This window comes from Amphiura filiformis, chromosome 16 (genome assembly GCF_039555335.1).
Source record: "Amphiura filiformis chromosome 16, Afil_fr2py, whole genome shotgun sequence".
In the NCBI taxonomy this organism is placed as follows: Eukaryota; Metazoa; Echinodermata; class Ophiuroidea; order Amphilepidida; family Amphiuridae; genus Amphiura; species Amphiura filiformis.
In genome coordinates, this window is record NC_092643.1 from 43,752,392 (window position 1) to 43,804,546 (window position 52,155).

General features: G+C 35.8%; 1 protein-coding gene across 1 annotated transcript; it reads right to left on the bottom strand.

The window, feature by feature from the left end:
* Window positions 1-200: 200 nt before the first annotated feature.
* LOC140136044 (uncharacterized aarF domain-containing protein kinase 5-like) lies at window positions 201-31,220 on the bottom strand. The gene is made up of 13 exons (XM_072157744.1): window positions 30,731-31,220; window positions 30,067-30,331; window positions 28,441-28,581; window positions 26,271-26,384; window positions 19,877-20,008; window positions 17,583-17,666; window positions 16,835-16,916; window positions 12,729-12,807; window positions 10,751-10,842; window positions 8,109-8,295; window positions 3,029-3,103; window positions 2,294-2,389; window positions 201-1,220 (listed from the first exon to the last, which is right to left on the bottom strand). The coding sequence occupies exons 1-13, from the start codon at window positions 31,060-31,062 to the stop codon at window positions 1,109-1,111; spliced, it is 1,791 nt and encodes a 596-aa protein (XP_072013845.1). The 5' UTR covers window positions 31,063-31,220; the 3' UTR covers window positions 201-1,108.
* Between the last annotated feature and the right edge of the window lie 20,935 nt (window positions 31,221-52,155).

A 52,155-nucleotide genomic window follows, 5' to 3' on the forward strand; every position in this document is an offset into this window, starting at 1 on the left:
AGTGGAGGATCTTATCATGAAAAGGTTATGCGCCTTACTGCCTATCATAGCGCCACCTGTAAAAAATTAAACATACTTATGTGGCCATTTTTGGACCATAATGTACATAAGGACCAGTGATTACACTGACAAAATTTAATCAATATAGCTCTTTTCCTTCTGGGTGATGTCAAAACTTTTGGATACCCCCCTCATATTTAGTTGAATTAATACTGCTTGAAATAAGCAATATGCTTCAATACAGCTAGTGGTATTGCTAGAATAAGAGCATATAATGTGTATTGCTTGTGATATTGCTCCAAAACTGCTTAAAAAGGTGTCAACATTGGTAAGGGTTTTCGGTCACCTTGGCAACTGATGGAAAACCTTATAGTGATGGCTTATGTTTCTATGTGATGTGATCAAACAAAATCAGTCTGAAGTTGGACATTCAATTTCCAGTTTCTTGTAACATTGTAAACAGCATTTGCAAAGCTATATTTTGAAGAAAACCTGATTGTATTTGGACAACCAGTTCAAAAGATATGAGCAGTTAAAGAGTTTTCAAAACTATAGAAAACAAAAGGAAATACTTCCTTCGTTTTGCTATATCTCAAAATCAATATTTCCGACTTCTGACTGATTTTGCTTGATCACATCACATATGGTCACCTTGGTGACATATAGAAAACCTTAGTTATAAGATACCTCAGTTGTGAAGTGATATGCAAACTTGCTTAAGCCACATGTAACTTGCATAATGAACTTCTTTTGTATGTCTGCAATATTCAATATGTGACACAATCTGGTCCATGGGGGCCAAAGGAGGCATTTTTGAAAATTGAGTTACTGTAATTATTGCATTACACATACAATAGGCTATCATTTACTGAAAACACCAAAGGGCTAGCATACTTTGTTCTAAAGTTATGAAGTTTTTTGATGTCGATTATCTTATGTAATCGACATTGTTTTTTATTCCATATTTTTACCTCAAAATCTCAATTTCAAATTTGCCGCCTTTGGCCCCCATGGACCAGATCGTGTCACATATAATAATGTCATATAGCATGTCATATATTAAAAATAATAATTATTAGCAATGAAAGTCAACTTTATGATATTAAAGTTAAGACTGTAGATATTCCCTCATTTCTGTGTTCATATTGTGTGGCAGCCAACCCACATAACTCAAGAAGTGTAGAAATGACATCAAACACCAGGTCACCAGTCTATCTGACCTATGAGAAGAAAAAAAAAAAGATTAGCTGGTGATTTATTGTGATTTTCATGCTTCATGGATTGATTAACTTCACTGCAAATGAATTGTTGCAAGTGAAACATAATGGGTACAACATTATGTCAAGAGGAACTTCCTTTGGAGGAGAGCGAGAGCAATTGCTCTCTGCTACTCTCCTGAAATCTGATAAAGGAGAATGATTTTTAGCTCTCCTTAGTTGGCCATTCTCCCCTTACATTCTGTTGTAAATGCTCTAAACAGCTCTCCTTGAAGGCTGCAGAAGAGCTATTTAATGCTCTCCCGCAAATTCCAAAAGACATTCTTTGAAAATGTCACGATAAGATAGAGAAAAACCTAGTAGAAGAATATGGTATCTTTAAAAAAACAGGTCCTAAGACATGGACTAAATTGCCTTTACAATTAAAAATCAGTTAATTAGTACCATTGGTGGCGGTACAATACTGCCCAACATAATTGCCACATCCCAAAAGCCATTGTTTTATTTTGGCCTACAAGCAAGTCATTCTCTTTGAATTGTCGGTACCATTTGAGCCTAACATAGGTTAAGCCCATTGTATCAAAGATGACTGACATTACCTACTCCGGGCATGATTACTCGTTAATTGCCGTCACAATCGGATCTAGTGGCTTGATCAACACCAATAATAAAAATAGGCTGATTCATTTGTCAAAACAACTTTATATCCAAAAAAATTCAAGGAATTACAATTATGACTTTTTGCATTTGTATTTGATGTCTTTTTGTAAAGAGGTTTTCCAACATGTATCAGGCTTTCAACTTTTAGTTGCACCTAATCCATCTTGCATTTTTGTGCATATTTTTTCTTGTCGCTTTTTGTCTGTTAGATGGAAATATACAAAAATAGGGATATTCCAGCTGAAATCCATACACCACCTATATGGAAGACATGATCTTAATCTTCTACACATGAGAATTTAAAATGGGTTTACCTGAATGGATGACTCTAATCTACACCCCCGTGTAGGAGATTAAAGTCATGTCTTCCATAGGGCGTGTATGGATTATAATTGGAATAGCCCAATATCACTTACCCTAATCTGATTTCAAATTTAACCCACTGGTAGGTTGTCTGTAATTTGGTGATTATTCCTACATGTTGATCCTGTGTCAGGGTACGGCACACAGCGCTGTATGGGAAAGGAGGGAAGATAATCAAGTAAACAATGATATTCAAATCTATCAGCATGATCAGTGCAAGAACTTTGAATTGAAGTGACTCTTTGAATAAGTTCATCAGGACTGATATAATTAAATTTAAATTAAATATCAGGTTGTATTAAGGGGTCAGATAATGATGTTTTCACATATTTTTGTGGGACATGAGAGCACATCAGACATATTGAATTGTATTCTGAATACGAAGAATGTCCTTCTGATATCAAATAATTTTGAATTTTGAGTCCTCGAAGTAAAATTGATACATCTAATGATATAAACACGCATGAATGGACACCCGCCCCGCTGGCAGACTGGTTCATTCCAGTGTGACATAATTAGGGCCGAGCCCGGCGAATTGCACGCCTCCACATTCCCCCGAAAGTTACCTTACTCTTATGTTGCTGGGATGAAAAGCCGATGATCATTTGAAAATTTTGACTTTTCGTATTGAAGATATACATTTTTTATGTACAAAAATGTGTATCTTCAATTGGTAATTTTTCAGGTCCTCTCAAAATATATGCATAAAATAATGCATGGAAATGTGTTTGGGTGTGGTGTGTGGGGAAAATGGTTATGTGTTGGAGTGTCATGTGTGTAATACTCACCTCCTAGCCATCAATTTGTATCTGTTGACAGGCATACCTAACTCACGATTGATAGATCGGACAGTGTTTACATTCCTAGGATGAAAAAGAAACGTACAAAAACTTGTGAAATTTTGCACAAATACCACTAATCAAGTAGAATTTTGGTCTTAAAATGGTTTTTCAAATGACTTCTTATGTTGAAATGTGTGAAAATTTAACTTTCACCGCTAGGGTGCAGAATCTATATAGGCGGCACTGAATTGGTCAATTTGCCACCTCCCTTTGATGAAGGCACCCAGGGCAGTAGGGCACTTGCCCTTCCTTGCCCCCTCCCCCTAAATGTAGCTTCGCCACTGATGGGGGACAAATATACTCTGACATTCTGGCTGAATCTAGATATTTTGAATTAATTGAGATATATCAAGCAAAAATAAGAAAAAATAAATAAAATAATTACCTCATAATAAGATGTGGGGAAAAAAGAAACAAGAGAAATATTTTTGTTACACATATTTAAGTTAGTAGGCATCCAATCACCTAACTTATTTCTTTCTTGCCAGTTTCTTTCTTCTTCCTTCTTCTTCTTCTTTCTCACAATTTGCTACTTCTTCCACATCCTTGATCGGATTTCAATCAAACTTAGTCAAAAGCAGTATTGGGTAGCTGGCTACAAAAGTTGTGGGTAGTTTAACGTCTGAGGTCATCAAGGGTCACAGGTCACTATAACCGAAAATGCTACTCCTCCTACAGATTGCATAGCATCGTCATCATTTTACTCATGCATATGAACAAGCTTTACACCCTCTACAAAAGTTATGGTTTTGTAGGTCAATTTGGGGTTATTAGAGGTCACATGGTCAAAAATGAGGTCAGATTTTCAAAATGCTCCAATTGAACTGATCCTTATGACATCCTAAATGAGTAATTAATTTAAGGTCATTAAGGGGTCATAAAGGGGTCAAAGGTCAACTTTTTTAAATGCCAGCTTTCTACTTTCAAGGTATGTTAAAACGGCAATTAATGAAAAAGTCTTATTAAAATTAATCCTATCCAGCACAGCATTGCTGTGTGATCAGGTCATCAAAGTAATCCACCTAACTTACCTTGTGCCCTTTTCAAAGGGCACAATTGTCCTAGTATTTTTTTTTTTCATTTGCATATATTTCCAGCCTCAAAGCAAGACATCAAACATAACAGTTGCAGATGCATATTGATTTAACTTATTATATTATAGTCAAGGACAATTCTGTTATTAAAATCTCTAACAATGATTGATTCTGCCTTAAATATGGATTATGCATCACTTCGTTCAGTTAAATAATTAAATCATCCCATAGACTACTCAGACCCTGGTCCCAGCAATTAATGTATAAAGCGAATTTGCTGTCGAATTATCATTAATTGGTGATTATTTTTATGTACTGATTGTTATTTAAGTTATGTAATAGTATTATCTATCTGTAGTCCGCACTTCCAGACCTTTCTGTCCTTTTTGTGTCATTTGCTCGTATGTAATGCTGCTCATGCTTTTCCTTTTTACATGCTTGTTTTGTTCTTCCCTGTGGTCTTGCCCAACTGTCTGAGAGTGTGGTTTATTTATAGATCTGCCTTTGTTGCCAACATGTAGCAAATATCTGTCCCACTTGTAGGTCAAATGTCTTTGTCTATACACATAAATGGTGTCTTTGTCTCTGCACTGTTTTGTATTTTGTTATTACTCTACAGGCTGGCCAAAGTGTTCTTGAGCTTTGCTCTTTTTTTGGGGTCATCCTTAAGTATTATATATCTTTTCATTACGCTGTTGATATGGTATAAATAAATAAACGGAAACTGAAACTCAATCAGAGACCCCGGTCATCAGACGTTCATGTTTTTACCAAGTAAAGATGGTCAGACATGCTACGGATAGTGTGTTTACAACCGCATGGCCAGACTATAGTTGTACCATCTTTCCCCAATGATTACTAAATTACTAATTACTAAATTAGCATCGTTAACACCCAAATTACTATGGTTGGACTATATATAGTTAGTACAAACAACCATGTGACCTGCACATACAATGCGTCATCCGATAATGCATTTCAGTGTGAGATCAAACTCTTAGTAACCATTATCCGACTAAAGTACACTGTGGTGTGACCCTACATTGTTTAGTCAATTATATGGTCAAACCATAAAGAAAAACAATGGTCGGATGACGCAATTATGTACGTCTGACCAGGGTTACAGAAATTAAAGGATCAAAGTTATTCATTAGCTTTTGCAAAAACAGCATTAACCATTTAAATCAGATGAGTGTCATTTCATTGCCAAATTTAGGGTTAAATTTGCTTTATTTAGAATATTTTTATTGATAGGGTAAAATTTGTATAGTGTCATGAAAAAGCACCTCTGTAAGAGCACCGCCTTATACAGAGACTGTACACGTAGCTTTTCACTGACGAATATGAGAGTGGATATGCCCCAATGAGTTATCCAGTTGAAATCCATGCACCCCCTACAATGTATGTGCAAGACATTACTTTAATCTCCCACACAGAGGGGGGTGATTTCAATTAGAGTCGCCATTTTGGTAACCCCAATTGAAATTGACACTCTCTAAAGGTCATGTCTTCCACATGGTGTGTAAGGATATCAACAGGAAAAGCCAAATCAGACCATGGGTCAGCTGCTGTGAATGGCCACCATGAAAAAATGCAAGTTTTCATTGAAGGGAGCACCTGCTTCAAATGTGTATCCTTGAGCTCAAAAAAAGATGCACAGCCAAATGCGTCCTTGTCCGTGTCTAATTAGTATCTGCAAATTACAGTTAATATAATTGATTGGAAAATATTTGATGCAATTTTTCAAAAACAACACAATCCATAATGTCAAGAAAGTTCATTCTCATCTTACTGTATTGCGCTATTCGGGTTGAAATCCATACACCCCCTATGGAAGACATGACTTTAATCTCCCACACAGGGAGTGTGAATTTCAAATGGGGTTACCTAAGTGGGCGACTCCATTTTATATACCTCTGTGTGGGAGATTAAGGTCATATCTTCCACAGGGGTGTATGGATTTCAACTGGAATAGTCCATTGTGGGAAATTTTCATGATGTGTTTATTTTTATTTATGTGCTTTCGCAGTTAATTTCAGAACAGTGAATTTAAAAATCCGCAAAAATACTTCAATGTGTATCCCTGTTGAACATAGTTCACATTGCGAAAAATCAATACCACAAAATAACACGCTTTACAGTATTCACATTCTCCTCCTTCATCCTTTAAATATGTTTAAAGGAGGATTTCGTGATATTTTCAGGATTTTTTTCTGGCTTATTTTGATATACAAGCATGTAGTTGACTATTCAATACTTTGTAGTAACTGGTAAGGACAAGGCTTTGATGGCATTGAACCAGTTTTATGGTCCCACAGCTGTGTTACTTTCATTTGACTATCTTGAGCTGATAACAATTAAATTCTAGAGTACGTGAGGACAAATATTTAATTGACCTTCTTTGAGTCCTTGACATGACATTTTGGAGGATGGTGGTGGGGTGGAGGTTACAAGAAATCAGTGTATATCTAATTAGTTCTGACATTGGTTCTATTAATTATAAATCAACAATGCTGAATAGATTTACTGTCAAAACAAGTTGTTGCACATTTCCCCGCACTTTGCTTAGGTTCTTTTAAATAACTGTATCTAGTTTAGGTAAATCCACAAATTTGTTGATTAACTATTTTTGTAAAATATTGCGAACACACAGCCAATGGTAAGTTCACAAAATTGATTCGAACACAATACTTTGTACACATGCACATGCACATTGCAAATTTACAATTGCTCACTATGTGGACATTAAGCCCTTTTTCCCCTACTTACTGCCCTGGGTCCCTTAGATTTAATTGTGCAGATATATAAACATAAATTACATACTCCCAACTAGATTTTCTGCAATGATAATTGTCACCAAAGACCGCCAACAGTTGTCTATGGTTACCTATGACTTGCCGGGGGGGTACTTGGATTATTTTTCAACAGGAATGTGCGGCCCGAGCTTCCAAACCCATACCCATTTCTATGGGTAACTTTACCGAAAATAGGGACCCATATCTAAGGATTTTCAGGAAATAAGGATGCATATCTAAGGATTTGAGCTTGATAATAGTAAAAGCAACATGTTTTACCACATGTTTTACACACATAGCACAAAAAAATCTAAAAGGGAGACCCATGTCTAAGGATTTTTAATGGATTACTTGTAGATGAAAAGCGTAAAGCAAACAGAACCTGAAAGTCAGAGGTGCTATGACCAAGTGTACTGTGAGTAGTGGCGGTGCCACAGGGGGGCATGAGGGGGCAAATGCCCCCCAGTCAGAACTCTTCCCCTTTTAACCACAAAAAAAAAACCTAAATTACGAAAATTTCCGCTTTTGCAGTAATTTTATGCAAAATTTGTTGATTTTGCCCCCTGAAATTCACTTTGCCCCCCCCTCCCGAAAAAAAAAATCCTGGCGCCGCCACTGACTGAGAGCATGCCTGTTTCTTGTAAACAGGAAGTTGGTTGGTGGCAGTATTTTGCTGTTTGCCATTTTCTCATCCCCAGTAGGATTATGATAATACTGCTACTTGGCATTTTTAAATTAAGTTGTGTGCTGTCACGGTGTGTATGACAATGACTCATCTGTTTTTTACCGTATTCTTTGGTCAATTACACAAGATTAATTGAGATCTCAGAACCACTGGGCTATTCCAGTTGAAATCCACACTACCCCTGTAGAAGATTTTGGAAATATCTTCCACAGGGGGAGTATGTTTTTCAAATGTAATTGGTCAGAGTTAATGATTTTGAAACCCATACTCCCCCTGTATTATATGACTTTACCTATATCTTCCACATCTGGAGTGAGTATTTCAAATGGAAGTTACCCAATTGCCTATTCTTTTCAAAACTTACACTCACTCTGTGGAAGACTTTAGCTAAATCTTCCACAGGGGTTGTGTGGATTTTAAATGGAATAGCCCAATTTGTGGTCTCACAATTTTCTACAAGCATTATATTTAATTCATATACCTTTGATTTGTCAAACTACACAAATGCCTACCTGAATACTAGAAGCATAGAGCGAGGGAGCTGTTTCAGTATCTCCATGATCCTATCAAAGTGTTTCGCTGACATCTCTTTGAAGTAAGTAGCACCCTCTTCTGAAAGCATTCTTGTCATATGGTGACCTCTCTTGGCTTTGAGGTTCAAAGGTCGTTGAGTCAAAATTTCAGCAAATAGACTGTAGTCTGCAACAAAAGTAAAAAGTTATGTTTAAATTATTATTATATTAAAGACCTTAATTTGGTTTTTGAGACCTGCTCCCATTAAATGAGAGGAACGTTGTTTCTTCAGATGTGCCCACATTCCTAATCAAGTCCCATTCAGTGATCCCAGCAAAAGTGTAAACAAAATTAAATTGTTTATAAATTGCTTTAAAGTGAAGAATAAGTCATTCAAATTGTCATTTGGTATTTTTTAAATGAAAAATTTGGCAAAACAAAGAAAACCGCAGTATTAACAAATTTGAAGCCCCATTCAAATACATGTAGCTATTTATATACTGTCAGTATCTAAATTACAGATTCATACTGCCTTATTTTGACTTAAATACACAGCTTTTCAGCTGAACCTCATATTAGCACATCTGTGACATTGTAAGGTACCAAAATCTGAATTTTTATGATTTTTATGATCGTCCGGATGAGAAATCAATGAATGGGCCTTCAACGTGGCTGTGTACTCTAGACATTGTTTCTTTCCTGAAACTGTGCTTTTTTGAAATGTATGTACTTTGTTATGTTTTTGATAAATACAAGGAGAGAAAATCCAGATTTGTAAACTCCAACTGCTCTATTTTATGGATTTTATTTCACTATTTCACTCGTTTCCACAATTTAAAAGAAAAGAAAATCTTTGTTGTACCATCGGGTACATGCGCGCAACAACGCATCAGGTTTCGTAGTTGCGCAATTTGTTAACGCACAGATACGCTACGCATACACAGCACTTATCTGCATGCGCAGCGCATCTTATGGAAGCACCATGGAGGCATTGATTTCACAAAAACCTAGCGGTCAAATGGCTCCGTTTTAGCTGATAAAATGTGAATTTTTTCAAGTTCTTTCCCCTGATTTAAACATCAAGATATGAATAGATTTCGCCCAAACTTCTCAAGGGGCTGTAGATTTACTCGAAGTTAATGTAAAAGGTAGAAAAATGAGAACTGCCGCATTCTCCTGTGCTTCGATCAAAGGGCAAAATGTGACCACTTTAAACTTTAATGGCCATAATTTCAATGTTCATTTTCCCGGTAAAATGACAAGTTAGGTACACGATAACTCAATAAATACAGCATCTATAGGTAAGCAATTATGCTCATCATAAAAAGCATGATCGACTCAAGAAACCTTTTTCTCATTTTTTTATATTTTTGTTTATTTACGATTTTAGGCATCATATTGTACAAAATAAGCATTTGTGAATTTTAAAAGTTCATTTTGATGCCTTATATGGTCAATATCTCAAAAAATAAGGCCAATCTCAAAAAACTAAAAAAACTGTTTTTGGAATGGAGCCTCGAGATTAAGAAAAAAACATAACAAAAATTTTTGGAAAGAGTGTTTTTTCGTTATGATGTACCAAAACAAAATTGCCAAAAATTCACTCTTTTGTGATTTTCTTCATAATTGTTGTTTTTACACCAAATCTGTATTTATATTGAGATTCATTGATGGCTTGCCTTTATACAAATGTATACATTTCAGGGATACCAGTGGCCTCCTGAAGATGGTACACCATCGCCAAGGTACTTAGCTGGTAGTGTACAGTACCAGGGTACTTAGCTGGTACTGTGCAGTACCAGGGAAGTACCAGTGTAGTACCAGTGCAGTACCACTGGTGGTGGGTCCAGCATTAGTACTGTGTAGGTACTATGTGTGTACATGTACCAGCCTGGTACCTTTGCAATGGTGTACCTATGCAGGTGGCCCCAATAGGAACCTGGTAGCGTAGCTAGGCAATGTACCTCTGGGGTCTGCAGCAATAGGAATCTTGTTGTGTATGCAGTGATTGATATGTAATAGTAGGATGCAGGAAGGATCTTGCTGGGTGATAAAATGTGAAGACAGTTTCCATTTGTCCTGTTTTAGACTGTGTCTAAAGCTAAATTCACACTCCGTCGCTGAGCGGCAAGCGATTGTTTTTTACCAATAAGGAAGCACGCTGTTTTTGATGCAACAAAAGCGCTCACTTCATTGGTTAGAAATACAGCAGTTCACAACTGCAATTAATCCCCCTGGTAATTTCTAAAAATTAATTACTCATCCCTCAGCGAAAGAGTGAGAAGTCAGCTTATGAGAAAAGTTACCTTTTCAGAACATTTTAACACAAATTGGGCTATTCCATTTAGAATCCACACAACACCTGTGGAAGATTTTGGAAATATCTTCCACAATGGAGTATGAATTTCAAATGGAATGAACACATTAGCAGCTCCATTTGAAACTCGCCCTCCCTCAGTAGAAGATTCAGGTTGAATCTTTCTCAAAGGGCGTATGAAGTTCAAATGGAACTGCCTAATGTGTTCATTCCATTTGAAATTCATCCTCCCCTGTGGAAGATATTTCCAAAATCTTCTACACGGGTAGTGTGGATTTTAAATGGAATAGCCCAATGCTCAGGTCTCATTTAATGATTACTTACTCTCCACACCTAGTTTCCTTGAATTAATTTTCATTGACTCTTCATCTTTCTCCACGATGGCTCTCCAAAAATCACACAGGGCCACCCGATCACTGTAAAAACAATTATATTAAACTTGTAAATCAGGTTCATCAGAAAATGCACATCTTGCTTGAATATGGTTTTGGGGAAATACATCATGAAGACAATAATTATGACATAGCAGGTGAAGGAAATGTATGTCAACTTTACTTGTGCTTGACATTTAGGATCAATCCCAGGGATCAATACCTAGCGGTGGGTAGATTTGATGTGGAAGGGGTCATTTCAACAAAAGTACCCACTTGCCTTGCCGGTATCAATTTTGAGTATCATCCAATGTTGGGCCAGTACATTTGGTAGTCCATCTGGTAACTGTCAACAACACTGCCCCAACTGGCTAGTGTCAAAGAGTTAAAGGCCGATAATTCAGAGATTTTGAGTGAAATATAAATATAGCATACATGTCTATAGGCATTATCAGCTATAATCAGGGAGAAAACCCTGACGAAACTTCAACCAGAACAAGTGACCTGCTGGAAAGGTCATCGTTTAAAGCAGGGTCAGGCATTTGAACAGGACAGACAAGTGTAGCTGACAATCGGGCGTTACCCTGATCGGAGCCAACTGTAACAAGGTCTTTATCATGAGTCATCTGCCCCACCTTTCCCAGATGAGTCATGAGGAGATTGGATTTCAATCAATAGTGATACAGGAAAGGCGACATCTCTCTCAGTCCGAAGGCTCCCTAGTCCGAAGGCTCCTTAGTCCTAAGGTTCGCTAATCTGAACACGTAATTTACCATTCGCTAGTCTGAATTCTGAAAAAGGTTCGCTAGTCCGAATATCAGGTTCTCTAGTCCGAGGGTTCGCTAGTCCGAATAATAAATAAGGTTCTCTGGTCCGAATATAGAATAAGGCTCGCTAACCCTAACCCTAACACAAACCCTTATTCTTTATTCGGACTAGAGAACCTTCGGATTAACGAACTTAATTTGGTTTTTGGACTAGCGACCCTTCAGACTAGAGAGCCTTCGGACTAGCGACCCTTCAGACTAGAGAAAAGTCACAAACAGGAAAACTCTTCTATCTTAATTTGATGGTGATTATACATACAGAATGATACATGCTTAAACAACACAGCCAAATTTGTTTGATCTTAGGATCGCCCATCGATGTCACTTCGATGTTTGTTATTAAGACCTAACATATCAGAATCAATGGTAAAATTGTATTTGACAATAATTTACAAAGGATTAAATGTTATAAGAATTACCAATAGCCAATTAAAGGGGTTTTTCGTGATCCATAGCTTCACCCCCTCCAAGAGGAGATTTTATACCACCAGAAACTTCTGGCTACATAATGGTTGTGTGCAAAATTTTTCTTGCAGATCATTTGCTCAAATTTGTATTTACGTTCTGCTGTTAACAGAACAAAATTACAGCACAGTAGCCTATGGAGCAATGTCATACATAATCGTGCATAACTTGCAAACGTAAAATAGGAATCAATTGAAATTTTGGAGTTAATTTTTTTTTTGACATCTACTCAAACATACCATAAAAAGATGCAAGAATCACAAAATACTCCTTCAATTGGGATTTCATAAATAATAAGCATCAATCGATCAAGCATCGATGGTCGATCGAAAGATCAAACAAATTTGGATCCATTGAGCTATTCCATTTAAAGCTATTCCATTTAAAATCCACATTCCCCCTGTGTAAGATTTAGCTATTCCACAGAGGGATATGAGTTTTGAATAGAATAGACAGTTGAGTAACTTCCATTTGAAATACTCACTCCAGTTGTGGACTATATAGGTAAAGCCATAAAGGGGGAGTATGAGTTTCAAAATAATTAACTCTGACCAAATTACATCTGAAAAACATACTCCCCCTGCAGACGATATTTCCAAAATCTTCCACAGGGGTAGTGTGGTTAGCCCATTACCTTACCTGTCAGATATTTGTTGATACAATCCATGATCTAACAACACTAGCTGGGCTTTCCCATCGGAACCTTTCTTAACCAAAACTGAAATCACAAGAAAATAATGAGAGTTTTACTATTATAATATTGAAGACCGAATTAAAAAGACTAGTTTGCGTCCGACGTCAGGGCAACGGCGCGGTGTGACCTGTGAAGTACGGCATCTTTGGTCTGGTTGACAGGACATCAGATGCAAACTAGTCTTTTTAATTTGGTCTTCAATTATATCAGTATCATGTGTAATATTATATGCAATACACAATTTTAATGTTTTCACACTTTCACTGGGATCACTGTAATGGGCCTTTAACGTGGCTGTGTACTCTAGCCATTGTTTCTTTCTCAAAATTGAGTTTTTATGATATGTTTGTACCTTGTTATGTTTTTTATAAATACAAGGAATGAAAATCCAGATTTGTAAACTCCAACTGCAATATTTTAAGGATTTTATTTCACTATTCCACTCGTGTTTGAAATTGAAAAGGAAAGAAAATCTTTGTTGTACCAGCAAGGTACACACGCGCAACAACTCATGCTTATCTGCATGCGCGGCGCATCTTATGGAAACACCACGGAAGCACTGATTTCACAAAAACCTAGTGGTCAAATGGCTCCATTTTAGCTGATAAAATGTGGGTTTTTCAAGTTCTTTCCCCGATTTAAATATCAAGTTATGAATGGATTTCGCTCAAACTTCTCAAGGGGCTGTGGATTTACCCGATGTTCACGTAATATAAGTTACAAAAGCGAAAACTGTCGCATTCTCCTGTGAGATTCGATGAAAGTGCAAAATGTGACCACTTTAAACTTCAACGGCCATTATTTCAATGTTCATTTTCTCGGTAAAATGACGATTTAGGTACGATAACTCAATAAATACAGCATCTATAGGTAAGCAAATATGATCATCGTAAAAAGCATGATCGACTCAAGAAACGGTTTTCTCATTTTTTTATATTTTGGTCTATTTCGATTTTGGGCATCATTTTGTGCAAATAGGCGTTTTGAATTTTAAAAAGTTCATTTTGATGCCTTATATTAGGGATGACCAATGAACCATCAACTTGATAAGAACACTCCCATAGACATGCAGGGAGCTCAACTGTGCACTGCTTGCACAGACATTTCTAAATTGAGCTCATTCTTTTATTTTTCATAATTTTTCTGTAAAAATTGGGGATGTTAATGCCAATTATGTTTTGTAACTATCTTGCAAATTACAGCAACATAACTTATTTCATTTTCCTGTAAGTGCGAGTCAAAATTGGACCATCGCCACAGTGCGCTTAATTGCCAGTGGCTGAGTTCAGCACTGCTAAAGAATGGCACAAAATATTCATGTCAATAAGATCAGGTGAACAACGTGGCCTACTGAGCTGTAATTTGGCAGAGTTGCCAGTAATACCTCTATCATACCCTCTGTAAAAAGGAAAAAAAATTGAACAAGTAGATCTCGAGTTACAAATTAAATCACCAGCTTCCCTTTGGAATTTCCATACTCCTTTCGAATCATGCTAAGAAGACACCTTTCTAAACATAAATGTGAAGTTTCGTGCTCATTCGATGTATTGTTCACCTGATTTCAACCCTAAACGTTTTCTTATATTTAGGCCTATATACATCTACAACTTGCTGCTGGCTATACCTTGTTTAGAACTTTCAAAAGAAGTACCTGAATGTGCAACCATAACTGTTTCAAAATAGCTCGCGAAAGTCATGCAGCTAACTTCGAGGTCATGCATTGAATTGTATTGAATAAGGAATACTACGGGAACCAGCACCTTTTGTTAGAAGTCACACATGAGCATGATTGTGGATAACCTCTATTCAAAGTATGCTCTATTGTTGTGAATGAGTCAATGACCTTCAATGACACTTAAGATTTTCTTTGCATACACCTACTAATTGGTCATATTAAACCCAATAACATTGACATTTTTGGTTGTGAAAAAAAAGTTCACCTGTACTTAGTGCAATTTTGATTTTGTGCCATATCGGCCATCTTGGATGATTTTTGCCAAATGTTCTCTAAATGCATGATTTCAATGCCTCGGTTTGAAAAAATAATTTATGCCATTGACTAGTAAAGTGCCATTTCATAAGAAACCCTTTGATACTTTCACAATATGTTGTTTCATGTTTGCATATATGTTAAAATAAAGAAATATATACAGGTAAATATATGCTTATGCCAATTTTGCTCCCAATTGCTATTTTTGGACCTTGTCATTTCATTTCGTTCCAATGACCGGTCAGAATGGGAAACTTTGAAAATTCATAATTCGAAAAGTTTTTGACCGATTTTGACCATTTAACCACCAAAATACTTCTATTGATGAGTTCTATCCAGAAAACGATCTTTTTTAGCAATAGGGGCAACATGAAATTTTGATGGTTATCCCTACTTATATGTGACATGATCAAGGGGAATGAGTCACATGTCGACCCTGGTCGAAAATGAGTTTTACATTGGTTCCTAAAGAGGACATTTAGAGCTTTCAGAAACTGAAAACCCCATGTTGATACGACTTTTCTTTGCGAAGTTACATCAATTTATCAATCGCTAAAAACAATGTAAAACAAAAGAATTTGAATACTTTCTTTGCCAATATCTCAAAATCAATATTAGCGACATGTGACTCATTTCCCTTGATCATGTCACATATGGTCAATATAAAAAAAAAAAAGGCCAATATAAAAAAAATAAAAAAAACGTTTTTGGAATGGAGCCTCAAGATTGAGCTAAAAACAAAATAAAATATTTTGGAAAGAGTGTTTTTTTGTTATGATGTACCTAACAAATATTGCCAAAAACTCACTTTTTGTGATTTTCTTCAAAATTGTTGTTTTTACCCCAAATCTGTATTTATATTAAGATTTATTGATGTCTTGCCTTCATAAAATGTATACTTTTATATGTTTTATGTGAATAATTACAAAGTTATTGCACTTTTACTACATGCATGTCTGAGAGTACACAGCCACCTTAAGATGCATTTTATACAGTGTGGTTCCACAGTGGATACAGCCCACTTCATACTCATGAAGGAGATATCAAGGCATGTGTGCTTTGTTTTGTTTGTTGCTTTTTTTTTGCAAAAAGAAATCTCAATCTTTACAAGCATCAAAAATATTTTGCTAGGAAAAACTTTGCAAACCTGTACATTTCATAAAACAATATGCCCCAATAAGTGCCCACCCAGCAGTTTACAACTTGCAAAATATGATCAAATTAATTGCAAAAAAAACTCAAATGACTTCCTTTAAGCTTATACTAACTCAGTCACAAGATCGACATACGTTGGACAGATAAACGACTATGTTCATTTGCGCAGACAAGTGGCTTATCCCTTAGTATTATAATATAGTAATCAGACTCCTTGGTCTTCTACTAAGTATTCCAGGGGTCCATTTCACTCAACTTTACAAAGCTTTGTAAGTCTTGCCATCGTTCTTAACTTATGATGAGTCGTAACTTCCATTTAACTTAACTTACTTACAAACGGTACCCTTCATAAATAATAGGGATTTACTACAGGGACCCATCGTAAAGTTATGTCTAGTATTGGGTATTCGTAACTTTACGAACGGTTACTTGCGTTACGAAAGGTTAAAAAAGTTTAGTGAAATGGACCCCTGATTCCTTGGCAGCAACTATACTTTGCTTCACCTTAAATTCGGTAGTGATGTACACACACATTTTGAAGGTGACAGTATCGAATCACATACTTAAAGTTAATTGTACAGAACGTAACAAATGCATACACACTTAAGCAGTTTGTAGTTTGTCAGAATGCAAACAAAGCATTGACTACCAAACTTGAGGTGAACCTGGGGTATAGCCAGGATTTATTTTGGGGAGGGCGGATTTTGAAAAAGTGGACTTTTTTGTGGGCGACCTTTTAGAACCAAGAAAGCATAAAAGACAATATTTTGTATTCAAATTTGAACCATTTGGACAAAAACAAGCATAAAAAACCTGTTTTTTTCCTGCTTGCAAAGTGGACCAAAGTGGCCCTCCCCTGACTACCACCTAAGATGAACCAAATTATTGCATTGATATCAAACTTACCATTTCCTGGGTGAGGATCTGCATGGACAAATCCAGTGTGAAAAATCTGATGTGAAAATGCTTTGATCAATTTCTCATCAACCTGCATAATATAAATTGATATCATTAACCCTAATGACCTAGCTGCTTTTTGGCAAGGGGGAAGGAAAGAAGGTAGGAAGAAGAAGAGAATACTTTTTTTCTTGGGTGTGGTTTTGTGTTGTTTAGTACGGTAAGGATTACTACTGCGTTTATCTTATCTAATACAGCTGGGTCCACATATGAATGTTACAATTGTCTATGAACGAACAACACATAGGCCTACATATAAATACTTTGAAATGAACATTGTCATTCACACTACCCCTGTAGAAGATTTTGCAAATATCTTTTACAGGGGGACTATGAATTTCAAATGGAATGACCACTAAGCAAACAGTTGACAGGCAATGTGAGGTGATGCAAAGAATACATGGTAACAGCTCCAGTAGAAAAAGACCGGTGAAGGCGAGCACACCGAATACCGTAAAAACTTGATAGTTAGCATATGTGCGAACAAGCAAACCTGCAATGTGTGTCTCAACCCCATTAGCTCAGTTGGTACAGTGCCGGACTTTGGTACAATTTCATGTTTTCAAAAGTGCTCGATAGTAAGCACATATACTAACTATCAAGTATTTACGGTATTATTGTTGATATCTTTAGATCCCCAGCATACTTCAAGTTGGTTGTGAAGTTCTAAGCTTTTATAATGCAATACAATACTTACATCTGCTAATGAAAGCCCCATAGCACTAATACTGTCTATATCGTTCACTCTACATCCATCAATGTATTCTGCTGTTAGAACTCTCTACCATAACAAAGTCAAAATAAAAATACATTGAGTATTATTTCAAATTTTTTCAGTCCACTCAAACAGGGCTAACACTAACGACAGCCAACTTGGGCCGGAGTGTACTAAAACTTCAAGTTTAATACAGAGACACACAATTCAAGACAAACAAGTTATGTGTATGAAGCACACACAAATATATAGTTCTGCTAAAGGTAATTGGTCACTCCTTGTGCTCTTGGACCCCTAAGATATAGGCAATGCCCCTCCCACTCCCTGCACTCACCCTTGTTGATGGGCCTGATCTAGCAGTCATGTATTATTCTATGGGCCATTGTGATACACATTTTTGCTTCTAAAATCCAAATGGATGGGGTAATAAAACTTGGAATTGTTTGGACAATGGTCCTAAATATGAGGTAACAAACATCATATGAGACAATCAGACCACCTACCTTTTAACATTTTCTGATACTCAATATATTACCAGCCCTATAAAGTCAGTTAGAGTACCCCCAAGACAGCAGGCAGGCTTACACATGAAATTTTGCCCAATCAAAGTCATCCCCCAGCATGAGGGTAGCTGTATAAGGTATAGACCTGCTGACTCCACATGTAACAGTGCTGATATAACAGGAACAGGGCAATTTTCCAACGCTTTTTTTTTTTTTTGTTGCTCCAAACAGTTTAAATTCCGAAGGATCATTTGTCCGAACACGCTATTCTTTAGGTCAAGTTTTTGCTCTAAAATGTTATATTTCCTAAAGTGTTTTAGTCCAAAGTGTCATTTGTCTGAACCTGGTAAGGTTATACTGTTCAAAATATTGCTCCTCCGATAGTTTGTTAAACCGTATAGTTTTTATTCCCAAAGCGCATTAGTTCAAAAATGGTATAAGAACCATTACCCCAAAAGGTTTTTAGTCTGAAGGGTCTTTGGTCCAAAAATGATATACAGAAGGGTTGTTACTCTGAAAGATCAAAAATCCTTTTGAATGACATTTTTGGAGCAAAATCCTTTTGGAGCAAAAAAAATTGTCATATTCGGAGCAATGACCTTTCGGAATAATAACCTTTCTGAGTGAAAACCTATCGGAAAAGTGACCTTCAAGAGAAATGACCATTCAGAGCCATAACTCTTGGGCCAAAAAACATCCAGAAAAAAAGACCTGCACCCGATATATATGACGTGTCATGTCAAAAGGAGGCACTTTTGGGCAGGTTATCAATTTTGAGGTTTTTACATGTATCTTAAATATAGAGATATTTTGCTCCACAACGCCGTTTTCCCCAATGAAATCAGACATTCCTAAGCGAAGATATTGAGTTCGTAAGTTATGGTATTATAAAATTGGAAATTGAGATATCGGCCTTTTAAAATATTATTGACAATGTTGAGAATATGAATTACCTTGAAAAATGTCTCAAAAAAAATACAAGATGCCAGTTATATTCGGTCTGAAACTATCAGACAATATTTTTAACATTAATAACATCACAAATTTGCAACAAACCCAAATTGTGAAAAAATCACCCACAGGCAGATTTTTGGTTATTTCTCCATTTACGATCCTGCCCAAAAGTGTCTCCTTTAGACATGACACGTCACATATTATACTTACACTTGGAAAAAAAATCACAATTTCAAAACTGAACCATGTTGGGGTAAATTTTTTTTCCTGCACATTATGACACCACATTGAATCCAATGTGACCTCAAGAAGTAAAGTTACAAGCAACTGAATAGACGAAGGTCCAGTTTTAAAAGTGACAAACTGGCATATACAAGGCGCAAAATGATTCCAACAAGCGCAACAAAGAGACAACATAGTTTCTTCAATGAAGCTTTATTTAAAGCAGTTTTTATTTCAGTTTTTACTTCTCTGTACTTTTCATAACTCTCATTTTATTTGTCAGTTCTTTTGTTTCAGTTTTCTTTTGTTCCTTTTGTTTTAAATTAAAGACACGCATAAATTAGCCATTCACCACTCTCAAGCAGATATTTAGTCGGGTGGAGTTTTGAATAGGCTATAGTTATTTATCACTTTTAAAACTGGGCCTTTGTCTAATCAAATGCTTGTAACTTTTCTTCTTGAAGTCACATTGGATTCAATGGGGTGTCATTAGATAATAGTAATAATAAATTTACCCAAATATGGTTTAGTTTTAAAATTAGGATTTTTCTTCCAAGTGTAAGGATACTTTTTTGACACAGTATATAACAGACTTACCTTAGTTGTGTATTTCCAATGTACGTTAGGTACATAGACAAATTTAAAACCACTTAAGTCAGCTGCACATTGTTCTCCATGTCTACCTTCCAATTCAAAGTCTAGTTCTTGTTTTAAGTCATCTTTTAAATCCTGGAATACAAAAGAAAGAATAGAAACCAATGAAAAGATTAAATAATTTCTCTCAGTCATCAATATGATGACTAAGATGGAAATATTTGATATCTTCTCAAATTTACTTTTGGGTATTTGACAAACAAGTTCAGCGATAAGGTTCTTTGCAGCATTTGCAATGCAACTGTACTGTTAATAAAACCTCTCAACACGGGTGTCTACTGCAGACGACAAGTTTCTTCTTTTTTTTTCAAAATTCAAAAATTCAGAATTGTACATTTTCATGACCATATTTGGAATCAGCATGAAAAATACATTAAAATGAGTACAAACAAGCCAAGTATTGGTTCAGAGGCTCTTGAGATAGCTCTTGATATTTTGAGAAAATATATCAAAACTTGGACTTTCAATGTTGAAGATATGGTTAGCATGCAGAGCATTGAATTAGAAATACACAACTACTTTACTATTGCAAGTACCAGAACACATAGTTCAACTAAACACTATACTGCTGCAATTGAACAGCCTTTTTTTCCCAAATTGGCATTAAGTTTTATCAGTTTTTTGGTCCCTCACAACAATGGGTTGACTGTGCAGGCAGGCAAAAGCAAAATCATTAAATTGGCTTTTAAAGATCTGTAGAGGACCAAAAAATATTTGTGACATTTTCTGAAATCACTTAAAAATACCCTAAAAACAGAAATATCAACAAAAAAGAGCAAAAAACTGTATTAGTATGATAGAGTATGATCCTCTGTGCTGTATAAATATGTGTCAGGTTATTTGCATATTTATGGATATTAATAAGCCCATTTACATATTTCAAATTTGATCAGAACTAACAAGTTGGTAGTTACATAGTCAATACACTCTGGCTACTGTGTTGGTGTTCTATTATCACATGCACCTGTTCATGCTAGTACTACTATGTCTGTATGTCCTTCGTGAATGGGGGCACAATGGGCCATTCACGAAGGACATATGACTGGCTTGAACAGGTGCACAGCAAACAAACAACATCAACCCAGTCAGCCAGGATGTTTCAAAGCTATCAACTTGCGAGTTTTTGCTAATTCGCTATTACATTTCTACATGTACATACAAGCATAGCTCATTGTCAAAAAGACAGTACTGTCCCAGTTACCACTGCGTTTATTACAAAAATGCCATGAACCACATGAGAATAGCAGAGTATATGTTTTCTGAGGCAGGTGAACTGCTCAGAGAAGGTATCTTACACGTCCCATAATGCATTTCTCCTATTTCAATTTCCTGTACTGATTTGCTATCCAGTACAACATGGGTTGATAGTGATGAAATGTAAGGTTTGTTTGTCCATAGAGGCTTATGAAACAGTTGGGTCGGTAGGTCAGATTTTTTTTTTTACAGATATTGCACTTGAAACTGACAATTTGAAGACTGGTAAATAAGTCAAAACACACAGCACTTTACTGGTTTAACACTTGAGATGGTTCTGCATGTTATACTGTTCATTTTCTTTACATTTTCTTTCTTTAAATTTATACTAACCACTGTTTTACTAGCACATTCAACGTAAATTAAAAAAAAAAAAAAAAAAGACACAGTCGGGACCAGGGTACACAGTCGGTCGGACGTGGACAAAAAATTTTTTTTGCCTAATGGGAGCGTCATTGATGAAATGAAGTGATATATCATGTTGCAAAGGATTCTGGGAAGGGTAAGATATCTTCTTTGTAAAATAAATGGTAGCACAAATATTCTACATGAGTGTTACATTGATTAGAGTTTTGTCTAGCAAGCAGAAGCAGTATAATTATTAATTACAAAAAGTTTTGCAATGGATCACTACAATAAAGTCCACGGTTTGCTTTCGATGTACACATACATTTAATGCATTCAATAAAGATATTTTCTCTGTGTACGAGGGGGTATCAAAAAGTTTTAGAAATTCGCCCAGAAGTGAAAGAGCTATATCAATGAAATTTTGTCAGTGCAATTACTGGTCCTTATGTACACTATGATGCAAAAATGGTCTCATAAGAATGTTTACTTTTTTTACAGGCGCTAGATGTCAGTACCTGCCTATGTAACCGCATAACCAGCAAAATGGAGAAAATTGAGGCATGTAGCATGATTAAGTTCCATTTAAAGGGTTACAGTGCCCAAAAAATCTGTGATGAAATAAAAATTCATTTTCCAAAAAGCAACAGTGACAATATCACAATCACCACCGAAGATAACTTTCATTTCATCATCGATTTTCTAGGCACTGCAACCCTTTAAATGCAGGATCTTAATAACGCTGCTTGCCTCAATTTTCTCAATCTTGCAGTTTATTCGCAGTAACTGGGGCAGCAGGTTATTAGCATCTAGCGTCGCCTGTAAAAAAAGTAAACATACTTATGAGACCATTTTTGCACCATAGTGTACATAAGGACCAGTGATTGCACTGACAAAATTTCATTGATATAGCTCTTTCACTTCTGGGCGATTTCTAAAACTTTTTGATACCCCCTCGTATGTAACTTTCCCAACCGACATACACTCTGACATACATTCATTTGCCGTCCACCTGCAGTTTTAGTTTTAAAATACTATGACCATCTGCTATATAATTAAATACTAATAATGACTACAAAATGTTTTTCCTTATTTTATGTTAGTTTTGGTGGGGTGATACTTATGCATTTCACAAAAATGCTGCAAGAAGTGTAAGCGATGGCTTAAAAAATGTTTGTGGTGATAAATGCAATGATGCATGTAACACAGATGCTATGCATGTAGACTGATGCAGGCTCTGCATGCACCAGTGGATATTGATTTGAAATTGCAAATCGATCCATGAGTAAAATACTAATAGTTTTGTAGAAGCAAATAAATAAAGATGCATATGGATAAATTCATAAAAACGAACAGGTATATAATTCTAATGAGAGCATTGATTAGTTTCTACCTAATTAGTCCCACAGGTGATTTATGGGGTGTGCAGTATAAATCCATTTAACATGTCGAAGGGTCAGCTCAGTGACACAAAGACATAACTCCATTTTGGCCATTCTGAAAAAAATGAGTTTTAAGCTAATGGTCCACATTGACTTATGTAGTTAAGTCTATGCTTCACTGGCCATTGATTTCAATGGTTTTCTAAACGGAATTACTTCTATGCCTTTATTGGAAAGTGCTCATGTTTCTGAAAAATTTGATATCAAAATCTAATTTTTACAAATTTGCCTCAATGTTATGTATAAAGCAATGCTCCAGTCTATATATTGAATGCAAAAAGGATATATGTGCATTTTATACCATTAATGCAGGAGCAATATTTTGGGTTAACAAAGAAATGAACTATGCTATATACACCAGGGATTCGCAAATAGGGTGCAGTGCCGCAACACGGCAGCTATGGGAAAAAAGATGTTTTTGTACCTTGATTAATCAAGAACTCATGTCCAAGTAGAGCCATCCTAAGCCATATAAAAAGGTTAACATCCAATAACTTCCAGGAGCTCTGCCCCCTGGACCCACCGGGAGATGGACCCACCACAGGCCTTAAAGTGAGCCAATGAACACCACCCATTAGTCAATCCCTCTGCACTCATAAATATAGTAGCCCTATAAAAAAAAAAAAGTGCAGCGTTACAATGTCTAGACGTTGATCCACAAGCCCCAGCATACTTTACAGGTTGACGCTGACCACTACAGCCCACATCATTCCATAAACAACTTCACAGAGACTTTGCAGCTTCAACAACACACACCCTAGACATTCCACAAATGACCTTCGCATCCAGGATCAGCTCCCCGAGTTTTGTATGGGTTACAACAAGACAATTACCAGTAAGTTCCTTGTCCAGGAGAATTTCAAACTAACTCAATTAACTAATCCAATGCCAGGGTTCGAACTCACAACCTCTTGCACCACAGTCGAACACCTTATCGATTGAGCTAACTTGACTGCTTTTGAATTTTCTACATTATAAAGTGGCACTTGAAGAAATTTAGCTAGACCCCTGCTATACACTTTAGGACCTCTAGTTTCTAGATCTGCTCCTGAAGGATGAATTAATATCAACCTGTATGATATTCTTTTTCACATGTTATTTTATCCCAGTTAATTAAGCATGGTATACAAATATTAACTGCCTATGAGTGTATATAATGATTGAAATATAATCACAAGGTTAAGGTTTCGACAGTATTTTTTGTGGGACATTAGAGCACATCAGACCTATCGAATTGCATTCTGAATATGAAGCATGTCTTTCTGATATCAAATAATTTTCATTTTTTGGAAATCACAATATAATACAAATTTTATGACAAATTATAAAAATTTGATATTTTTCAATTTTTTGATATATAACAGTCCTCGAAGTAAATTATATAAATCTAATGTTATATTCTTAAAGTGTATGTAGCAGGGAGGAAAAGCCGACGGTCAATTGAAAATTTTGACCTTTCATATTGAAGATATGGATTTTTTTCCAAAAAAGACCTAATTTTTTTTGGTGTTTTGGGAAAAAAAATCCATATCTTCAATACGAAAGGTCAAAATTTTCAATTGATCGTCGGCTTTTCATCCCACCTACATACACTTTAAGTATAAATCATCAGATTTCTAAAGTTTACTTCAAGTACTGTTAAATATCAAAAATATCAATTTTTAATGATTTCCATAAAATGCGTATTAAATTGCTAATTTCAAAAAATCAAAATTATTTGATATCAGAATGACATTCTTCGTATTCAGAATGCAATTCGATATGTCTGATGTGCTCTGATGTCCCAAAATAAATAATGTCCAAACGTTCATACCCCAGCCCTTAAAGATGGATATTCTTCCATTCTATTCCATGAAACGGAATAATTCCTCTTTCACCGAGTCGATGATTGTATTTCTTTAAGACAGTTAATATTGTTTTATATCACTCATATAAGACCCCATTTACACAGAGAAAAGTTGACTTCAACTGCGACATCAAATTCAGATGGTGATTAAGGGGGTACTACACCCCTTCATAAATTTGTGACTATTTTTGCATTTTTCTCAAAAATAACTACACACTGGTAACAAAAGTTATGTATATTAGGGCAAGGAATCCAGTTACTACACTGGAATTTCAGTGACTCAAGACAAGCGATGCGTTATTTATGATAAGAAAAGAGGTACCGCTAAAATGTACCTCATTTCTTAACATATATAATGAACCACTTGTCTTGAATCACTGAAATTTCAGTGAAGTACGGTAATTGGATTCCTTGCCATATACATGTACATAACTTTTGTTACCAGTGTGTAGTTATTTTTTGAGAAAAATGCAAAATAGATCGCAAAATTTATCAGGGGATGTAGTTCAACCTTGAGGATTAGCATAAATCATTTAGTAATTGACCTCAAAGCAAATTGTGAATTTAACTTATACGCCATCACTTGCTCATGCTTCAAATAACCATTACGATTGCATGTTCGTTTACACTGCAAAAGTCAAGTCTGAATTTGACAAAACTTGCTCTGGGTCATCATTAGAAGTTAACTTCTGAAGTCGAGTTCAAAAACCGGCAACCCTTGTTTATACACAAACGAAGTTGAGTTCCATCGGCTTCAGGTTCTGCGTAAACAGGGTCTAAATTCTATACTCATTTGAGTGACATGAGCGATATAAAGCATGATATGCATGACAAACAACATTAATTGATTAATCTTACCTATCAACATGCACATTGTAAATTTACTCCCAACAGGTGCCAGAAGATTCTGTTCAAATAAAAACAGTCACTTATGCTATAGTTTCTGTATACGTACAATGCCATGCCATGGAAGTATATTATATCGTCTGGTGCATTACATAGTGAGGGATCTACATGTTACAGTAAAATCCATATAGTGACAGATGTTGATCTCTCATAAAAATTAGGCAAGACATACATGTAGTGACGGATAACTTTGGCAATCCATTACATATATGTGATGAGATGTACAATTTAACCACATTTTAACGTTTTGAAAATATCTTTTTTACCTACTCAACATTTTCATGATGCCCATTTTTTGATAAATTTGCGATCAACATCCGTCACTATATAATGCACCATGGTTTAACATCCGTCAGTATGTAATGCACTCTACGATATTGCTATTTTGTGTAAAAGTCCCTTCATGCTTTATTCAGCTTCAAATAGGGAAAGCTGTAAATTTTCTATAGTTAAAGTGTTGTGTCAATTAAAGGTAATCAATTGATCAATCAATCAATAAATCCAGGAATAAATAACTATCTTGCTTATATGATCTTTTTCTCACCTCTAATACCCATCTAAAGTTGAATGTTGGATGCATCCATCCAATCAGGTCCAACAGGATCTCAATGGTGCGTATGTCTCCCTCATAGCGATCTCTGAGATCTATGTACTGCACCTGCAAGGTATAATTATACATGGAAATTAATCCATTAGAATTTCATTATTATCAGTTATCACTGACTGACCGATGACAAGACTTCAGTTTTGAATTAGTGATCATGAGTACTCACTTGAGGCGTGCATTCCCTTTCCAACTGTTCATACGCTTTGGTCAACTTCAAGTTCAGTAGTGATAGCTGCATATTTCACTGTCCCAGTATCAAATTGTGTGCGTTAAGTAAGGTATGCACCATTTGATTCTCGGGGGGGGGGGGGGGGAGTTTGGGGCAGGGGGTTTTTTTTAGCCCCCACTGCCACCTTTTTTTTTTTTTTTTTTTTTTTTTTTTTTCAATTTTAATGTCAACTTTTATACAGAGTTGGGTGGGGGAATTTTTTTTTATTCATCAGTGAGGCGAATTGTTTTTGTTATTTTGTCTCACTATAGTGGAGGAAATTTTCGCCTCACTAGTGCGCAATTTTTTTTTCTTTATTTTCCCATGCCACCCCCTTGAAATCGAATGGCGCACCCCTTAATCACACAAAGCATACACACATGCATAAAAGGGCAATTTGTTGAAAGCTTGTGCCTTGCGGCACAACCAGGAAAAAGTATGAGGTAGAGTTATTTGAAAAACAGTTTTCTTGAAGAGAATTGGACAGAGCTCCACCATCTGACAGCCATTTTAAAGGCCAATATAAAAATAACAGATGTGGAAATAAAAGTATAAACTGACCAGTATACCAATTGTAGTCCTACTAATTCACATCCAATAGAATGGCCTGGGGAAAAGTTAGCCCATATTTGCAAGACTATATATCCATGCCTTCAAGGTAAAATAAACCTACTCATGTTACTGTCTGGCCATGGTCTGGATCTTACCGAGGGAAAGAGGACATTCCAATATTCCGCTTTAAAGGAACTGTCGGTAGGAAAAGCTCTATCATCTTAAAGCCCCATTTAAGGAATTGTAAGTGGGAAATGTGCAATTTTTTTTTCTTCAAAAAATTTCCATGCCACCCCCTGGAATACGAAATGTGCACCCCTTAATCACACAAAGCATACACACACGCATAAAAGGGCAATTTGTCGAAAGCTTGTGCCTTGCGGCACAACCAGGAAAAATCCTATCGCACTTGAAGTGATCCAAATTAATATAGTAAGAAATTGGAAACATATTATTCCACAGATTCTGGTCAAAGTTCATACCCCATTCATGCCCAAATATGACCAAGACCCCCATTTACAAAAAAGTAGCAATACGATTTTGATCTCAAATTTGATTACCACAAATTAATCCGAGTCAGTAGGTGGGTACCAGGTATTTACACTATCGGTAAATTTAAGTCATTATCAGGGAAATTTAATAACTATTTTTACTCTTTTACTGTCTATGATTCAGCCAACATGCAGAAAAAACACAAAACAATTAAAATTTAGAATGGATTGTTTATATGAATAAATTCATCAGGTTTGAACTTCAAATATATTCTGAGTAAATAGATTCATCAGGTTTTTTGTACTTTAAATCAATTGGTAATTTTTGCTTAACAAAACCAGTAATTGTACTTTATATTTCATCCCTCTCATTGGAGGACTTCATCAGATGTGGGCATCTGATCCACTTCCAGGAAAATGACTTCAGGTTGTGTGTAGTCTCTTTTCCAGTCTTCAAAAGTGGGTCATATATCATATGTGACTTAGGAAATAAGGGCCTTCCTCTCTATTCATGGTCTTTGCTACTTTTTCATAATGCAAACAGGGTCTCGGTCATATTTGGGCATGAATAGTGCATGAATTTTGACCAGAATCTGTGCAAGAATATGTAAGTAAAACTGGTTTTGTTAAGTAAAATTTACCAATTGATTTGAAGTACAAACCTGATCAATTTATGAAATTTTAAGTAAGTAAAAACTTATCATAGGTTTAAATCATTAAATATGAAGTAAAATCTTACTAGTTTTGTCAAGCAAAAATTACCAATTGGACATTTCGATAGTGACTAACTTGAAATCAATTACAGAATTTGTTGGTCCTCGATGGATCTCTGAAACTTTCCTTAAGATGTGCTTACCTTGACAGCAACCTGTTGCCCCTCATGAGTGACAGCTTTATGTACTTGTGCTAGACTAGCAGCGGCTATAGGTTCACGCTCAAAATCAGCAAACAACTCCTCTGGCTTGGTACCAAAATCTTCATGGAATAATCTATCCAACTGAAGGATTACAAAAAGCATAATGTATAATAAGGAGGTCAGGTGCAGGGGTGTAGCCAGGTTTCTTGGTCAGGGAGGGAAAATAAACCTTTCGGGGGAAAAGACAACAAAATTTTTCCTGGCTGCATTATTTTGATCAGGTATTATCGGTGGGATATATCTACATGTGCCGTTTATTTAGAGAGAGACTGCACATGTAAAGTCTTTGAGCTTCCAAAAAAGGATTTATTGGGACAATGGTTGTGTGTAGCATGCAAACATTTTGTATTTTAACATGTGTATGGCCCGTGATCAGGGTGAAAAGTGCTTTAACAAGACAAAGTGTGTGCATAGCGTACAAAAAGTTTTGCATTTTACACTAGAGATTGCGATTTCCAAACGTACGTATCGAACACCTGCATGCAATAGATTGCACAGGCATTCGATACGTACGTTTGGAAATCACAAACTCTCTATAATTTTAACCCATGGGTTCAACAGACACACAAATGTTAGTGAAATTTGCCAGATTTCAACTAGACCACGTTTAAGGGTAATACATAATTACGTCCTTATTTTAAGCAATGGATCATGGATGTGAAAATAAGATGAACAATTTGTTAATAATCTTGTATATACTTAAAAAATACAGAAAATGAGCATACAACTTATTTGATATTAAACGTATGACCTTATTAATATGACTTGAACCAAAAAGTGCTCACCCCATCAAAGTAAAAAAAAAAACTGTGGAAAATAAAAGGGTAAATATGAAGGCTAATCTGAACATGTATCGGTTTTAGTTGTGCAAAAGACAAAAATCACAGTAAAACTGTACTTTCTGCAAGCAGTAGATAATTAAATTATTTGAACAAAAATAAAGCAATTTAATCATTTTCAGAAATAAATCTGTAATGATTTCCATATAGATGTGGCCTACCTTTTTTATCAAAATCAGCCTTTCTTTTCAGACCGTTTGCGACGTACCAAATCTGTATTTGCTTTAAACAACATATCTAAACAACCTTTTAATCAAAGTAACTTTTATTTTGTAGCCAATATTTAAGAGCATAATCATGGGCCATTTCAACTTCCTGGTATGTAAGATAACAGAAATATGACAATGGAGGTAGAACTTTTTGAATGACCCTCGTACATTGACTTTTCATAGATAAGGTATATCATTGGAGCTGGAACAGATAATAACAATGGGGTATTCCAGTTGAAATCCACACAACCCATGTGAAAGATTTTGTTAGTATCTTCCACAGGGGGAGCATGACTTTTAAATGTAATTGGTCAGAGTTCATCATTTTGAAACCCATACTCCCCCTGTATTATGGCTTTACCTATATCTTCCACAACTGGAGTGAGTATTTCAAATGGAAGTAATACTCAATTATCTATTCCATTTGAAACTCATACTCCCACTGTGATATACTTGAGCTAAATCTTCCACAGGGGGAGTGAGGATTTCAAATGGAATAACCCAATAGTATCCATTACCTCATTTGGTCTTCGAACCAAAGCCTGGTCTTCCAGTTTATGCAGAGTTGTCACATACACCTCTGGTAGAATATGGTTGAGTGACGCTAAACCCTGGCCTAATTTTACATAGAGTCCTCCATGCTTGATGCAAGCGTGGTATAACCTATCTGCTGCTCTCTCATGGCATGGTTGAATTAGGCTAGCATAGTCATCAGAGTCGGCATCCAATCCGTACAATGTCCACCAGTAATCTAGAGATATTTGAAGACCGGTGACAGCGGTGCTACGAGATACAGAAACAGGAACATTGTTATACAAGTTTATGTATGTATAAAGCCAATCTTTAAAAACATTCATTGTAAACAATACTTTGTGATCAACAGGATCTTCCCCCTGACAAAAAAGATTTTTATATTACCATTTCATTTGTTTAGTACATTATATGAAAGTGGACCCATCAATATGCCAATTATTCAAGAAATTTGGACCCATCGATATACCAAAATTTTGAAAAAAGGACCAATATCCATATACCAAAATTGGGCTAGAAAAAGGGGTCATGGATATACATGTACCAGAAGGCTGAAAATGCTGCCCATGTTTGCAGCACGTCCCCGTAGGGTCATTTGTTCCAAGTACCCCCCCCCCCTCCGGGACATTATTCTTTAGATAGTCAACTTACCCTACAAATCTTCCAACAGATCCAATGTGAACCAACAGAAGTCTTTTTTGTGGAGTGTCCAAGGCGCTATACACAATTCCTATTGTCAATAAATTAATAACACCAAGTGCAGCCACCACCTTACCAAATATCCGCGGCTTTGCTTCAGCTTCTGAGTAAAACCCTTGTATACATTTCTTCCTCAAATCAGTTTTCAGCCTATATGTTTGCCGACATATTTGTGAAGTTTTGCACAAATGTGGAGTTCTGCTGAGAGAATGTGTGCTAAGCGTCCTAGTGAGAATGTTTGGTATATGACGTATACATACACGATATAAATGAACTATCAGCATGATTTCTGTTGGATCATAAAGGTGCTAGACAAGCTGCAGTTAGCATACCATGCTCTTGTGCGTGATGTGTTTAGGAGTGATCAGTAGCGGGGATAATTATTGCACAGTAGTTTTCTTGCTTTCTTGAAGCCTCCTGTTGTTTTCCATAGATTTCCTTATGTCTGCAAGTTCCTGAAATGTAAAGAAACAAAACCATTAAACAGCATGGTAATTAAACAAAGTTTTATGTGTGTAATAAGGTGGCAAGCAAGTAATTTGTGATTGATCTTTACCATTCAAGCTGTAGTGCTGGCAGCAATTGGGTAACCGGGTTATTAAGCCTGTTGAATAAGAGTAACACATGTAGTGACATGAATTTGCAATCATATGAATTATTGGAACAGTATGGTGTGATATGTATACTGTGACTGTAAACAGTCAGGACACCAGTTGTGTTAAGGGAGAAATCATAATTGGAATTTTTAATTTCAATTGAGTAAATTAATGTTGACAAAAATATTACCGTACTATATTTTTTTTGCACAAAATTTTATTTACATGGGTGCATAGTTGTAGAATTGAGCGACAAGCACACGTAAGAAGGGTACAAATTAGAAGCATTTCTTGTTTGCCATCTTGAGGAATTACCTCCTCTTTCAGTTGTTACATTGGCAGATTTTGTAGACTAGACTTGGATTAAAACTAGCGATCTTGCAGATCTGGAATGGTAAAGCACAGTAAAAACTGCTCAAATGCATCTATTAACTCCAAATTGTTGACACATCAGTGAAGTATTAGTTTAATCAGAGAAGATGTAAGAAAAGGAGAGAGAACAAAATTATATCCTTGAGATAATCTCATAGGTTATCCTGTCGCATCTATTCATAGTCCTTTATTCTCAAGTAGTTAGACATCCACTTGAAATATCCTGTGATGTTATGTGTGTGACCGTCCACGCTTGACTGATTTGCACTCCAGAATTGGAAATATTTCCAATGTTTCTATAGAGAATTTGTTGAAAAGTATGAAACGCGTGTGTTAAAGGACCTGCTGCTTGGATGGGATACCACAAGTGGATAATACAAGAAAGAAATCAAGTGTTGTAAATTTTCCCTCAAAATCCGCCCGTTTTGGTAAATATATAATTTTCAAAAGAAGACATTTTTAGGATTTTTTTAGAGAAGTGGTGATTGTTGATCATTTCTGTTTTATTTTTTATGTATTTTCCTGTCATTTCCTGTAAACCTATCAAAGATATTCTGATAATTGAAAATCTTCTCTATAATAAATAATAGAACCTGAAAGTGACAACAAGTAGCAAAAATTGTAATTTGCCATGGAACTTCAGTCATATTTTATCTGAAATCTGACTGAATGACAGGGCCTTCATTAGGGTGGTTCTTATTTTTCAAAAGTCTGAAATACAATTTTCTCACCCCTTCAAATGGTGATCCTGGATGAAAAACTTATTCTCTGAAATTTTCAGAAATATTGAATATGATTTAGAGGTAGCTCACGAGCCCTCAATGTGTTCGCGAATTGGCAGAATATTAGCCATCGGACATTTTTGAGCAAGTTTACAAAGGTGTATTTTCAAAATAAAGTGTTTCTTGATACTCAGTCTTTGTAATTGCATTAACAATAACTAGTTTAACATACAAATAGCAAAAGATATCTTGTATTAGCTTCCATTGTTAATTTAAACCAGACCGAAAATGGCATTTTGTGCCACGCACTGCTAAATACTGCTTGTCAGCCATTTTGAGCAATTATGAAGGCCAGTAGTTTTATAAAAAGAGAATATCATGATGCTCAAAACTTTGTAAAAGCATTAACATTAACTACTTAAACATATAAATAACAAAAAATATCTTGTTTTGTCATTCATTATTGTTTTACACTCAACCAAATATGGTACTTTGTGACATTAATACCCCGAAAATACTGTGTATCGGCCATTTCGGGCATTTTTACAAGGGTTTATTTTCAAAATACAGTGTCTCCTGGTACTGAATCTTTGTAATTGCATTAACAATAAGTAGTTCAACACATATATAGCCCTAGATGTCTTGTTATTACTTCCATTATTGTTTGAAGATCAACCAAATACGGTACCTTGTGCCATTTGACCCCGAAATACTGTGTGTCAGTCGGCCATTTCGTGAATTTTACAAGGGTCTATTTTCAAAACACAGTGTCTCCTGATACTAAATCTTTGTTTTTGCATTTACACTAACTAGTTGAATACATTTATAGCACTAGATGTCTTGTTATTACTTCCATTATTGTTTTAAGATCAACCAAATATGGTACTTTGTGCCATTTGGCCAAAAAGAACTGTGTCAGTTGGCCGGCCATTTTGAGCAATTTTACAGGGGCCTATTTTCTCATGATATTATTATTAAATCTTTGTAAATGCATTGGAGGCATTCCCCCTCGTGGTACCCACTTCATGAAACCGGGTCCCATGCATCATGTGCATTGGATGGCCAAGATCATTTACTCATTCAAGGTGTGGATGTTCCAAGGGCAATTCAAACTGACACGCTATGAGGAAATTAGAAAGGCATTTTGGGAGTTTTGCCTATTTTCTGTGACTCTCTACCTCAAAGCATGGTTCACTGCACCCCTAGCTGCCTGTGCTCCACATAATGACCTCCAGCTACTTAAGGACAATCAAGACAACCATGCAAATGTCTCTAAGGCCACATCTGCCAAGCTAAGTCTCCACCTCTGGTATCTGTCAGAGCAGTTGGTTGGCCTTGCGTTCTTTGATCCTATGTGTCAGCAGCCACAAAATGAGAGATGGTGAAGTCAATTCCAAAGTGAGGGTGAGATTGAGCCCTTAAAGCGCATCAAACTTGCCACAAGGCTAGTTCCAGATGGCCAGCTGGAGGATTTTGTAACCCAGAACACCAGGGGACTATTTGACAAGCTGGGCATTGAAACAGAGTTTTTGGAGCATGACCCAGAAACTTGGTCCAGCAATGATGACTTTCAGAAGGGGATGGAAATTGTTTAACATTAAGGTGACAAATGACCATGCAGAGTGCGGAGTGGCACTGGTGCAGGAGTTTACCAAACACATTACACATGATGAAGACCAGCCGCAGTTCTTGCTGCAAATTGTATCTGAGCATCGGCGGCGCGGCGCCAGTTTCCTGACAGAAAGTCAATGTTGGCAGATTCTCAGTCGCAATGTCAGATATCAGATATCAGAAGCTATCAGAAGTATGACCTGTTATCTAGTTTAATGAAAGTAACCAAAGGGAATCTTTTGTTATAAAATAATATGTTAGTAGTTGCTGTTGATGCAATTACAAAGATAGAGTACATCAAGAGACACTCTGTTTTGAAAATAGGCCCTGAAAAATTGCTCAAAATGGCCAACTGACATACAGTTTTTTTGGTCAAATGGCACAAAGTACCATATTTGGTTGATCTTAAAACAATAATGGAAGTAAATACAAAACATCTAGTACTATAAATGTGTTCAACTAGTTAGTGTAAAAGCAAAAACAAAGATTTAGTATCAGGAGACACTGTGTTTTGAAAATAGACCCTTGTAAAATAGCCCGAAATGGCCGACTGACACACAGTATTTCGGGGGCACAAAATACCATATTTGGTTGATCTTAAAACAATAATGGAAGTAATAACAAGACATCTAGTGCTATATATGTGTTGAACTACTTATTGTTAATGCAATTACAAAGATTAAGTACCAGGAGACACTGTATTTTGAAAATAGACCCTTGTAAAAATGCCCGAAATGGCCGATACACAGTATTTTCGGGGTATTAATGTCACAAAGTACCATATTTGGTTGAGTTTAAAACAATAATGAATGACAAAACAAGATATTTTTTGTTATTTATATGTTTAAGTAGTTAATGTTAATGCTTTTACAAAGTTTTGAGCATGTGATATTCTCTTTTTAAATAAAACTACTGGCCTTCATAATTGCTCAAAATGGCCGACAAGCAGTATTTAGCAGTGCGTAGCACAAAATGCCACTTTCGGTCTGGTTTAAATTAACAATGGAAGTAAATACAAGATAGAAAATTGCTATTTGTATGTTAAACTAGTTATTGTTAATGCAATTACAAAGATTGAGTATCAAGAAACACTTTATTTTGAAACTACACCTTTGTAAACTTGCTCAAAAATGTCCGATGGCTAATATTCTGCCATGCCAATTCGCGACCACATTGAAGGCTTGTGAGCTACCTCTAAATCATATTCAATATTTCTGAAAATTTCAGAGAATAAGTTTTTCATCCAGGATCACCATTTGAAGGGGTGAGAAAAATGTATTTCAGACTTTTGAAAAATAAGAACCACCCTAGCCTTCATGTATGGTATGAATGGCATAATGAAATGCAAGCACTGACCTATCCCTTAAAGTAGTTATCTGTAACTTGTGTATCACACATGTCAAGGGTTCAAACCCCATTGTGGTATTCTATTGTTAAGCGGCTAAATAGGGTGATTCATTTTGAATGGGTGGTCTCACACATATTTTATTTGAGGATAGCTGGATCAACCTCCTCTTTCTTACATCTTCTCTGGTTAAATTTGTTGCTCTTCAAATCTCTTTGTTTGTAGCAAAATAATGCTTAAACGGCTCTGGTAAGAATGTTTCAACAGTATTTTTGTGAGACATGAGAGCACATCAGGCATATCAAATGAATTCTAAATACAAGGAATGTCCTTCTGATATCAAATAATTTTAATTTTATGAAATTTGCAATATAATACAAATTTATGACAAATTATTAAAATTTGATATTTTTAAAATTTTTGATATTTAACAGTCCTCTAAGTAAACTTTCTAATTATAATGATATGTACGGTATTTAAAGTGCATGTAGCTGGGATGAAAAGCTGACGATCAATTGAAAATTCTGACCTTTCATATTGAAGATATGGATTTTGTTCCCCAAAACAAAAACAAAAATTAGGTCTTTTGGAGGAAAAAATCCATCTTCAATACAAACTTTAGGTCAAAATTTTCAATTAATCATCGGCATTTTATCCCAGCTACATACACTTTAAGTACAGTACATATCATTAGATTTATAAAGTTTACTTCAAGGACTGTAATATCAGAAATATCAATTTTTATTCATTTGCCATAAAATGTGTACATGTAATGTGTACATTTTGAACAATATAGAACAGAAAATTTGATGCCAACTTCTCAAAATATTGGAGAAATATGCTCACCAAACATTGGGAACAGGGTCATAGGCTAGTCCTGCCAGCAAGACTTCAGTCTTTATCATAAACATAATGACATCAACGGACCTGAAGTCTTGCAGCGGTACATAGGGATGCACTGTACGTTTAAGAAATCCAAACTTCAAGCATCAAGAAATATACCTTGTATTTGTCAGTTTTACCTCAGAGATGCTGTAGACCCTCTCTACACAGTGTAGAAACATCACAAGTAGAATGCTGCTCAAAATGATAAATCCAAATCATGAAAATCAAGACATTTTTCAGAGCAATATTTTGACCACTTTTGCACTAAGTAAATTACTCCCATGAAGATTGCAGGTTTTGCCAACTCAGGACATTTTGAATTCACCCAAAAGATGAGATCAATGTAGATCAATCACCTCAACTTTGTGAGTATAGACTAGTACAGTTGGATTAAAATCATCCAGGCACGCCCAAACCCTGGTACAATGGGATTAAAATCATCAGTGCATGCCCAAACTGTCCTTGAGAGAGTTCCTCAGCTACATCCTTAGAGCCCAAAATGAGCCCACATATTGTGATGTTTCTTATTTGTGCAATAGATAGCATCATAGCAGTAGAGTGAACTGTAACTCTAGGTACGACGAGTTACAGTTACTGGAACTAGGTCATAGGCAGGATTTGAAGGTTTGGGTGTATAATTTCAAAAGACTGGGTGTGTAAATTTAAGATTTGTGTACTAAAGTATAGGCCATGTAGGCATGTACTGAGTAAAGCTCATTAGAAATATCCTTGTGAAGTACAAAGATTCACATGTGAAAATGTACAGCAAGCTATTACTACAGAAATATCACATATTCCACTTACCATTGAATCCTATCTTAACAAGCTGTAGTTCTATTATATATTCCTGTTTTAAATTACCATTTCTGCTCATAAACTTTGATAAAAACAGGGCAAAATTGCAGTGACTCTCTCTTGCAATTTTAGCCAGCATGGCAGTGATCATCAGGGTTGCCAAAAGATTTCAGGCCAAATCGCGGGTTAAATAATTGAAAAGTCGCCCAATTTTTTCTCTTTACCATTGGTTTCAATGGGGCAGGAAACTATCGGAAGTCGCGGGAGCCAATGTTGAAAAGTCGCCCAAATTTTCTCTTAACCATTGGTTTCTATGGGACAGGAAATTGTCAAAAGTCACGGGAAAAATCTTCAAAAGTCGCCCAATTGGGCTACCAAATCGCGGGTTTGGCAACCCTGGTGATCATTTAGGTACCTCACACAATGTGAACATTTCACTTACTATGCACAGCAGATATAGACAGTGCATTCAAGTCAAATCTGTGTAAGATACTGCTGGCAGCCATGGTAGTTGACCTCTCATGATAATTCACACAATACAGGTTAATGATATGCCAAAACATATCAGCCAATAATATTTATTGCACCACACATAAAAAAAAAACATGTGTGGCCTCATGGTCATTGGTTCTCTGAACAAATTCTTGCATGTGGTAGGCATGCATGACTGATTCTCAATGAAAGATGCCATGTGGCACATGTGGGTGGGTGTGGCTTAAAATGCCACTGAATACAAAATTGGTATTGCCAGGCATGCATGTGTGCATAATGGGAGGAATATCCTAGCTTGTGAATGTGTATACAGTATTTTCCATGCACCAACAACTGTGTGCAGAAATTGGAAACCAGGATACCTTTGTGCATGTACAATAAGAAGGCTCCACAAAATAGAAGGAAATACTGCAAATAGGTAAGTTTAAGTTTAAGTTCTTAAATGTTGATTTATATATTTTTTTGTACTAGATCTAAAAGTTTGGACTATTAATTTGCTTACAACTGGTGTAGAAAGTCATGTTCTGAAATGTAAACAAGGTAGACTCCGAATTGGCTGAAACAAAAGAGACTTTCTCTAGTACACAGCCATTCCATGGAATGGCAATGGCTGTGTACATGTACACATAATGTAGGCAAAAACTGGGTGTGTATTTATGCAGGCGTCACTGTGATCCTTGAATACACCCTCCTCAAGGATCGACGCCAGATCGATGACGCTTCACGTCGAAGTCTTTGGTCAGTAACTTCTTGCCGATGTGATGTCCTAACGTTCATTTTCAATAATTGTGTGAAGCTTTACCGAACAAATTTTGAAAAGTAGTGAAGCTTTGACATACATTTTGTGTTTTCCGGTGAAGTGACATCGAATAGTATGTGCTGAATGTGTCGAAACAGTGTCGAAACAGTGTCGAAAGCTGTAATTATATTTTCTCAGGCCGAAAGTGGGTCGTGAAAACAGAGCCTTCAAATTCATCCCCATAATATTCTTCATTCTTCATAAAATATGTAACGAAAATAGTACTGATGACCGTATTCCTATAACGTAATTTTAAAAAGTCACATGCGATTCGCTGATAACCGCGGTGTTTCCATGCCGTAGGTTTCCAAGTCTAATGAAAACTGAAGCTCTATTGCGCATGGTACCAACGCACATAGCAAACCCGGAAGAGATCAGATGATTGGTACTTGTTCGCAGCAAATTTTGACGACTTTCTAGTGGGTTTGAAAGTGGCGATTTCGAACTAATTTTTAGGAAACTACTCTCCAAATATCTAACTAACAGAGTTTAATGGTGAGTTAAATTGAGCACACGGTGAATAAATGTAGTTTTTTGTACATAAAAATGTTTGGTTAGATGAGATTGGATGGGTGCCTTTGCGCAAAAAGTGAGTGAACTGGGCACTTTGTGTAGTACGAATTTGGCGACTTTTGCCAATGGGTGAAGGTAGAAAACATGTTTTACGGGCAAGGTTTGCATACTAATTGTTGGGGGAGGGGCTATGGGGTTTGTTATGTATGATTACGTACGAAATAATAAAAAATTTTATGTAAGGCAGTGTATTTATGTTTTGTATGATTAAGGCCCTTGTTTTTTTCTTTCTTTTTCTTTCTCTCTTCCTTCCCTTTTTTCTCATTTTCTTTCTTTCTTTTTCTTTCTCCTTTCCATGTCTTTCATTCTTTCTCTTTTCTTTTTCTTTTCCTTCTTTCTTTCTCCTCTTTCTTTCTTCCTTCCCCATTTCTTCCTTTCCCTCCCCTTTCTTTCTTTCTTCCCATTCTTTTATCCCTTCACCCCCTTTCCTTCTGAAACACTGGTGAAGCCTGACCTTTGCGAATGGTTGAAAGTGTGAAACACTGGTGAAGCCTAACCTGTGGAAAAGAGACCAAGTGAAGCTTCAACGATGAAAATAATTGGAAGGTTGATGCTTTAACGTAACATATTTGCCAATAGGTTGATGCTTTGCCTATATTTTCTGGGAAGCAAGTGAAGTGGGGTGAAATCCTGACCTTACAATTATTCAGTTTGGGTGAAGAGAGGTGAAGGCTTGAGGAGGGTGGGTCCCAGGCTCTCAGTGACCCCTGCATTACAAATTTGGGTGTGTAAAACACTCCCTACACGGCTGGCTGCCTAAGCCCTTGATTGGGAGAGTACGAAATCCAATTCCCATTCAAACGTGTGAGAAACAGAAAGTGCATAATCCCCACTACTATAGTTACTATAGTACATCATTCAAGATTTTTCATGCAATGAGTACATTAACAAACAGCAAAACTCCACTTATATCTATATTCCCATTTACTGGCAGTATTCACTACAATGTATAACATGTTAGCCTAGCTATAATCAAATTAGAAGTAATTCTTGGCCAAACTGGACATGCGGGTTGCGTCCATGTAGTGTACTAAGCGTGTACGCAGTGTAAGGCGTGTGTATACTTTCTTCTGTACCACGCTATATTCGCGTGTGTTTATCGCGGAGCCACTAGCGTTCACAGTGTTCCAGTTTGGCCAAGAATTACTTAATTTGATTATAGGAGGTAAGCTTAAAAAGTGCAAAATTCTGCAGTACCGGTTTGCCATCGTTTTCTATGGCAATACACTAGCTCTCAAAGACGTGCCTTTGTTCATACAGTACATTACAAGTCTATAAAACAAAATTTAAGTTTATTTTGTGTCAAATCACGAAATAAACATTCAAATGTAACTTTTTTGACTTACAAAACCTACCAATTCTGACTGGTTCGCTTTACTGGTATACACAGCTCGTAGTACAGGTAAATGTTTTACAACTTTTGCCAGGCTGAACTTTTGCTATGTGGGGGTGCTGTACAGTTGCCACGCCCTGTTTAATCTTGTTTAGGGGTTTGGGGGTTTTTTTCGTTTTATTTTTTTAAACATTCGTTTTCTTCTGCTTTGAGATTTTTTTTACTTTCATTATAAAAATTATTCCTTAACTTCCATTTTATTGAGGATTTGCATTCCTATCTTGAATATCTGTAGCCTATGCTTCAATGTGGATTGATTGGTTGATTGATAGATTGATTGATTAATTGATTGATTGATTGATTGATTGATTGATTGATTGATTGATTGATTGATTGATTGAACGTTTTGATATCGGGTTATATAAAACATATTCATAACGTTCAAAAATATTTAAACATAGGCCTAATGTTTTTTATAAAGTGTTGACAAAATATATGGCAACAAATGTTTAAAAAAAAGTATTTTACAATAGCATTTTGAAAACTTTTTAAAATATTTTTGTAGCGTACATTTTCATACTAAAACGTTTACATGACCCTTATATAGGCCTAATAACCAAACTCCAAAGTGTTAAGGGCTCTGGTATGAGCGTTTGGACAGTATTTTTTGTGGAACATGAGATCCGAGAGCACATCACACATATCGAATTGTATTGAATACGAAGAATGTCCTTCTGATATCAAATCATTTTGATTATTTGAAATTCGCGATATAATGCACATTTGTAGGCAAATGATTAAAATTGATATTTTTGATATTTAACAGTCCTCGAAGTAAACTTTATAAATGTACAGGGTGAGTAAAAAAAGTGCAATCGAGCAAAGAATCGATATTTATGTAAGAACCATGTTGAACTTTCCCATTATTGAAAGTTTCTATAAATGCCACACTCAATTGTCACCTTCTGTGAAAAAATGGGAGTGACTCGCTTTTACCGTTTAATTTTTATGAGTCCTTTTGCTGCGATACCCATTGCAATTTCATTATTTTTCCACGAAGTACCATGTATTTTGAATGGGAGCACGCAATGCACGATAAATGCACCAGCTCTGAAACTGACTTTAACTTAGATAAGGTTGATATTTTGCGTTATTTTTATTTCTTTTTTTTTCTGTTCAAACAAACTTTCTCACATTACTTTAAGTCCTTCATTCCTCATTCGACTCCAACTCCACTTTTTTAATCCCAATATGTCCAACTTACTGGATATTTTGAAATTCACTCCACTTCAACATTTCATTTCGACATTTGAAAAACCCGCCTACAAATTTATATGGTTTTGATAGAGAAAAGGGAATTATGAAAATAACAGCAAATAATGTTTCTTCTCCTTAATTGGGATTCCAGGTAAAAACCACATGTGCCTGCTCACGGTCAAAAATTTTTTATTGCATGAGGTGAAAGGGCTTTGGTAGTAGGTTAAAAAAAGTCACATCAAAAATTCCTCTGGAGCTTGTTGCCATAGCAACGGCAGATTTTATGATTTTAGCGATCTTTGCTTATTTTGGGGTGAAAATAAGAGAAAATATACACTTTTCTGAATTGCTCTTGACTTAAAATGTGAGGTCACATTAAAAAGCAACCTTACCACCATAAAGTACTATGTTTGCACTTTTCCCAGGGGCAAAAAATATTTCAATAATATTTTCCCATGTGCAATTTTAGGGATGGGCAACATTGACAATTTAGCAATTTTGAAAAAATGACATTTTTACCCTATCTTTGAAGTCAAAAAACTAATTTTGCTTGAGCACCCAGAATTATTTTCTCTTGGGTGGTACTTGAGCAGACATTGCCCCTTTAAAATCTGGTAAAAAAACTCTGGGGCTATTTGTCCTGTAAAGCCAGTGTTGCCAGAAAGTTTGCCAATTTTCAAAAAAATGCATTTTTCGAAATAATGCATTTTCGACATATTTACTCATATAACTTTTATACGACCAACTTAATTGAAATATTTACCCTTTGCGTACAAGATTTGACACACAACTGCTTCTGGAAGCAACACTTAAAGGCTGCAGAAGAGTCGTGTTCTGCAAAAACCGGTATTGCCAGAAAATCCGACTTTTTAAATTTATATTTCCAATAAGCGCATTTACTACAGGCTCTAGGGAGGAGTTTGTGTATATGACTCTTTTAGAAATTTACCTGCCATTTTCATGTTATATAAATTATGCAAAGACCTTCAAAGTAAAAAAGTCAGATCAAGTGCAATCAAAGATGGCGTCCAAAATGGCCGCCAAATAGGGGTTTTCCATTAAAACACACTATAGCAACATAAAAATGAAAAAAAAAAAAAAAATATTGATGCAATTGATGTTTCTACTCAACGGAAATAAATATGTGCCTATTTTGTTTCATTCGGATCTTTTAAATTCAAAATGGCGTTCAAAATGACCGCCAGAATAACCTATTTACATCGAAATACGTTTGAGCAACATGAAGTTGATATAATAATAAAGTATTCTCAATATGCACACAATTTGTTTCATGTGTATCTCTCCAATTCCAGTGTTGCCAGAAAGTATGCCAATTTATTTTTTTTATTTTTTTTATTACACGACCAACTTAATTGAAATATTTACCCTTTACATACACGATTTGACACACAACTGCATCCGGAAGCAACACTTAAGGTTATACGAAGAAACGTATAAAAAACGTATAAAAGACGTATAAAGTTGTTCTCTAAAACCGCGTTTTCTCAGCAATCAAATATCGCAGTGAGTCAAATGTTGGTGCATGGATGTATCTTTACATTATTTTTGTGTGTTTAAAAAAAATTTAGAATCCGTTTGAAAATCCTTCGTTTAAATCATTTTTACGCACCATGTTCACAAGATCAAAAACACGTTCCATGCAGTTTTTTTCAAATGTTCGCTCCGTATAAAACCACGCCGAGTGATTGTTTTCTCCTTTTTTGTATTGTAGGCTACTACAAATCGATTAAAGAAATAATGTTGCCATGGGGAAGAACCAAATACAGTACCGATTAAATTTAAAAAGCCCGTTTTTGGGGAACATTTTCGAGAATCTTGTCTGAGAAAAAACTGTTTTGTGAAATTATCGATATCTTGATAACGGGGCGTTAATTTAGACATCTGAATACCTACATTATTTCTCAACATTCTGCCAATTGCTATCCCATTTGATTTTCACTCCAAATTGAAGCTAGTAAAAAAAAAACGAGGTTTTTCCTCCATCACTTCGTTCAAAATTCCAGCGCCGACATGCGTGTTTATTCTAAGAGCCATTGTGCGGACGCGATTGTAATCATTAAGTAATTGCATCAATAGTTACATATCCGCTTCGAGAACAAGAAATCTCGTAAGCTGATGTATGGTCGAGTGGATAGGGCGTTGGACTGGGAATCTGTTATGAACAATTTTTGTGGGTTCGAGTCCCCGTGTGGCTGAATTTTCTTTCCTTTTTTTTCTCTTTTCTCATTTTTACTTTCTTTCTTTCCTCTTTTCTTTCTCTTTTCTTTTTCATTTTTTTTTATTTCTTTCTCTCTTTCTTCCTTTCTTTGTCGTTCTTTTTCGTTCTCTCTCTCTCTTTCTTTCTCTTTTCACTATTTCTTTATTCTTTCTTGCTCCTTTCTTTTTAGTTTTATTTGATTGATTCGCTGACTGCAGTGAATCGTGATTGATTGTTTTTCACTTTATATAATTCAGAAATTTGTAGGCCTGCTAAGTCTGTCTTTTTGAATATTCTTCCCAAATTCGATTTGCAAATAATTGCTTTTTGATACTGTTGTTGATGTTATATTTAAAATTTATAAAATCCTTATGAAAATTGCCGAAAACGGCTTGTGCCCCTCCCTTGGCATCCGACCCGGCATGCCGCCCCTCATGACACCCCCGCCCGCCCCCGACTCACGAGCTCCGGGCACGAGCTAAGCCAAGTTTCATGTCTTGACCGTGGATCAATATTCTATTGTAAAGTAGGCCTACGTCCCAGTACGCTTGTTCATTTTCTGCATGGCTGTTTCTGTTATGAACTTACGCCCCTCTGAAATCAAGCGCATGAAAAACTCTCGGCTAACCTTAAAGGCTGCAGAAGAGTCGTATTCTGCAAAAACCGGTATTGCCAGAAAAGCGGACTTTTAAAAATCTATATTTCCAATAAGCGCATTTAACATACGTAATTAAATGTATTGAACTATTTTTTAACTGTTACCGTTATTTTATCTAGCTTTATCTGTACATTTGCTAGCGCGATCTCATATGTTTTGAAACTTGGGCTTGGTGTTGCCAGATAGTATGAAAAACTGCTGTTACCAAAAAAAACCCATATTTGTCATGATCACATTCTCTGTCACCCAAAGACCCCTTATTTTTCGTTTCAATCTGTCACCCAAATACCCTTCCATTTGGACAGCAACCAGTCATCTATCACTGATTTTGTTACTTCTTTTGAAATAACAAAGTCATCAAAACCATTTGTAGCCATTTATAACTAGACAATGTAATTTTCGAGGCTCTCACCCAAAGACCCCATTTCAAAAAAGGTCTTCTTACCCAGTACCCCCTGATCTAAATCAAAGCGGTCCGTCTGTCAACCAGTGACCCCATTTAACTCTTACCAAATTCCAAAAATTATGCTCTCACCCAGCATTTTCATGTTATATATGCCAAGACCTTCAAAAAAGTTTGGGTAAAAAATTCAAATCAAGTGAAATTAAAGATGGCGTCCAAAATGGCCGTCAAATAGGAGTTTTCAATTACAACACACTTTAGCAACATACAAATGATCTTAATGGTGAAAAATATCAACGCGATTAATGTTTCTAATCAACAGAAAAAAATAAATGCCCATTTTGTTTCATTCGCATCTTTTACATTCAAGATGGCGTCCAAAATGGCCGCCAGAATAGCCTATTTCTATTGAAATACACTAGAGCAATATAAAAATGATATAATAATAAAGTATTATAAATGGAATGAACGGTTTCAATCAAAAGAAACATTTGCAAAAAAAAAATGGTTTCATTTGTATCTTTCCAATTAAAGATGGAATCTAAAATGGCCACCAAAATAGGCTATTTCCAGTTGCCTGTCTAGTAAGCAAAACAAATATAGCCATAATTATAATGAATATTTCAGACAAGTGAGCGAAATGAAATAAGCAGTGTGATAACATGATTACATTTAATTTGACTTTTTTTTGTCTTTTCAGTTCGGTGAAAAGTATGGAGAGCGCAGAGGTGTAGCCTAGTCAACTTCATTAGCATAGCTGTATAGTCTAGTCAAAGTTCCTATATAGCTTTTGCCTAGTTAACTTTCCTAATATAGCTATAGCCTAGTTAACTTTTTCAACATAGCTGTAGCCTATTAAACTTTCGTAACGTAACTGTAGCCGAGTCCACTTTCCTAACATATTACATGTAGTACTAGTACTTACAATCGTTTTTCAAGGATGGATTATTTATTACTAATAAAGCCATGACCATGCATGTTACCAAGAAGCTGGTTGATGGAGACACATTTATCATGTCATAAGAAGTATACCATGAAATCCATTCTAGAAACAATATCAAAACGGAATCCTAAGACTCAAGACCAAAAAGCATCTCAGTAGAACAACATAGGTGTTACAAAACCCAGTTATCCGACATCTGCCTCAGAGCATCTGCCTAGTACAGTTTAAGTATCTCTAGACATTGCTAGAATGGATTTTAGGCTTTTATTTCTGATAACATTGATTACTCACATGATGAAATAAATGTGTCTCAATCAACTAGCCTTGGCCTCTTGGTAACATGGTCATTATGTATTTCACTGACTCTCGCATTCTTTTACCATTGCTGGTACTTGTACCATTGCTGGTGCTTAGTGTTATCAACAATTACCCGAAAAGACCCCTGTGTTTGGACATAGACCCTATACATTCATATCTAGAGTCTATGGTGATGCATTTTACGAAAGTAGAGTGCTGAAAGACTCCTGATTTTTATAATTTCAACACTAAATTTGTCATTCCTTACTTTTTCTAGGTTATTCCAGACAATTTTCAACCAGAGAGTTAAGAAAGACCCTTGATTCTAACCGTTTGCAGCTCCGAATAGGCTACAGCTATGTTGAGAAAAGTTAACTGGGCTATAGCTACATTAGGATGGTTAACTAGGCTACAGCTATAATAGGAAAGTTGACTAGACTACAACTACTAAAGTTCACTATGCTACAGCTTTGTACTCTCCAAATAAGTAATCATGGCATCACACTGCTTATTCCATTTGGCTCACGGGTCGGAAATATGAATTATATTGCTATATTTGTATTTATTTATTTATTACTAGGACAGTTAACTGGAAATATCCTAAATTTTGGATTCCATCTTGAATTGGAGAGATTCAAATGAAACAAATTGTGTGCATATTTATCAAGTTTTTTTAGTTATAGAAATTAATTCCATTGAAAATACTTTATTATTATATCAATTTCATGTTGCTCTAGTGTATTCCAATATAAAATTTGCTATTCTGGCGGCCATTTTGGACGCCATTTTGAATTTAAAAGATCCAAATGAAACAAAATGGGCACATATTTATTTCTGTTGATTAGAAACATCAATTGCATCGATATTTTTTCATTATTAGATCATTTGCATGTTGCTACAGTGTGTTTGAATGGAAACCCCTATCTGGGGGCCATTTTGGACGCCATCTTTAATTGCACTTGATCTGATCTTCTTACCCAAACCTTTTTTTTAAGGTCTTTGCATACATAACATGAAAATGCAAGATAAATTTCTATACAAACTCTCCCTAGAGCCTGTAGTAAATGCGCTTATTGGAAATAAAAATTTAAAAACCTCAAGATTTCCTGGCAATACCGGTTTTTGCAGAACACAACTCTTCTGCAGCCTTTAAGTATTGCTTCCGGAAGCAGTTGTGTGTCAAATCATGTACGCAAAGGGTAAATATTTCAATTAAGTTGGTCGTATAAAAAGTTATATTAGTAAATATGTCGAAAATGCATTATTTCGAAAAATGCATTTTTTTGAAAATTGGCAAACTTTCTGGCAACACTGGCTTTACAGGACAAATAGCCCCAGAGTTTTTTTACCAGATTTTGAAGGGGCAATGTCTGCTCAAGTACCACCAAAGAGAAAATAATTCTGGGTGCTCAAGCAAAATTAGTTTTTTGACTTCAAAGATAGGGTAAAAATGTCATTTTTTCAAAAGTGCTAAATTGTCAATGTTGCCCATCCCTAAAATTGCACATGGAGAAATATTATTGAAATATTTTTTGCCCCTGGGAAAAGTGCAAACATGGTACTTTATGGTGGTAAGGTTGCTTTTTTAATGTGACCTCACATTTTAAGTCAAGAGCAATTCAGAAAAGTGTATATTTTCTCTTATTTTCACCCCAAAATAAGCAAAAATCGCTAAAATCATAAAATCTGCCGTTGCTATGGCAACAAGCTCCGGAGGAATTTTTGATGTGACTTTTTGTAACCTACTACCAAAGCCCTTTCACCTCATGCAATAAAATGTTTTTGACCGTTAGCAGGCACATGTGGTTTTTACCTGGAATCCCAATTAAACAAGACCAAGGGCAATAAAACACTTTGGGTGCTCCATTTTATTTCAATACCAATGAGGTTAAGGGCATACTACACCCATATATTGGTTTGATTGGTCTAAAAAAATATTTTTTCATTTATAGCTAGGCGATATATGCACGGATCATGTGAAATAAAAAAAAAATGAAAAAAAAGAAGAAAAAAAATGCTTTTACACATTGTAGTAAGTCATTTTAGCCCTATATATTTTTTGTTTACTGTGTATCCTAGTAACTCAGATCTGTGTTTCATAACAAACTATAATTTATTCTTTTCAACTTGTTCAAGTAGGGTACATGAATAGAATACATTAAATCCTTTGTTATACTCTCTATAGCAAATCTATAGTGGTGCATGCAAAATATATAACACTGAATAAATTAAATAAACACTTACACAATGGATGAATAGTCATTAGTCAATTTAATTATATAATGTGTTGTTAGGAGAAGAAAAGGCTATTAGGTCACCGTATGTCAGGTTATAGGTCAATTGGTTCAGGACTTCAGGTCAAATTTAAGCATCAATTTTGAATACACATGTAAGAGTCTGTGATATCATAATGAGGAATAATTTTGATATTCTGTCTTTAACTGGATATATATCGAGAAGTGCAAGGTGGATATACTAATATACCTTGGGATGTAAATGGTGAGTACAATTTAGAATGCCTAGTTGACATGGATTTCACAAATAAATATAAAATAGTTACCAAAATCACAAACGTTAAGCTTACGGAAAACTACCCAATATGGTGGTATAGGTGACAAGAAATACAATTTTTTCAACATTGCTGCAGTATGGTTGTGGTAACCTGTTACCTGGGGCTTAATTATGTTTCAGTGAAATAATGTCGCAAGTTAAAAAACAAAATATAGCTCAACATTCAAAATAGAAGCATTTTAACCAGTTCCTTTTTGATAGTTGTGGAGCACCAAGTTCATGAAGTCATAAAAGAAATCAGGAACCACTTATTCCCATTTTACATATCAACTTTATTTCCCTAACGTGTTAGCAACACATATCCAAAATTTTAACGAAATCCGTTGATAGTAAGCTTTCCAAAATGAAGTGAATTTAAATCATCAGTGATGTACCACCTTTTGGCTTCTACTTTTAAAAGCATGTAAGCTACGTTGATACCGATGCCACCAATAAAACGAGAAGATTTGCCCTTCATTTTGCATACCAATTTGTCCAATTTTTTGTTGTAATTTCTTCACAAAATGCAAAAAAATGCAAAAAAAAATCAATGGGTGTAGTACCCCCTTAAGAAAATGGCAATGGTTGAGGGTTCCAAATCTACCTTACACAGAAGCTCACAGAGTGGGCTGACATTCAAATTTTAGATGTCTCTTGGACAAACATTAAAATTGGGTATCGCTATAAAATGTGTCATAAAAACAAAACGGTAAATGCTAATTCTTTGATTTTTTCACACAAGATCACTAATGAATATGTCAATTATAAACTGTTTTAGAACCTAAAAGGTTCAACTCGGTTCTTAAATAAAAATGGATTCTTTTCTCTATTGCACTTTTTTTTACTTACCCTGTACTTAAAGTGTATGTGGACTGTTATTATATCAAAAATTTAAAAAATATCAAATTTTAATAATTTGTCATGAAATTTGTATTATATCGCGAATTTCAAAAAATCTGTATTATTTGATATCAGAAGGACATTCATCAGAATGCAATTCGATACGGATGTGCTCTCGTGTCCCACAAAAAAATACTGTCCAAACGCTCATACCACTGAGAGCCTTAAAACGTTTTATAAACGTTTTGTGTTTGCTGGGAAGTGAGACCATGAAAATAGTAGATCTAGCCTACTATTTCATGGTGAGACCGGGGGTACACAACTGAAATTTTGGAAATTATAGGCTACGGAGCTTTAAATAAAAATTCCTTTAAAAAAGGAATGGGGCGCCCAAATTATGTGAGCTTGGACGTGATATGGTGAATTCCATGGCATGGTGTTTAGATTTGGTCCCGGGATTTGGTATCATAATGATTTTTTCTAGGGAAGAGTAGAAGATGATCAAATGCAAGACAAATGTGTTTGATTGGGGAAGGTGTATCACAGGACCGTTTTGGATGAAATAAATTGAATCGGAATGAAGCTGTCGTGTCAATTTGCGATTATGTGGGGTGGGGGAGTTCAATTTTGGGGCATATTGTAGTGATGATATTGCTTTGGATATTGAATATTGTTGAATTTCGTTATGCAGGGGGGGTATATGATGGATAGTATAGAAGAGGATCTACCCCTATGTTGACCAAAAGAAAAGTTTTTATGAATGTATAACGTCTGTGATACATATACATCATAACGTCTGTGATACATATACATCATCTACTTGCTAATACACTGAAAATCTAATAGAGATGAAGGATAAAAGACAATTACAGAACATTCATTCTTCAAAAGTAGCTATATGGGTATACAATGTTTACAAGATAAGAACGTTAATGTTTTGTACATGAACGTAACATCTTTGATACATAGTTGTTAACACACTGAAAATCTGACTAGAGATTTACAATTTGATGATATCCAAAAGAATACTTACTAACTTAGCATTGAAGAATTAAAATAATTACAGAACTTTCATTTGTTAACATACACGTAGCAATGATTAACAATGTTGAAAATACAAACGTAACGTTTTGTTCATAAACATAACATCCTCGACACATCTAGGATCCGCATAATTTGTTGATTAATGTCATAAACAGTCACAAAAGATTTATGGTCTGATCATTTTATCATTTTAAGGGGACCCGATATTGCATTTGGAAGAACCAGGCTTTTCAATTACTATCAAAACTGCTGGGTACCAAACTTTTTGATACAGCTTGTATAGTAATTTGTTCTAATTTCCATGCAAAAGGAGCCAGTTGTTTCATCCTTAAAACAAATAGGCTACACCATAATTTCCAATTACCCCATGCAGATAGATAAGACCTTGGTAAGATAAGCGTGTTAATTGTTATGTCACTATCACTATCTTGATCTTGATAAGATGCCTGACTTTGAAACTTTGGGTACAAAAACTCATACTCTGCAAGTTAGGTCAAATTTTGCACTATGATTGTTTATTTGAGCTTATTGGACTATGCCATTCAGATTAGGCTATTGTAATCCAAAGTGTTGGTCACCGTCTATCGGGTTCTAAGAGGCGGTAAACTGGTTACAAAGGTCAAAGTGGTTACAAAGGTCAAAGGTCTCGATTTATTTGGTGTTTTTACAAATCCATTAATTTTGTCTTTTAAACAAAGAATATACGCACACCATTTTATCCTGTGCATAACAGAAAACAATAATAAAATAAAATCCAAGCATATTGTGGATTTATTTCTGAGCAAGGGCATAATTTTAGCAAAATAGCACAACAATTGCGGAGTAAATCTAGTAAGACTGAAATTAGAAGCTACTCACAAGTACATGCCAATATTGTGGGACGCCTCCGTAGAGGGCGCCCCAAAAAGTCGCTCATCGTTCAATTCAGAGTTCAGTTTACCGTGGCCGCTTTGACATCAGTTGCTAAAAAAAACGAGATATAGGCTATTGCTTGCACGAAAACTTTTAAAGATGTCGTTGTGTTCAAGGCTAGTATATAAGGCTCACTCGTCATTCTTTCAAGTATCGCCCTGTTTCCATTTATTATCAGTGTAACCCCCCCCTCCGCCAAGGGGGGGGTACTAAACGCTACACGGGGATGTACCGCCCAAATGGGTAGGTTTTCCACGATAAATCCTTAGACATCCTTTTACTATTTTCAAGCTCAAATGGGTCCTTATTTTCTGAAAATAGATATAGGTCCCAATTTGCAGAAAATCCTTATTTTCTGAAAATAGATATGGGTCCCAATTTTCGGAAAATCCTCAGATATGGGTCCCTCCCTATTTCTCGGTAAAATTGCCGTTGGAAATGGGTAAGGGTTCGAGAGCTCGGGCCGCACACCCCCGTCGAAAAGTAATCCAAGTACTCCCCCCCCGGTAGCAAGTGGAGCTGGGGAAGATCTCCATACACACACACACACCCAAACACCCACTGTGATAAAACGGGGACAAAGGGTATATAGTGCCATTAAAATGACTAAAAATGAAACAAAAAATTGACAAATGGGGACGAAATTTGACTTTTCCTCCTCACACTCAAAAGGCTGGCTACACTGCTGTTTATTATGACCATTTGTATTCCGCCTAGAGCATTTCTTCATCT

What these genes read in the sequence shown, in the direction of transcription:
- LOC140136044 (XM_072157744.1), bottom strand. Translation starts at nt 31,062, where the DNA reads ATGCTGATAGTTCATTTATATCGTGTATGTATACGTCATATACCAAAC. An exon ending in TGGTTCGAAGACCAAATGAG is followed by an intron (nt 28,582 to 30,066) that starts GTAATGGATACT and finishes GTAATCCTTCAG; the next exon opens with TTGGATAGATTATTCCATGA. An exon ending in AGATCCTCACCCAGGAAATG is followed by an intron (nt 12,808 to 16,834) that starts GTAAGTTTGATA and finishes TTGTGATTTCAG; the next exon opens with TTTTGGTTAAGAAAGGTTCC.